This window comes from Adiantum capillus-veneris, chromosome 17 (assembly GCF_014529385.1).
Source record: "Adiantum capillus-veneris isolate H3 chromosome 17, ASM1452938v2, whole genome shotgun sequence".
Classification (NCBI taxonomy): Eukaryota; Viridiplantae; Streptophyta; class Polypodiopsida; order Polypodiales; family Pteridaceae; genus Adiantum; species Adiantum capillus-veneris.
The window spans coordinates 108723124-108792848 of NC_140947.1; the positions used below are offsets into that span (position 1 = coordinate 108723124).

Below are 69725 nucleotides of genomic sequence, written 5' to 3' on the forward strand. Positions count from 1 at the left end.
GACGTCAGATTTCTAGTCAAAGGGCAATTGCCACCATGTAAGAGAGAGGCTTGAGAGTGACAGAGAGGGGCAAGACATGATCCCTATAATGAATCTGTACCCTCAATGTTGGAGTTCAAGTTATCGGTGTTTGGACCCGTAGGTCAGAGTTCAAGGCACATGCATCTAGCAGGGAACCAATTAGACATATCTAAAACACTATGGATGAGTGCACAAACCCATTGTTGTTGGTCGGATTATGGACAGGATGAGTTCCACAGTTCATTATTTAGGAATATTATATTTCATACATGATGTGTTCACAGTTCACAAATGGGGATTCTTGGACGTAGTGTGGTCTAAAGTTCAAAGTTTCTAAAAAGGCAATCAATGCTCAAGATGGCATTCTCATGTACAAAGTTGAGGCTCTCTCTCTCTCTCTCTCTCTCTCTCTCTCTCTCTCTCTCTCTCTCTCACACACACACACACACACACACACACTCGCTCATTCTCCTTGGTCTCCACGCTTTCGCATCGTTGACTTTGACAGTTCCAACATAGCAATTGAAGGGTGGGTGCAAGCGGCGAACCAAAGATTTGCCACATGGCAACCTTGACAAATGGACCTCTTGACATCAAAGCAGCCAACTATTCTTGAGTTGAAGGGCAATTCTGAGGAGCTCCCTTCCCTAATAGTACTTACTGCTTGACAGATTTGTGGACTGAGCCAACCAAAAATTTTCAAGCAACAAAATTTCACAATTGCAACCCCCATTATGCTCAAAATAAACTTAGTTCTAAATACTGGGTAAATCTACACATGAATTTTGAAAGTATCTTGACTATATTTGAAGGTTTTAAACTAAATTTTTCTTTAAAAAATCGGTTTCTCACATTCACATATAAAATTTATCAAAGTGTAGGTGGATTACACTAAACATAGGTTTTTGTCAAGCACAAAGCATCCCCCTCAATGAAAGATATGCCACCACTACAACTTTGAAGAAATCCCTAAATACTCTCTCTCTCTCTCTCTCTCTCTCTCTCTCTCTCTCTCTCTCTCTCTCTCTATCAAAATGCAAACAATAGTTACAGAGCCAAAAGGCTAGAGTTTCTGTAGTACTTGCAATGAGAGGATGCATGAATAAATCCTTCTTCTACTTCAAAAATTCATCCCTCTTATTTCTTGCATGCTAGAACCCACCTCTTGATGCCTTGAGATGGCCCATGATGCATTGCCTTAGAAAGAAGCTTCACCAATGTTTTGATTACTTCACCCCCTTTGGCTTGTGCTCCTCATCCTTGTAGTGAAACTAAGGTGGGGGAAAATCAACCCCACCCTTTGCCTTTGCTTGCAGGCCCTTGACATTTACTGATAGATCACATCTCTTGATTGCAAGCTTATCATTTAGCTAGAAAACATGTAGCTTTGTAGGGTTATACACACAAAGGTGTTCTTCTAGCACTAAGGATCTTCTAGGGCACTACTGGCAAGTTTCTATTTGACAATAAGCAATTCATATGACTGAACCCGGATGCATCATAAACCCCAACTTGTGCAATCACTACAACACCCAAAGAAACACGGCATTGTTTGTACATCTTTGCAACTATCACTTGGACATCCTTCAGTAGTTTGTCACCCCCTTTACTGTAAACAACCAATTGGCACCTATGTTGACCATATTGTTGAATCAATCTTGCAAATATGAAATGAAGGAGGTGTTGCTAAGTTCAATGATTGGAGCATGCATGGTTGTGTCACGCAAACCATGTCTCCCTCTTGTGATGTTGTCCTTCTATGTGTAGTAAGGAAATAATGAGTGCAAACATAAGCAGGCTCGATAGGGTGCTCTTGAGTATTAGCAACAATCCATCTCAACGTCCCACAAATCATGCAAGCAAGTGAAGCCTTTGTAGGGATCTAGGTGATAGAAATCCTAGCTCTTCAAAAGGGGGAGTCCTTCAATGTTTACAATGTTTTATTCATGAATTGTTCTCAACACACTTACGCTTCTAATCAACGCATGCCTCCATGCAACAATGCTCTCTCTTATGTTGTGCACATCGGGCCTTCGTGGGGCTCATTTGGTAAAAAATAGAGCACCAAACCAATAGGACCCTCCACACCTCTACCCTCATAGAAACAACTCATTGATCGATCATATCGTGATTGAGGCCAACCCCTTCAAAGCATTCATGTCATTTGCATGGAAGGTAGGAGACTCAAGGCGTCGCAAGCCTACAAAAGCTGCCATGCTTGTGACATGGAGCTACTAGAGCCCTTCATCCACTTACATTGTTGTTCTCACCATGAATTCAGCAAGGCGATCAATCTCACTGATTGAATGTTTTGCATGTGTGCAACTCTGCAATCGGCCGTCGCCCTTTCAACAGCGGACGATCAGTTGCACCAACCCATGCTCTCTCTCTCTCTCTCTCTCTCTCTCTCTCTCTCTCTCTCTCTCTCTCTCTCTCTCTCTCTCTCCAAACTATCTTACTTGCATGGATAGGTAAGAGGTTCACATTCAAATCCTCCTTGTGTTGCACTATCAGTGATGTTTGTAAAGTGATGCCTAAGACCTCCTTGTTGTGTACCTGCCTTTTCTACCATGTCGACATCTTGTTGCTGCCTACGTGAACCTTGACTCTTGCCCAGCCCTCTACCACCCTTATATAGTAGGATAGATATAGTAGTATAGATTTGTTAAGCAAATATTTTTGTTGTCGTGGCTATGGTGAAGGCATGTAGAGGAGGACACTCTCCACTCCCCCCGCCCCCCCAAACTCTCTCTCTCTCTCTCTCTCTCTCTCTCTCTCTCTCTCTCTCTCTCTCTCTCACACACACACACACACACACACAGACAGTGTCCTGCTCTCTCTTTAGCGTCGTGCTCCCTCTCTAGTGCTTTGTCTTTCTTCTCTCTCTCTCTCTCTCTCTCTCTCTCTCTCTCTCTCTCTCACACACACACACACACACACACACACACACGCGCGCGCGCGCGGGCAACCCTACGTCCTTGCCCTTCTTTCTTGCTTTTCGCATGTGCGACAAGGGCGTAGATGCAACTATAGTGTCCTTGCCCACATGATCTCTCTCTCTCTCTCTCTCTCTCTCTCTCTCTCTCTCTCTCTCAACCCGTTGTAAGCTCATGGCTCCAATCTTGCCTACTGTGAGCCCACAGGTGGCTTTGTCTCGACCTAGCTGGGTGTGCTACCTATGATGGCATTGGTGGCACTTCCCACATTCCGAGGGTGCTTCGCCCCCCTCCTTGTGCATTGTGCAGTCCCAAAACCCTTCGAGGGCTTATGGCATTGTCCCCGCAATCCCATCGCCCTTGTAATTCTTGAATGGAATCTCTTCTATAGTTGTTACCTTTTGTGTGGGTAGGTGCGGGGGAGTAGTGCTCGGGAAAAATCAATTTCACAAAACATACAAAACTCCCTTTGGGGTAGATTCAAAGAGGAAATTTTTCAAAATTGTCGGTATTTTTTACAATTTTACTATATTTTCTTAAATTTTTCATGAGGATTTTCTCCTTCTTCCCCTCCCTTCAATTGGCTACTTTGATTTTTCATCTGCCTCAAGGCTAAACTAAGGCAAACTTTTCCCGAACACTACCGGGGGGAGTAAATGAGCCGTAGCAACATGAGAACTCAAAGAGCGGGATGCAACTAGTCATTAACAGTTAAAAATTAGTCCTTTTTCTTCACAACCTGAAGCTTGTTGGCAAAGGGGAACTTAATAGACCACTTTTTGTAAAGTCTAAAACTTGGCCGATGGGCCTGTCCCTAGTGTTATCTAACTCTTCTCCCCCTCCATGGGTGGTCAGTTGTAATTTTGCTTCTCCCGTATAAATTCAAAGTGTGTATTTGATTTTTTTTATTAAAAAAAAGAGCGGGATGTGAGCCTATGGGGAATCTAGGGATGAACCTGTCGCTTTGGATTTTAGCCTTGAAGCCACACGTGTAAAGGGATCCTCTTTGCCATTATATAGTAGTATAGATATAGATGTTTTATGTATGGAAGCTGGTCCGTAACATCATCACATCAATGTGAGAATTTAGAAATATGAAAGCTTTCATAAAGAATCACTCTAGGAGGACTTGTAAGTTGTGACATGATCATGATGTCCTAAAAATTCACGCACAGGACTTCCACAATTTGACCTTTCTAATGGGTCCAACTTTACCAAATAGAAAAATTGGAAATTTAATACGCATTGTACAATTTGATCAAGTTTTCATGTGCAATTTGTCTTTTATAATGGCTCCAAGTTTACCAAATAGATAAATTTTCAAATTTATCTGAGCATTCTATTATAGGTGCAAGTTGATCACGTTTCTCATGTTAAAATGCACAAATTCAACCAAAAGACGATCTCCACTTCGAAACCTTGAGGGTTTTAGTAGCAGATTTCTAGTCGCATTGAAAAATGAGTTATTTTATTGTAAAGAGTTCGGGAATACATCAACGATAGAGCTATAAGGTTGGGTTCAGACGACCCGGCGGCAAACGACGCGAAAGGTGTGTGCTACCTAAGTGGCACAAAGAGATTGGGGAGAAGAAGAAGAAGAAGAAGAGTATTGTAACGTCGTAGGAAACTATCCCAAGAGACCTTAAAGATCTATCCGAGGAGGAGAGTTGAACTCAAGACCTATTATTCAAGAGGAAAATGGCATAACCAATCTGCCACTTGGGTGATAGAAAAGCACACAAGCTTTCGGAGTCCCAGTGTTCAAGAAAAGTGTGCCTTAGCTTAGCCTTGGGCCGGTTGTAAAAACAAAACAATCGGTTGAAGGGAGAAGGAGAAGGAGAAAACCCTTTTCAAAAATGTAAGAAAATAGTGTTAAATTATGAAAAAAGCCAATTATTTTGAAAAATTTCCTCTTTGAATCTACCTTAACGAGAATTTTGAATGTTTGTTAAATTGATTTTTATCTCCACTTCATGGGCGACCCAACTGCAACCACCACTCTAGAGTCTCCTTTGGATTTTTTAAAGGCATCTTCCACACATTCAACCTTTTTTTTTAAACCAATAGGGCGTGAATAAATTAGAAGAGAAACAAAAAGGTTACATCTATTTGCTTAGGGACCGAGCATTGGATTACAAATATAGGGCCATACTAGTCGATCAGAAGGAATTCAAATAGATTTACTACACTTAGACCAGCCTGATCGACTTCAGGAGGTCCTTGCACACCTTGGCTCTTATCTAAGTGCATCAAGCTCAATTTTGATTTGTACCCTGGATTGGTTCCAAAGATCCTCCAATATTTCAATATCTTCATGGAGTTCTTCTTCCAGCTGATCCTTGATGTATCGATCTTCCCCTTCTATCCCAGCAGATCGAAAGAGCTTACCCATCAAGTCCAACATCTTGGCCTTCTTCCTATATAATTGGCATTGGGATATGTTGAGCTTCTCCACCTATAATGATATTTCATTAATGAAAAATTTCAAGCTCACCTGGGAGGGATCTTCAAAAATGTAGAAATTCCTCTGCTTCCAAATTGCCTAGGCAAACTCAGCTCTATTTTGATTCCATACTAGGGAGGGGAGGCATACTCTTTCACCCAACAACACTTGCTTTCAGGACGGGGGTTTTTGTAAAACTCTGGTTGATGGGTCCCAAAGGGTTTGTTGAGGGGGCAGTTCACAAATAGGTGGGCTAGATCTTCAGTGTCCCCCTTACATTGGGAGCATCTGCCATCAGAAATTCCAGCATCTCTACGTTTTGCCCCAATCCATATAGCTTTATGAAGAACGAGCCAGAGTGGCGAAGATTTTTTTGGAGAAAAGGCTTGGGTCTAAAGGGTCTTGAATTTGAAGGCCCATTGTTTCCTACCCAAGGACACATACCATCTCTAAGGAGAGAGGGGGATAGAAAGGAGCTGGGGGTGAGAAAGCTTGAACCCTCCTCGCCAGACGACCCCGCGAGGGGGAAAGTCTGGGCTGCAATTGAGGAGCCAATGCCAGAAGCCAAGAAGTTGCTCCAATCTCCTTCGCAGATGGAGATTTCCCATGGTTGGAGTTGAAAATCCACCACATTCACCTTTTCGACGACTTTTCTAAAATGGTGCACATATACAAGACCAATTTCGGAACCCTACTTCAATTTTGGATGTAAACGTGAGATTGGCTCTCTCTACTGTCTACTAGGCTGCTACCACCTCACCAATGACCCATGTAGGCATACCCGTCATTTTACTGGAGCCTTGATGGCCACTGCCGACCACGGTGAAAGCAAAATTGTTGGTTGAAAGTGGGATTCTGTAGTCTACGGAAGCAGGAGCATCGGGCCCGACCCGAGGGCAGACCAGACTGGCGGGCGGACCAAGCGCGGCAACTGGCAAGGGAAGAGAGCCCCATTTTGACCAAGCGCGCGCAATTCTACGTTGCTCTCACTCTCACAGAAATGGTGGTACCCGCTGCCCATTTCCTATTAAACTTGCAACTCGTCAAATTGGGACTCCCAACCTCTCTCTCTCTCTCTCTCATTCCTGCCCTTCTCCTGCTTGCGCCTTTCTAAGAAATTCAGCATCTCCACCCCTGGGCGAGAGTGGGCGATCTTGGTGTGAGCACCTCTGCTCGTGGGCGACGATCTTGCTGAGAGCGCCTCCTACAAGAGTGGACTGCTCTCACTAAAGCCCTCTCTTGTTAGTAGCTAACTTCGCATCAAGATCCGCAAAAACAGAGTACCCGCATTCTGTCTACTCGTCCCATCTTCAAGAAGAGCCCTTCCTTCATATGGGCAACCCCTGCATCTCATACAATGCTCTCTCGTCCAAGACCGTAACGGCTAGCAAGCACACAGAAAATGTCTGCTTAAGCAGCAAATTATCACCTCCATCCAAAGATGTGCAGCTACTTAAACATAGAAATTTCCTCCCACACAAAAGCAGCAAAGCAGGTAATCATAAGATTAAGAAAAACCCAAGTACCACCGTTGTAAATAGCTTGCATTTTGACACGATCAGCAATCTGGCCGGTGCCATTTTGCCAGAATCAGGGTTTAGATTAGCAACACCATCTCTGCATTCCATAGCCACCAATTTACGGGAATCCATCCCATCACTCTCGTCTCTTGCAACAAACATAGCAGGTGGACAGGACTCCCTATTCAATCACGTATCTGAAGCCTTCCACAATTTTACAGATCATTTCCTTCATACTTTAGCAGCAGGTCTTATAGAGCCCTCCCATATCGCATTCTTAAGCAGCCCAACAGTTTCAGCTGCTTCCATTTTTGTCACGCTCACCACCTCTGCTATTGCTCTGAAATCTCTTAACAAAGAAGAAAATTCTGCGTTGTCTTTATCCAATTTAAGTGCTCTCAAAGAAAGGCTGCTCAAGTTACAAAGCACAGTTTCCAAGGTGCATCCACAGAGTGATGCTGAAGATGCTGAGGAGGCCTTGCCCTTGCACTATGACACCGAGGCAATCAGTGAGTACTACACAAAGCGGCCGCTCCTCGTATTATCCAGAGCATGCTTCGTACTACTCGAATGTTCAATTGTACTAGTAAACATTTTGATGGACAATGCTTTGGGCAAAGCTAAGCAGAATGAGAGTTTGCGAGCTTCTCAGCTAGTAAACTTAATCACAAGACTCGGTCCAACAGCAGTCAAGGTATGACACCTGGCTGATTCAAACAATCTGAATTAATCCATACTGTTTTTGTCTGTTGATTATGCATGCCATAGCAGAAATTAAATCAATTCATTTGTTCGTTTGCTTGAGTAGGTCGGGCAAGCTCTCAGTATACGACCAGACCTTCTATCACCCACATACTTAGAGGAGCTTCAAAAGCTTCAAGATTGTGTTCCTCCATTCTCAAGCGAAGAGGCAAAGAGAATGGTGTTTGAGGGACTTGGAATTCCCATAGAAGACGTCTACTCTCAGTTCTCTGAAGAGCCTATTGCAGCTGCATCACTGGGGCAAGTAAGTTATGAATAGAAAAATATGAATAGATAATGAATCGGGTTTATGAAAATTCGGCTAATTATAAATCACAGGCTGACAGCTTTTCCAATGCTTGACCAGGTATACAAAGCTAAATTGAGGGATACTGAAGAGACTGTTGCTGTGAAGGTGCAAAGACCTGATGTTTTAAGCAACATTTGCCTGGACTTGTTCATTGTACGCGCTTTGGCAATGGGATGGCAAAGACTACCAAATCGTGACTCCTCAGATCTTCTATCATTTATCGACCACTGGGCCAGTCACTTCTTTCAAGAGCTTGATTACATACAAGAAGTGAGTCAGCATTCCTGCATTGCATACACCAAGTGCATTCATTTGTCAAAAAACGTAGCTTTCTTTTCTGAGCTGGAAGATAAAAATAAAAAAATTTAACACTAGAGGCAGGCATGTTCCTTGAATATGTTTCGGACTGCCATTCTTTCAAGCTCAAAACTAGCCCTTTGGATAATACAAATTCAGAGTCAGTGGCCACATCAATTTAGGACAAAGATACAATTCCAACACGGCTGAACAAACCAAAAATTTTGTAGACCACAAACCACATTGGCTATTCTTGAATGACCTTGGCAATTCATTTATCAGCTTATAGCAATACTCATGTGAGCTATCAATGTAACGTGTTTTTAGATTCTCTCCTTTGGGTCCTTGGAACCATCGCGAACAATGGCTGTATAGGACTTGAAACTCGCTTGCAATTAGAACTGAATTTATTATGGGTAAGACAAGGGACTGGACAAACCAAAAGCACAAGCATTTAGCTTTCAGAAGGGCACTTGAGGCTAATCAGAAGGGCAAGCTAGCAAAGAAGCACCTGCACCATGAAAGGACACCCCAAGCTCACAGTAGATTTCATATCCAATGCACAATTAGTTGCGCTAAAGTACAGGCAACATAAATTTTCCGATTATGGCCACCAGCTTCTTGTCGCTCACCTCTATTGCCCACTTACACTCATACTCACCATACATGGGCAAAGATTAGTCGACACCTAAAAAGAGAGCGGTCAAACAGAAAATTCCTGGCATGGATTCTTAAAGTTCTCAATGTCCATTGAAACAAGCTTTTGGTGGGTTTATCTGTTCCTGATTGGCTTAAGTACAATGAATGATTTTCCTTACCTTGACTACTCTACACCTGGTTGATTAGACTGTTGACATTGAAAATAAAAGAGCCGCTACAATCTTGACAGGACGCTTCATTGTTTTGTAAAGGACGATTAAGAGCATACTGACTGTAGATTTTTTTTGACAGGCAAAAAATATGGAAGAGTTTAGCAAGAATATGCGATCTTTACCAAATGTCATAGTTCCAAAAGCCATTACTCAGCACACTTCTCGCAAGGTATATGGCTGACTTTCAATTCTAAATGTTCCAAAACAGACTGGTTAAGGGAAAAAATTTAAAAGGGAATAATGCATTGACTAGGTGCTAACAACAACCTGGATTTCGGGCGAAAAGTTGTCGGATAGCAAGGAAGCCGACATTCCCCAGCTTGTGTCTGTGGCATTGAACTGTTACCTCATACAGTTACTAGAAAGCGGCTTCCTTCATGCCGATCCACATCCAGGGAACCTCTTAAGAACCACAGATGGGCGTCTATGCGTGCTGGATTTTGGATTGATGATTCAGGTGAACTAAGCTTACATCAACCTCACAACCAGACACTTATATAGTTTACACCTCCTACCAATAGGTTTTAAAAAATCTTGAGAAGATAAAGATGACCAATCCTAATGTTCTCCTTGGAATGGCAGGTCACTGAGGAACAACGATATGCCCTTATTGACTACATATCTCATCTGATGAATTCTGACTACGAGAAAGTTGCTGATGACTTGATAAAGTTGGGATTTTTGCCTCCTCATCTGGTGCATGATGAGCTGGCCACAAAAATCTTGCCCCAACTGAGCCGTGTCTTGAGCCAGCTTGTGAAGGGTGGTGGCCTTCAGCAAATGGACATACAACAGGTAAAACTAATGTTTGTGAAATTCCTCAACATATCATTCTCTAGCCCTTAGGAAGGGGTGTTGTAAAGACGCTGTGCTTACAAGTCAAATCAACGTTTTTTGCAGATTATTGCTGATTTGGCACAAATGGCCTCACAATACTCTATTGTGATCCCCCCTTACTTTGCAATGATACTCAGAGCTTTCTCAATTTTGGAAGGGATAGGCTTGAAAAATAACCCAAATTATGTAATAATCGATGAATGCTACCCTTATATATGTAAAAGACTATTGACTGATGACAGGTAAATCATCAAAATGCCTAGGCCACAGAATGTCTACATGATGTTGGAAGATAACAAATTGAAGAACTTGGCATTTAAACCCATCAGCTTTTAATGTTCCCTATCTACAAGCTAAAGAATTCTATGGTTTTTTGCAGTCCTCGAGCCCGAACTGCCTTAAAGTACTTCTTGTATGGCAAGAGAGCACAACTTGATGCACATAGAGTTGAGGCAATACTTAAAGGGTTCCAAAACTTCCGCAAAACCATGTCGCCTACAAATATGTCCCGGGGTTCACGATCACTTGATCCTACTTCGCAACAAATACTGGAGTCTGTATTAGCACCAGAAGGAAGCTTCCTACAGGAGTTGCTCTTGGCAGAGGTATACTACCTCTAGCATAGTATTGTCTAGATAATACAAAATTCTCAACTGTGAGTGCATGCTCCCACCAACACCTCCCATACAACCATTCATCGTGTGAAAGTCTGCATCAGACTTAGTTCCTGTTGTAGTCTTGGAGCTGTAGGGCATTCTAAATAGTTGTTTGTGATCAAAATCACTAAATGAAAACCTAAATGATTTTTCAGGTTGTTCGAATTGTTGACGCATTGTCACGAGAAGCAGTTTTTGAGCTTTGGAACACCTTTGTGGGCTTTGCATTACCACTATCTCGCTACATTCCACTACCATTGTCTATACCAATAACAGGTTTCTTTGGGATAAGTCCCACATACTCATTATCTGAGGAAGATCAAGAAGCTTTGACATTAGTCAGAAGGCTTGGAAGACTGCTGGGTTCAGAAATGAACAGACAGACAGTGACAGGTATGTTTGTCCTGCTTGTCCTTCATTCCAACTGCCTCGTTACAACTTATGCATCCTTATGGTGCTTGGTGCTGCACACCATTACACTTCATGCATCCTTTGGTTGGTGCTGCACACTATTACATTTGTTGCATACGGTCATGTTTGAAAATATAGTATGAGAATTTAACGTATATGAAGTGCCTTCCAGTTAATCAGGTTTTTACAGAAAATGCACAATGATCACTAACAATTTATTGAAAATTTGAAAGATACAAAAGTGCCTCATGCACATAAAATACAAACACGACACTTTGAAGATGGTTGTGGTATTCTACACATATCTCCTTAACCTAACGTTACCTGCATATTCACATCACACACACAAACACACCAGGTTAGCTCTTGATTGCCTATTCCATGAACAAAAATACCCTGGAGCCAACATACACATTACAAGCATACAAATTGAAGGAGATCATTCCATGAACAAAAATACCCTGGAGCCAACATACACATTACAAGCATACAAATTGAAGGAGATCGTGGCCTTATTCTTTTGTCCCCTTACTTAATGTTACCCAAATAAAAGTTAAAGACATAACTATCACTTAAAGCTGAGTGCATGTTTTGAGATTTCAGCATGCATGAATAGTTTGATGGTAAACTCAGACTTACAAAGTTGAAGGTGTGTTGGCTTCCAGAAATGACAACAACGACGCACAGTATTACAGCACTGTTCCCTGAATTTGCCGGAGGAATGGCCACAGCCTCAGCCCGGTTCTGGTTCATGCTTCTGCACAGAAAGGCGCTCCGGTTTGCAGATGACCTTGACGGGAGAAACTCACTCATGTATTGGAACATGGACCCTGCTGCATCAGCAAGGCATGTGAGGCCATTAGGCTTTCTCGTGCCACCAAGAGATAGTTCCACATACTAAAAAGGGCAAATGTGTGTATGCGTAGAAAATGTGAAAAGCCCGAACTCCATCGCACGTCCATCGAAAAACAGCTAGCTGAAGCGGGAACCATCGCACTTCCATCAAACAAAAGCTTCAAAGGTGATGCGGGAAGCTGCTTAAGCTAGAGGACGAGACCGGTGGAGAAAGCCAAGGAGCTAGTGGGACAGCGCTCAACTGATGCGCCATCGCCCAAATGAAGCCAGCAGTTGTAATGTATGTGGGTATGCATCACCAAGAGGGCCATTGCCCTCATCTCCCGCTCCTTCACCTGCCAACAAATTTGCCTGGCTCATGACACTATACCTCCTTACGTTGGATGCAGTTTGGAACGCCAATGCAAAAGGGAACAACTGGCGTCCCCTCGAGAGATCGAACCCAGGTCGTAAAACATGTTAAGGGGTCATTACTTGAATTTTTTTAGGAGAAACTTTACACTTATCATGTATGTACAATTGCACATTGTTGTACATTACACCCTTGAGGGGCGACTGTGGGAACACCCAAGAGAACACAACCGCGAGCCTTGAACCCTCAACCTTGGCACAAAGGTCTCACCAACTTGAATTTTGATTACTTCTACAAGTCAATACCTTTAATATGCTTCCAGCTTTTGGGGTCATAGTGTAAAAAGCTCCTCTGTGTATCAAGGATACTTTTGAGGGTCATTCCCTAAATTTTGTTGAATGTGCTTTATTTTTGGGGTCTTGGTTGTAACTAGCTCGTCTTTTCTATCTGCGAAACACTAAAAAGGTTTTTCTTTGTATAATCGCATGACCAAAGAAACTAACCATTATTGAACTTTTGCCTCGCCTTTCATAAGGGGGTCAATGTGAGACCTCACCCTGCTACACATGTCATCGTTTTTCTTGAATTGTCTTAACAAACATCAAGAAACCTGATCAATCATTTGAACGATTCTAATTCATGAGCATAAGGTTGCTTAAGTGTCATCTGAAAACTTACTAATAAATTTCATGGACTACTTATGGCGTGTCTCCATTGTGCTCTCTCTCTCTCTCTCTCCCCCTCTCAATAGTTTTTGAGGTCTCTTGGGATTGATCCTACGATGTTAAAACTTCTCTTTTCCTTTTTCCTCTCTCTCTCTCTCTCTCTCTCTCTCTCTCTCTCTCTCTAGATCTTTAAGGCCTCTCTAGATTATTCCTACAATGTTAAAAATTCTCTTCTCTTCTTCTTCTTCGTCGCCCCCCCCCCCCCCCCCCCCCCCCCCCCCCCCCCCCCCCCCCCTCTCTCTCTCTCTCTCTCTCTCTCTCTCTCTCTCTCTCTCTCGGACACACACACACACACAAAACTATGATAGGCATAAGTCTCTTAGTTCTAAGGGCAAAGTTTATTGTAAAATCAAAAACTATTGTAAATAATAAATTGCAAAAGCATTCAATTTTCTTTGTCACATAACAAAACTGTTGCGTGTGCAACTCAAAGTTTTTGAAAGTATAGATTAACTTTACTCTATTGGAAAAAAAAGGTGAGATCTTCAGTTACTATATGAAAGAAGTTAATATTGTCAAAAAAAGTGATTCAATGTATTTTTATAATTGTTTAAAAATGTATAATTCAAAAAAGTACAGTATACTATAAGTTAAAGTAGCAACAAAGCAACGTTTTGTAGTAAGGCCCATGTCACACTAGGGCAGGCAAAGAGGTGGCCTTGCTTAGGTGGCGAGTCAGGGTTGGCTGGGCGAAAAGGTGAAGTTGGCCCAAGTACCTTGTCAGAGGGGCGGGCGAACACCCTCGGCCAAGTTTCCAAACTCCACGGCCATCTACAAAAAGGCGCGCGGGAAGGCAGCTGACGGGCGTCGGGCTCTGATGTGCAGCGTGGAATGCGGGGGCTTCATCATCTGCCCTATGCCCATTCGTTGCGAAAAGCTGGCTTCTACTTTGGTAAATTTGTGTGTGACAGCGAACTGGTTGGCCCTCCGAAAATCAGAGTGGGACGGGTGTCCCAGTCTGACAGGGGCCTAAGTGAAAGCAGAGAAACAATGCAAATTAAACAATGGAGAGAATCAAAAAATTTGAAGATGCTACAATGTGATGGTGTTGTCCACCATGCCATGTCAAGAAGGGCCTAGATGGTGACTCAGAAAGTGTTTACACATAAAAGTTGGATGTAATGGAAAAGGACTATGTGATGTGGGAGTGCGCGAGCGGAGTGTGCAAGAGGGGGAAGGAGAAGCTGCACAGGGGGTTGGGTTAGTGGAGAGGGGGTTGGGTTAGTGGAGAGGAAAGTGAGAGAGTGTAGTCAACTCTCTCACTTTCTCTCCTTATATTGATTAGGGGAAAAAGTAAGTAAGGGTGGTTTCCCACGGCCACCTGGCCTACACCCCAACAACCTCCCATTTGAAGGTCATGGTGGCCAATAGTGGCATCAGTGTAGTTAGTCTATACAAAGTTGATGAAGCATCACCTAGACTTCATCCTACACCCATAAGTTCTATGCAACGTGTAAAGCGCTCCAAGGCTAGGCTCTTCGTGAGAGCATCTGCGAGGTTGTCGCCAGTGTGAACCTTGACAAGCTCGATGCGCTTGACTGCCAATGCATCTCGTATGACATGGTATCTGACCTCTATGTGTTTTGACTTTGAGTGAAACACCGGATTCTTTGCCAAAGCAATGGCACTCTAACTATCACAATGCAATACTGGAACCTCGTGAATGCTCAAATCTCCCACTAGACGAGCCAACCATATGGCTTTCTTGCTTGCGTCAGACATAGCAACATATTCTACCTCAGTGGTAGATGAAGACTTGCAGTCTTGGAGACACGATCTCCAAGAGATAGCTGCTCCTACAAACATGAACACATAGCCAAATGTGGATCTTATACGATCCACGCAACCCGTATAATCCGCATCCGTGTAACCTGCCTACAATAGATGCATCACTATTTTCGAAGCGTAAAACACTTGCTAGCTCTACCCTTCAAGTATCTAAGGATTTTCTTCACTGCTTCCCAATGCTTCTTGCCAGGGTTCGCCATGTACCTACTAACCACTCCCACTACATGTGCAATGTCTGGTCTTGTGGCTACCATAGCGTACATCAAACTGCCAACTGTTGAAGAATATGCACTTTTGTCATTTCCTCTTTCTCAGCAACTACATTGCTAAGTTTGGAGTATGCTTGCATTGGGGTGACTTCCCCCCCTGCATACTAAAATGTTGCAAGACTTTGTGGATGTACTTCTCTTGAGATAATTCAAGAATTCCACGTTGCCTGTTTCTCTTCATTTGCATACCAAGAAAGTGATTGGCATTTCCCAAATCCTTCATGGAAAACTGAGTGCTTAGCATCTTTTTCAATTGATTGATCTCATGAATTGATTTGTCTGCGATAAGCATATCATCTACATACAAGATCAAGATGATTAAAAAACCATCGTTCAATCTCTTTGTGTATAAGCAGTGATCCTCTTGACTTCTTATGTAACCCTGAGAGTGCATGAATTTTTTGAATTTTTGATGCCACTGTCTTGAACCTTGCTTGAGGCCATAGAGTGCCTTTTTAAGTCTACAAACCAATTTTTCCCTGGTTGGTTTTTAGGTGTCACATATGAAACCCTCTGGTTGTTTCATGTAGACATCTTCATCTAGATCCCCATGAAGGAATGCGGTGTTCATATCCATTTGGACAAGTTCCATGTCCTGAATAGCAACCAAGCCAAGCACAGTGCAAAGTGTAGTCATCTTGACTATTGGAGAGAAAATCTCATCAAAATCCACACCTTTTTGTTGCTTGAAACCTTTGGCAACTAGACAAGCTTTGTACCTAGGCTCGGGATCTTCCGTTGTATACTTCTTCTTGTATACCCACTTGCAAGGTAAAGTATTTTTGCCTTTTGGTAATTCAACCAAATCCCATGTCTCATTAGCCACAATCAAATTGTATTCTGATTGCATAGCCTGCTCCCACTTAACGCTATCGTCCATTTGTATAGCTTCTTTGTAGCAGGTTGGCTCTCCACTGTCAGTGACCAAAATGTGGTGTATACCAGGCTCAAACCGCTCGAGCGCACGTGATACTCTTACAGAGCATCTCACCGCCTGACTGCTGGATGTTGCTCTCTCCGGAGCAATAGTAGTATCTTGCACTAGAGGATTATGTGCAACACTACTAAATTGAGTTGGTTCATAGGCTACATCCTCAAAACGAACGCGTTTGTATTTGATTCATTAAAAATCACGTGTGAGCTATGAATGACTGTTGGATTCTGGGTGCCAGAGACGATAGCCCATCTCCCCATTTGCACCATAGCCGATAAAAATGCATTTGTGTGACCTGGGATCCAACTTGCGACAAAGTTCTCCGGGCACATGTGCATATGCCTCACATCCAAATACACATAATTGCTCATAGCTTGGCGTTTTCCCAGGCCATAATTCCTTTGGAATTTTGAAATTCAAAGGAGAACTAGGTGACCCATTGATGATGTGCACTGCTGTTAGAGCAGCTCCCCCCTAAAACTTTGGAGTAAGCTTTGCCATAGACATCATAGAGATGACTCACTCTTGAATTGCGTGATTCATTCTTTCAACTATCCCATTTTGTACAGTGTGTATGGAGCAATAAACTGATGGTGAATGCCTCTTCGATTGCAAAAATCCTTGAACTCCGTGGAGACATATTCTCCACCATTGTCCGTGCGAAAAGCTTTGAGTTTTTTTCCTGATTGGTTCTCAACCATGGCGAGGAATTTTTGGAAAGTTGAAAAGACCTCTTCCTTATGCTTAAGGAGATACACCCACACCTTTTTGGTAGAATCATCTATGAACTTAAGAAAGTAGTTTGCCCCCCCTAGAGTTTTATGTGGCATTAAACCACACAAATCACTGTGCACTAAGTCTAGGGGTTCGCGTAGTTTCTTGTTCAATGGCTAAGATGTCAACCTAGTATGTTTGCCGTATAGACTATGCTCACACAATTTACAACCTTTCATCACGACAAGGTTGTTATTGCAAATCAGCCAAGAACGATTACCAAAAACTATAGTGTAGCCAAGATCATCCAATTGTCCCATAGAAAGCAAGCTCTTGGTAAGCTTGGATACATGTCTGACATTATGCAACACAAAAGTAGTGCCATTATGTATCTGAATTTTCACATCACCAATGCCAATAATGTCAAGCTCGTAGGAATCACCAAGCTTGACTATGCCATGCATGGATGCATAAGAGGAAAACCACTCTCTATGCGGTGCGACATGAAAACTTGCACCAGAATCAAGAATCCAATTCTGTGTATAACCTTCATCCCCTGTGCAACCAAAGCATTTGGAGTAAGATCTAAAGTGAAAATGAGAACATCTAAGGGATGTGATATCGCCTCTGCATGAATCTCCGTTGGCACAATGATCATCACTGGAGGAGGAGCATCCTCTACTGCAGTGGTAGGTATGCGAGAACCACATTGAGCTCCTCAATCTTTACCATACTTTTTCCTTTGCCAAAATTATCCTTTTGCATGTCTTTCTGATCTCTTAGGAAACTGCAACAATCCTTTTTATAATGGCCCTTCTTGTGGCAATAGTAACACTCAACATTTCTGGTGTTGTGGTCTCTACTTGAGTTCCTGTGCCTGCTAGGACTACGAGGATTTAGCTCTCTACTTTGCTTTTGTATTTGTTCGTGTCACGACCTCTTGCCTTCGTTGAACTGCCAGCCATATATGCATCTCCATGACTAGCACCATCGAGAGATTTATATCAAATCCCTTCAATGAGCAACACATCTGTGACAGCATTGAACACTAACTTGCCATTTGGATCCGAATTGCTAATGGATGTGCAAAAGATGTCCCATGAACTAGGTAGAGAGAATAACAAGAATATACACTTGAGTTCATCGTCAAACTCCTTAAAGCCCTGAGATGTCAACTGAGTGAACAAGGATTTGAACTCATTAATTAAGTGACCAGAAACTATGCTACCTTCTTTCATGTTGAGCTTTTTAAGCTTTTTCATGAGAAAAACTTTGTTGGATGCACTTTTGCTCTCCCATGCTGAACATAAGCTATCCCAAAGTTCCTTGGTTATTGTCTTCCCTATGATAGTGAAGAACACTAACTCGCCTAGATGTAGACGTATCGTAGCCATGGCTCTCACATCCAAAAGCTCCCACTGGGCTTGCATATAGTCATCATCCTCTGCACGCTCTTTCAACAGTTTTGATAGGCCTTTGTTTTTCAAAACATCTTTCATGTGCTCTTTCCACATGGTGAAGTTGCTACAATCGAACTTACGAATGAAATACTCCTCCTTTTTTGAAGAAGAAGCCATCGCTGATAAGAGGGTTTGAGAGGTGCCAAACTACGGCGAGAAGCTATAGAAATTTAGGTAGAGTAACTTTTGTATCGGGAGTAAAATCTCAACCGAAATAGGCTCAAAGTGTCAACAATGAAGGTCACAACTCGTGGGAAGGAAATCTGGCAAAGTCTCCTTTGTATGAGGAGTCAAAACTCAACTCAAAACACGCACAAATGTGCCAACTACAATAATTGGGCATCTACTGCCCAAAACCACTGCTATGTGACTGCCAACTCGGCGTCAAAAGCAAAAAAATCCGTCTAGATACATATCCTATGGCGAGGGTACCGTAAAGGGGAACTACAGCTACCTGTATCATCGAAGGTGTCTCAACATTCAAGCACACCCCAGCTCAAAGAAAACCTCACGCTATCAACCCTCCAAAGGCTAATGCAAATATAAATGGACTAGCCACAATCTCAGAAAGGGCTTTTCCGGTCCGAGTCTCAGAAACGACCGAGAAAAACTGTCAAAATAGCCAAAAATGGCTCCACACATAGTACAGTGGGCAGTGTCCGCAACTCAACGTACACGAGTGAACCGTGCTCAAACAGGCGTCAAGAACTATTGCATGCAGTAAAAGTGATCTCTGCAGGGATATCTGCTCTCAAAAGAGCTCAGTAGCACAAGATATGCTCACACAAAAATGCATCTGTCAACGCATCTGTCCGCCGCAGAGAAATTGTTGTCGAAATGACCCTCAAATTGCCTATGAAAGCGCTGTGTCTCAAAACGTGGAGAATTTGTGTGTGAACAGGCTTTAAAAAACCCCTATAACTTGGCACCTGCGTGTCAGTGTCAGTGTCGGTGTCGCTATGTGCCGATTTTTGCCGCCATGTAGAAATTCGCTAGTCGAATAGCCGCCAAAGATTTCTCAATATCCGACCCGACACCGGTTTCACGCGTATGGTAAGTACAACTGTCGTCTGCATGAAATCGATGTCGGACCGGATATCGAGAAATCTACCGCAATGTGTAAGAATGTCAAGCCGGTGCGCTAGAAATGGTGTCGAATATCAATGTGCTAATGCATAGCAGGAATCGTTGATGTCGGTGTCGTCTCCTCCACCAGAGGGAGTGGCTAGCCGAATAGCCATAGACGATGCTCGAAGACTGAACTCGAGCCGATGTCGGATAACGTCGGGCTTACTCGCTCGCACATACACATGCCGGTGTGTGCATGTGAGCGGACACCAAAGAACGCTCGGTCTCTAATTCTTTCTCTCGCTCACTCTTTATCTCAAGCTTGCTCTCTCTCTCTCTTTCTCTCTCTCTCTCTCTCCGTCCCTTGCTGTCGATCTCTCATAGCTCAAGAGTCGGGATTTGAGGGTTTGGACTGTCGAGGGGGGGGGGGGGGGGGGGGGGGGGTGCACCCACCCTTGCACACAAATGGTGTCATTTTTTTTAAAAAAATTTAACTTTTACAGTCGATTTTTTTTTTTGCTTCTATCGAAATTTTAGGATAACTAGAGTGCTTCGTTAGCTGCATTCGTATTGAATTAAGATTAAGTAAAATATTGGAAACTATATATGCCATTTCAACACTTCGCAAATGAAAAAAAAAAGTTTATTTGATGCTATTAATTTATGTCTAAGATATTTATTAAATGGGGGGAGAGACTGAGAGAGAGAGAGAGAGAGAGAGAGAGAGAGAGAGAGAGAGAGAGTTTTATCCAAGAGAAAATGAAGCACAGAGAGAGATTTCATCAAAGCGTGTTAGATTTTTTTACCTGAGAGTGTTTGTGATACCGATTGTCGTGGTTCAGAGGCGTTCTTTGCAAAAATGGGATACCGATCGTAGTGCTTCAAAGGGGTACCTCACAAAAAACCGCAAGGAGGGTTAGAATTTTGTCAAGCTCAATGTTCTTGATCATACGTCTTGACAAGTCGATCGATGAAGGCCATAAAAAAAGCGATTAAGCTGCCGGATGGTCGATGCTACATGGATTAAGGATTCTTGCTTTGCATCCGCTGGAAACAACCTAGGGCTTTTTGGCCATGCTCTTGTTGTGCACATCTTGAATCAGTGCATTCCAAGAGACGACATTCAAGATAGGAAGCTCCTCAAGCACATTTTGTGCTTTCTCAAGCGTACCACATTTGACATACATATCGACCAAGACAATACTGCCAAGCACGACATCTTTCTTCAATAGCCTCCGACTCACAATATACTTCTGAGTTTTTGTGCCCATATCAGCATATTTTGTAGAGCCACATGCCTTCAAGATATGTGCAAAGGTAATTGCATCTAGAGAGAGACCCTCACTTTGCATACTTATCGACCAAGACAATGCCAAGCACGCCATCTTTTCTCAACAGACTTTGACTAACACTACAATTGTGAATTTTTGTGCCCATATCAGCATCTTGCTTAGAACGACATGCCTTCAAGATGCACGCGTAGGTGATTACATTTGTAGAGAGGCCCTCACTTTGCATCTGCTGAAAACAAACTAGAGCTTTCAGTCCGTGCCCACGTGGGACAAATCTTGCAATTAGTGCATTCCAAGAGTCCACACTCCAAACAGGAAGCTGCTCGAGCACTTGCGTAGAGCCACATGCCTTTAAGATGTAAGCGTAACATTCGAGACGAAAGTATAGGTGACTCAATTTTGAGAGATACACTTGCTTTTGCATCCGTTGAAAATAGCCTAGAGATTTTTGCCACTGCTCTTGTTGCACACATCTCGCAATTAGTGCATTCCAAGAGGTGACATTCCGGACAGGAAGCTCCTCAAGCACTTTTTGTGCTTTCTCAAGCACACCACATTAAGCATACATATCGACCAAGACATTGCCAAGCACGACATCTTTTTTCTTGCGTAGAGCCACATGTCTTCAAGATGCATGGATAGGTGATTGCATCTAAACAGAGGCCCTCGCTTCGCATCAGTTGACATTGCGAATAGAACATCTGATAGGGAGCATGATAGATTTGAAAGTCGTCAATGCCTGTGATGATCGATGTGTGATTAAAAAATCTTGCGACATGTGATGTTTGTGTAGGTGATTGCATCTGGAGAGACATTTCGGATAGGAAACTCCTCAAGCACTTTTTGTGCTTTCTCAAGCGCACCACATTTAGCATACATATTGACCAAGACAGTGCCGAGCACGACATCTTTTTTCTTGCATAGAGCCACATGCCTTCAAGATGCATGCATAGGTGATTGCATCTAAATAGAGGCCCTCGCTTCGCATCTGTTGACATTGCGAACAAAACACCTGGCACAGAGCATGATAGTTTTGAAAGTCGTCAACGCCTGTGATCGATGTGTGATTAAAAAAGCTTGCGACATGTGATGCTTGTGTAGGTGATTGCATCTGGAGAGAGGCCCTCACTTCGCATTTGGATTTTGACTAAAAAATTGTGACAGAGCTACATGCCTTCCAGATGCCTACGTAGGTGATTGCAGTTGGAGAGAGTCACTCATTTTGCATCTGGATTTTGACTTCCAGGCCATATCAGCCCACAACTTTCTTGCCACATCCATGAGGGGCATATCTTGCAATTAATGTGCCCCACGAGATGACAACCGAGTCCTACATAGTGCCACATGCCTTCAAGATCCAAGCAGATGTGATTCCATGCCCTAGCTTTCATCTACTGAAAACAACCCAAAAATTATTGGCCCTTCGCTTGTTGAGCTTTTCTAATCGTCGCAAGCATCTTTAAGGCATGCGACTATGTCGCGCAGAATCTCAATTCTGGCTCCACGTTCGTCCACGTGGTTGCATGTACCGGGATTTAAAAATCTGGCAAGACGTTCGTCCATCTGACATAGCTTTTCAAATGGTATTATATTGGTTGAGCTTTTCTAATCGTCGCAAGCATCTTTAAGGCATGCGGCTATGTCGCACAGAATCCAGTGAGAGCCTCTCTCCTGATGTAATCACCTATGTAGGCATCTTGAAGGCATCCCGGTACATGCAGCCACATGGACGAACGTGGAGCCAGAATTGAGATTTTGCTTTCTACGCTAACAAAGTAACAAGGACCGTGAGGGGGGTTGTGTGTGTGGATGCCCTTCGGTTGCCTACACTGTGTGTGTCATGGCCCTGCTTGGTGCTATTCCCTGCTCGAGATCCCCCAAGACACTACTTATCGACCTGCTCACGGCCCGACTGCTCAGTTGGATACTGCCCGGCCTTGGTTTGCTGCCTCCTGCTCACAATATTTGCTTGCCCTGAAGATCTCGCAGTGCTACCCGATTCCAAGATTTGCAATCCCTCAATGCTCACGCCCTGCCTTTGTTTGCCTTGCTCACGAGCTCCTCAATTTCAGCTCTGGTTAGCTCTACTTTGCCTGCACTTGCTACCTTGATTTTTGTTTGCAGCCCGTCCTGATGCACGCTTTCTCAAGCCTGGCTGCACCTACAAGCAATTCCCCCTTTGCCTTTCTTATTGCTCATCAACTGCCTTCAACTACAAACTCTTTACTCGGCTCTACTCTTGCCCGATTGCAAATGATTCCTTTCAAATTGCAATTCAACATGCTCGTGGCCTCGATCTCAACTTCAGAGATGCCGACTCTCCCCCTCGATTCTCTGCTCTCTATTTCCTCAATCTACTAAGAGTTTGCAAATTGCTGCTGCTACCAATTCCTTCTAAGATATGTTGCTTTGCTTGCCTTAAGCTCTCAAGCTTGGGGTTGGTGCACACGTGGTTAGCCGGGGAAGGGAAGCCGACAACCTGGAGCTCTGATACCAATTGATATGGTCTGAGTGCGCGAGTGCAGAGTGTGCAAGAGAGGGAAGAAGAAGGGGGAAGGAGTAGTTGCACGGGTTAGTGGAGAGGAAAGTGAGAAAGTTTAGTCAACTCTCTCACTTTCTCTCCCTATTAGGGAAAAAAGTAAATAAGGGTGGTTTCCCACGGCCACATGGCCTACACCCAATCACTATGAACATTGAGAATAGCGGAATTAAGAAAACTGTAGTGAGCATTTTTAAGAGAATACTTTGAGAAAATAGACGGTGAACTTGATTAGATGTAGGAACATAACCATTATACTTAATTAACGAGGCATGAACAATACTTTGTAAGAGAGAGAATTAGAGAACTCGACAACAGTTGAGGATCGGGTTTATGTGGAGCCGGTCCCCCCTCCAAAAGGATTTTGTATTATAGCTTCTCCCATAAAGAGAGACTTGGTACAATAGAAGCTTTGTGTTCCTTGAGACCTTGATGGTGCAATGAAGATAGAGAGCTTCATGCACCACAATTATGCCCGTAACTTAGCTAAATGAAAGCATTAACTTGTCCTCGGTCTCACTCCCAAGACCTCAAACACCTTCTAAGGTGGAGAGAGCTAGCATGGAATGAGGATAGGGAAGAGGAAGAAGATGTACTTTTACGAGAAAGAAATAATGTCCTCTCATACCATTACTCATAGAGCTTAGCATAGCATAGTAGCATAGTAATGGAGATGAAGAAGATGTCTAGCATAGCATTAAAGCATGGCTCTTGGTTGGATTTGCATTCCATAGCCAAGAGTGTTGGTGTAGGCTCTCAACTTCTCAACAAACTTCAAAAAGGAGACGTTCTTTGCACTTCACACAATGAGAGTGTGTGTGAGGGTGTATATCCCTCAAGCTAACCCCCTTCTTGCTTGGGTCGACCGCTCATCGTAGCTCATGCCTTAAGATCATTGGCTCTCTCAAGCCTAGGTCAGTTCAAGCAATAGAGGTAGTCTTTGGAAAGGTGTCCTCCTTATCCCGTTGAGAGAGAGGGCTTGAATAATGCTTAAATAATATATTTAATTAACTAAATTCTCATTGGACCTCTCTAAGGATCAACCAATATTTTTATGAGGTCCCACCTCAAGCTCAGTCCTAGCTTGCCTAAGGTCTTAGTTCTAAGGACTTTTAACTAAGGTCTTTCAAGCTCCATTAGCTAGCATTGCTCTTTGACAGACCATCTCTCATTTGGACCCATCGACTTTACACATGTCTACATTCTAACTCTTGTTCTTGTTTATTCTCCCACATTAAATAATGAGTTTAATATGAGAAAATCATTTGGATCAGTTAGTTATTAGATTTTATGACATTACCTCCTCTTAAAATCATAGTCATCCTTGACTATGAGGTAGAGGAGATAAAGCCTTAGTCAGTAGTCTATGTTTCTTAGTGGGTAGAGGATCCCTTTTTACCCTACAACATCATTCCATAATAATTGTATAATCCATTTGGTGCTTGGGAGACTTAGCTGCCGCAAGCATGTCTGCTCTTGAGTCCATTTCATTCTCCCAAAGTAGAGTGACAAATTCTACTTGGTGTTTGAGAGACGTTGTCCCATCACAAACATGATTCTAAGCATGCATACTACTCAAATTTGTGCACAATAAAAAGAGAACTAGTCTTATAAGACAAAAACATTGATAATTTAAAATAAACGTGTACATTTGCTTACTCTAGTGTAGCATCGTAAGCATTGACAAGGTTCATACTATCCTTAAGTTGTGTTCCTTGCATCCATCTAGCATCTTCAAAAGGATAATTTTTTAATTTAATAAGATATTGTTGGATAATCTTAACATGTCGTAGTACCTTGTCCTCATGTGTCGAAGAATAGCTTTGAGTTGTAGTACCTCTTCTTGATCTTTGATCTCTAGGGGGTCTTCAATAATTGGGTTTGTTGGTGGCTCTGCTTTGTAAGTCTTGAGTAGGCTCACATGAAAAGCATTGTGTATGAGCCAATCATTGGGCAACTTGAGTTGATAGGCCATCTCATTGATTGGTCTTAAAATTTGAAAAGGACCATAGTATCTTTTTGCTAATTTAGCATAATACTTTTGGTGGCCCGTAGGATTTTTGCCTGTAGTTTGCCTTAATCGAGCCTTGGGAGATGGATATAGTCTCCTTAATCTTTTGGAAAGATTCTTGTAGGTCTCGGCTATACTCATCGACATTGAAGATCTTCCCATGTACCTTAAGTAGCAAGGGACTTTTAGGTCTTCCCTCTATGATTTCAAAAGGTGCCTTTCCTGTAGTAGTAGTATGGATAGTGTTATTGTACACATACTCTATAAGTGGTAGATACTTCTCCCATTGTGAGTGTTGATCTACTTGTGTAACATAAGCCTTTAGTAGATCGAGAATCGTAAGGTTAGCTATCGCACTTTGGCCATCCGTTTGTGTGTGATAGGTCGAAGAGAAATTCAAACTTTTACCTAGATTTTCAAAGAGACCTTTCCAGAAATTACAATTCATTCTAGGATCTCTATTCTTGACACAATGGATGTTCGCAATCCATGGTTTTTGAAAATCTGAGATATGAAGAGGATTGCCATTTGGTGTGCCTTAATAGTCTTTTTGACAGGAATAAAGTGTGCTTGCTTGCTAAACCTATTGACTATTGTCCATATTCCCGTATTCCCATGGATAGACTTGGGTAATCTAGAGATAAAATCCATGGATATACCCTCCCACGGTGAATTAGGGATTGGTAATGGCTGGAGCAATCCAGTTTGTTTCCCTCTATCATACTTGGTCTTTTGGCATACCGCACATTTGGAAACATACTCTTGTATGTCCACTTTCATGGTGGGCCAATAAAAATACGTCTCTACTCCTCGAAGAGTAGGTTAAATCCCTCTATGACCCGCATAGGGAGGAGCATGGGATGTATACATCACTTTCCACAAAAGGAGGGAGTAACACATAGCATGTTGCCATGGAGAAGATAACCATCTTGCAAGGTGAATGATTCATATTTCTTCCCTACGGCAAGGGTTGACATTATCTCTTTTAAAATCAGGGTCAATAGTGTACTTATCTATCATGGAAGATAGATCATTGTGAGTTGCTATAGACACGACATTTGCCCTTGATCATCGTGATAGTGCATTGGCCACTTGATTGTGCTTACCAGCAATATGAGCAATATGAAAATTGAATTGCGAAAGAAAAAATTTCCATCTCATTTGTTTGTTTGGAGAGCTTGGTTTGCATCATGAAGTAAAGACTTTGGTAATTTGTACGTAGGATGAATGGAGTCCCTAAAAGATAGTGCTTCCATGTGTCGAGGGCATGTAGGATAGCTAGTAGCTCCTTCTCATAGATGCCCAATACTCTCTCGTCGGAATTGATTCTTCGACTCTTATATGCTATGGCATGCCCTTCTTGAAGCAAAATTGCTCCAAGGCAATCTCCACAAGCATCACATTGGACCTCAAATGGTTTTGAGAGATTCGGTAGTGTAAGCACGGGTTGAGAAGTAAGCTTTTCTTTAAGATTTTCAAAATCAATTTGTTCTTTAGTAGTCCATATGTAAACATTTTTCTTGGTCAAGTCATGTAGTGGTCCTGCTATCTGGGAGAATTTAGCTATGAAGTGTCTATAGTATACACACATACTAATAAAGCTTTGTAGATCATGTAGATTCCTTGGATTAGGCCCTCCTTTTATTACCTCAAGCTTGGTTGGATCCATACGGATACCATCTTGAGAGATAATATGACCTAAGTATTGAATATCTTGGAGGAAAAATTCACTCTTCTTTTGGTTAATAAAAAGTTTATTCTCCCTCATAGCTTGAAAAACTACATGGAGATGTTGCTTATGCTCCTCCAAAGATTTGGAGTAGATGATAATTTCATCGAAGAACACTCCAGTGAACTTGCGAAAGGGTCTAAAGATTTTCTCCATTAGGCGGTTGAACGTGGCTGGAGCATTTGTCAAACCAAAAGGCATGACAAGATATTCATAAAGACCAAACAATGTACGAAACGCGGTCTTTATGATATCTTCACTCACTATCCTTATTTGATGATAGACACTTTCAAGGTCAATCCTACTGAAGTATGTCAAACCTTGTAGCTTATTAAATAGGTTTTCTACCCGCGGTATGGGAAATTTGTTTTTGAAAGTGATATAATTTAGTGCTTGATAGTCCACACACATTCAGTATGTGCCATCTTACTTTTTCACTAAAAGGACCGGAGAACAAAAGGGAGAGGAGCTAGACCTCACCATCCCCTTGTCTACTAGCTCCTGCACTTGCCTCATAATCTCCTCTTGTTGAGCTTGAGAAACTCTATAAGGAGGCTAGGTAGAAGCTCTATCTTATGGTCATCATACCCTCGTTTTGGAGGTAACTCCATAGGGATGTCATCGAGAAGGACAATAAAATAAAATGTAAAAATGCCATAGAGCTTGGTATGGGTTGGAGCGGTCTCCTCATGCTTGGTATGAGAAATTTGACACTCGTTTGTTTTAACAAGGCTTTCATAGTAGTCCAATTGAGAGCACTTTGTATGTCAAACCTGGGTGACGTATTTGTCATCATCATTTTGTATGTAGATGATTTGTTGATTATTGGTTTAAATGATATACACATTGTTGAATTCAAGGTTGAATTGAATGCTACTTTCAAGATGAAAGACTTGGGGTTTTTGTATTTACTTGGGCATACAGTTTAATCAGTGTGTGGAGGTGTTGCCTTGTGTTAGACACATAGGGACAATATTATGTAAGTTTGGACTTGAGGGTTGTAGACCTATCATTTACACTGTCAATCAAATCACATTGGCAGTTGCAAGGAGCCAAGTTTTTCATGCTCACACAAAGAACATTGAGGTTCATTATAACTATGTCAAGGAGAGACTCTTAGCTAGAGAGATCAGCTTGGCTTATGTGCCGACACAAGACAACCTTGAGAATCTATTCACAAAGGCATTGCCTTGTGATGAGAAGTTTGAAGCTTTTTGCAAAGATTTGGGCTTTTGATTCCCTTGTGAATAACAATCTTCAGGCTAAACTCGTAGCTTAAGGTTTCAAGCAGCAAAAAGGTGCAGATATTGATGAAATTTTGTCACCTATGGTCAACATGACTACTCTGTATGGTGCTTGGACTAATAGCTATTGAGGACTTAGAGTTAGTCCAAATGGACATGAACATGGCTTTCCTTCATGAATATCTCAAGGAAGATGTGTACATGGAGCAGCTTGAAGGGTTTGTTAAGCCAAGCTGAGAAGAGCTTGTGTGTAGACTTAGGAAAGCACTTTATGGCTTAAGGCAAGATTCCAAGAAACGTTATCAGAAACTTAGTATTTTCATGCAGTCTCATGGATGTAAATGGAGTTACAAGGATCACTGCTTATACACGAAGAATTTCAATGATGGATCACTTATTCTTCTTGTGTTATATGTCAATGATGTGCTAATACCAAGAAGAACACTCACAAGATTGCAAATCTAAAGAAAATGATGAGTCATAATTTTGCATAAGGTGAATAATTTGGGGGACGCCCAGGGGATTCACCATGGAAACTTACCGTGCCACGTAAGTGCAGGGGAGAGGGGTTTTTACCAAGTTACATAAGCATATAAGTTAGGGGTAGGCCCCCAAAAAATTTGTCTCCCAAGCTTAAAAATAAGGGAGGGGGTATCATATCTTGGGGAGGGGAAGGGGGGGGCCTGATTGGGGTTGATTACTTGTAACGATTGGTCACTGGTGTGTACTTGAACTCGGATGAATTTAGGAGAAGTTTTTTTCAGGTCACACATCAAATTTTGCATCAAGCCAATCATAGATAAGGGATGATTTGGAGTAGGTCAAGGGTTGGTTTACACTAGCTTTGGATATGTTAGAATTGGATGAGTAGCTAGAGTGCAGGCTGATCGAGCACAGAGATTGAAAGTCAAACTAAGACACATTGAGGGTACATCTAGTTATCAACAAAAGTGGTTCCTTAATACATTGCCAGTCACTATGCTACATACTCTTTGACTAGTTTTACTCAGCTAGATTATGTGAGACCTAAATGTTGTATGTAAGATAGGGGTATGATAGTTCTCTTCATTGTTTGTTGTATAAGTGTAAAAAGGGGGGTCATATTTCCTAATATGAGTCGTATAAAGGGGTTTTATCAAAGTTGTTTGCTCGCATGTGGCATCCCAATTTTATAAAGAGTGAATGCCCCAGGGGGGACACTAGTCACTTTTTTTGTTGCCTATCATTTCCACTGTCAGCCAAAGTGCATTGGAAGTTGCAAGGAGCCCAATTTTTCATGCTCGTACAAACATAAGATTTTACATCGTTTCAATATGCTAGGGAGAAGGCATGTAGTACCCCAATGCCACCATATTTGAAACTTAGCACAAGAATGATTCTCTTAATTCTAATGTTGAGAAGGGAAAGATGGCTAAGATTTTGTGTTTGTTAGCATTTGGTAATCTCATGTATGCTATGGTGCCTATGAGATCAAACATTGCATTTGCAATGGGAGTGGTAAGTCTTTACATGGCTAACCTTAGCAAGAAACATTGGGATGCAATGAAACATATCCTTAGGTACTTATAAGGTACAACAAGCAAGTGCTTACATATCCTTAGGTACAACAAGCAAGTGCTTACACTTCAGGAACATTGATACATCCGTAGCTGGATACATAGATATAGATTATGCAAGGAATGAAGACAACATGAAGTCTACATCTAGCTATATTTTCATATGTGTTGGAAGAGCTATTTCTTGGAGATCATGTCTTCAGAATTGTACATCCTCTTCCACTACAGAGATTGAGTGTGTTGCAGCATAAGAGGCCATCAAGAAAGCATTGTGGTTGGCACGTTTAGTGGGAGATATGGACATTGGTCCACAGATTCCAGTATTGTATTGTGATAGTCAGAGTGCCATTGCTTTGGCAAAAAAATCCCATGTTTCATTCCAAAACAAAACACATTAAGGTGAGGATCCCTTCATTTGGGATGTGTTGACAGAAAAATGGATTGAGCTTGTCAAGGTCCATACAGGTGACAACACTATGGATGCTCTTACAAAGAACTTAATGGTGGAGTGGTTTGTACATTGCATAGAGTTGATGGGTGTAGGATGAAGCCACTGTTATGCTTCATGGTTTACATGTTTTGTACATATATATTTTTTTCAGGCCATTTAGGCCACATTGGCCTTTTCTTGAGGTAACAACCATGTGGCTAGTTGGAAAATTTGCTAACACTTATCTAATTGGACTAACCTTATTTTTATACATAAAATGAATAAATATTTAATGAGAGTTATCTCACTATTGACTCCACCACACACTCCATTCACCTCCTTCCTTACTGGACACATGGACATGCATGCACATGCGCACACTCCTACACACACTCTCCACAACAAAAAATCATACAAAAAAAGGTGCATGTTGACATCTAAATTGTTGAGTTTTGATATGATAAGGAGCTAAATCTCTATCTAAATTCATGTGAAAGAAGAAAGGTTCTTATGAAAAAATTAGCTTCTCATAAAATTTGTAGAGCCTTTCAATGCATAAAGTAAACTTAATTCTAAAAACACTAGAACATATCGTAAACCATAAACTTAGAGCTTTGGTTGAAAGAGATGAGCGACTAACGAGTAGTATGTGTAGAGGCTTCCAAATCCTAGCTATGGTAGCCAATTGTCATAGGCTTGGAAACATGCGCTCCTTAGTTGCAACCAAATTCTTCATGCTTCCCTTGCTCACAACCACCTTCCTCACTGCTCTCTGTTAAGTAGAGGTTGAGTAGTGTTGGGTTAAAGGTGGATGTACCTTTACCCCGGGTTGGACACTGTATCCGATTGCCACTCTTCTCCTTTTTCATTGTACATATACAAAGAATAAGGAGCACTCTCATACACTTCTACTGAGAGGTTGCTCCACCCACTCTATGTGTTCTCTCCCTCTTTGCACACGCATCGCATTTGTGCACCTTTCAATTGGCATGAGAGTGCACACTGATGGCAGAGAGCATGGTGGCATCGAGAGCACCAAGGTGATAGCTTTCCCGCTCTTGGCGGTGGAGAGATCAAGAAGCTTGGATGCTTTGTGATAACACAATGGGAGCTTGTGAAATCAGTTGAGAGTGATGTATATATACTCTTGTGGAAGCTCAGAAGAGAGTGTGAAAGATAATGTGTAGGTGAAGGTGCCCTAAAAATTGTGTGTGCATAGCAATACTGTTTTGTAGATCAATTTTCTCTTTGTAGATTGTAGATCTAAAAATTTTGTATGCTCCACCCCTTTGCTTCAACGCGGTCTACAACTTTGCAGGAGAGACTTTTTGCAAATTCCACATCATTTTTTTGATATCTAGCTTAGACTTACCATATACATGAACTTTTTGGTTTTCTATTTCACGCAATGTGCGAGTATGATGCACTTTTGAAAGCACAACAGGTTCTCAAAGTTGGGTGCATAAATTTTGAGGTTGAAGATTCAATTTAAGCTTGTGTAGAGCTTAAGGCTTGAGGTATTTTTGGTAGATTTGGGTCAAGAAAAAGTGGGTAGGTTTGGTAGATTGCAGCATTTCGGACTATGACATCGACTTCCCAACAATGAGACCTCCATCCTATGGCGAAGGCTTTCTCAAACACGATCATGGAGGTGTTTACACACGCTCACAATGGTCTCTTGAGAGACACAATTTCCCCGGCACACACTGGCTTGGAGGCGGAGTTTTCTGCATTGACAACACAGGTGGAGAGCGTTGGTGTTCCAACCAAGGATCAATTTCCAGCTGAGGTTTTCTACTCAATGCTTACACTTTTTCCAGTTCAGATTATATAACATAACTTTTGTGCTCATGTATGACATTGTGGGTTACTTTTGAGAGTACTTCCAACACGGATTTGTGCTTTTTTTTTGCTATGTATGCATATGTGGATACCAAGTGAGCTGGTCATAGCTTGTAGGTGATATATTCATAGGTTTATAGGGATTTTGGATAAGTACACTTGTCCATAGATCCATTCGATAAGGATTGAGCTATAATGCCAAGATTTGGGTACTTTATGTATACCATATGTGGATTTTCTACTAAGACATTGAGTGTCTGTTTATGGTCTAGACGGTTTTGGTGAGATTTTTTGAGATTTTACTTAAATCTCAGGGGGAACTATATTTGTGTATGCTCGTAGTGGCTACAATTTATAGATTATGCATTGTTTCCAATTGATGGATATTCCAATCATGAGTCTTATACTACTTACAGGTTCCCATGTAGTCACAAGTTACAGGTTCTCTAGGTTACAGGTACAAGTTACTTGTAGTCATCAAAATGTGCATGTAATTTTTGTGGGATGTGTATTGAGCATCACATTTGCTCTTTACTTATGAATATGGTTATGCATTTTATGCTCTTTTGAGGGTTGTTTATCTCTGATTGTCTATGCATAGATTTTTCTTGTTATGGCAGAGGTTACTCTTTTGTAGTACATCGAGTCTTGGACATTGCTACTGTTGGTAGAGCTACATTGTGCATGTGCAAACATTGGATTAATGTAGTGGTTGAATGATCTCCCACTTTGTTTCCATTTTGGCATGGTTTATGGTTTAGATTTTGCTTAGTTTACAAGGGAAACTTTGTAAGATTTATTGCGATAGTTTTTGGTTGCTTGGAATCCATATAGCAAATATGTGTGATGTTTCTGAGTCTACCGACATGAGTCATGAGAGACAAAGGTATTTTTCATACTGATACTTGCATTGTTGGGATTGTGATCACACAAGGCGCATTAGGCATCATTGCTTTTGATGTATGAGGTAGCGACAATGATGTATGCAAGATGCAGATGTGGTTTGGACATATGCTAGAGTGGTGGCTTTGTATGCCAGTGATAGTGATGTCACATTCACCTTTAGAGTTCCTCTTGCTTACATGTCTTTCAGAGGTGGAAATTTTGCCCCCCATCAGTTGCTAGATGAGGATGCAATTTTCCACGTCACACCACATCATGAGTGGTTTAGCACTCTCTCTAGCAGGAGCTTTGGTTGTGTGTACTTGGTTGCTAATTCGGCATTTGACATTGGAGTAGCAAGTTATGTATGCTTGTCTGCCTAGTGGTGCATCATATACTCTTTGTCATGTGCACTATGTTCCTCATATGAGACAAAGTTTAATCTTAGTGAGATAACTAGTAGATTGTGGATGTTGTATACTGCTTAGATAGCAATCTTTCTAGATGTGTTACAGATCACCAGTGATTTCCAAGGGAGTCCAAAATGGCTTGGTATATCCTATGTATGTATTTGAGGTATGAGATGATAGTCTTGATTTTTTTGATGGCATGTGATGAGCAAGAGACGAGATGTGTCTCCTTTGCAAGTGAGCTCCACCAAGTTCATGAGACATATCGTGTAGCTGTGCAGGACATGTCAATGGACTTTGTAGAGGTAGAGTTGTCAAAGGATTGGAGGTGTGCACCAAACACACTCTACCTAAGAACTTTTACATGTTTTTGCTCAAGGATGAGAGCATGCCCATGAAGGTCCTTGGGGCGGGGCAATGGTTGTTCAACTACTCTCCATTCTTCCTAGTAAGATTGTCACACAACTTCTACCAAACATCAAACCCTCCCTCTTTTAAGTATGGGTGGAGTTTCCCAACTTGCCTCTCTGCTATTAGCCATTCATAAAAGCTAGTCAGCCCTTGAGGCAATGTCTTGGGCATAATACCCTAGCATTGGTGGAGACACACATCAACATCAAAAGATTCTTTGAGTGTTCTCAACCCCAGGGTGGAGAAGCCAAATCAAAGAAAGTCCCTAAACACAAACTTATCGAGTAGGTTTTATATACCCCTTTGCCATTAAGGTTTTTTGTTGTATCCAAAGATGTTAGCCTTTCCTTGTAAAATCTTTTTTCACTACAAATGTCACACAAAAATCAACGTTTATACCGACACAGCTCAATGGTGTATAAAATTTATAAGCGTCGATATAATGGAAATAAGCGTCAAAACCGTATCGTTCGTATCAGCATTGGTATTTATTCCATTGGTATATGCGTCTAAGTAAATGCTTGTATTAGCATTGATATACCTTTTGCAATTAAAATACCGTAAAAACACATATTTCGACGCTTATACGGATGTTCATACCAACGCTTATAGGGACGTCCATACCAATGCCGAAACTTGATTTTTGTTTTAGCATAGAGGATTGGCATACCATTGTTGAAAGTATTGCAACACCAAATACCAACCCTCTCTTCTCAAAAGGAAAAGTGAAAAAGCAACCACACTCTACCTAATGAAAAGTGACCACCTTGTGTTACGATAGATTGACATTGTGTCATAAAACAATACAAAAAAGTTAAGCACATAATCACAAAGATGAATCCAAGCCATAACCATTGTCAAAGACAGAACAATAGCCATAACCATTGTCAAAGACATAACCATAACCATAACCACAACCGTTGTCAAAGACATAACCATAACCATAATCACAACCGAATCCATAACTATAAGCATAACCACAACCAAAACCATAATTATAACCACAACCATATTTAAATCCATCACCACAACCAAAACCATAACGATAACCACAACCATAACCATAACCATAATCATAATCATAATTATAATCATGACAAAAAATATAACCCAAACCACAACCATATCCATAACTATAACCATAACCACAAAAAAAACCATTGTAAAGCTATGGTGGATAGACCATTGTGGCATTCATGGTTTCACCATAGCCAATAGATAATTAGGAGTAGACTAGAGAATGAACTCAATATACAATTAAGAATGAAAATAGCTTACTTGATTGATTGAAATTGCAAAGAGTAATTACAAGCTTTGGATATGACCATATATAGACTCAATGTGAAGAAGTGCAATCAATGTGGTTGAATAGATATGCACCACAAGTGGAAATGGCAAGGGTAGCGTGAGCTAATACAAGTGACATCAAGTGTGTAGCATGTGTATATGGAATGAGTAGCATGTGTGAGGCTCTTTTAGGTTCCTCAAAAACCATAACCATAACCTTGATCATAATCATAACCATATCCATGAGCTTTATCTATGTCTTAACCATAATCACAACCCCCTCTCATGTGATTCTCGTCCACTTCTCTACGTCCAACCATGCCGGCTTTGGTTCATTGTTCTTGTACATGTCTTTTTCCTTGGATCAATGGCATGACATTGTTACAATCGCCACGCTCATGATCCAATCATTCGAGATTGGATTGTATCCATTCATCAACATGTACTCTCTATTAATGGCCTCAATAATGTAATTCTTCCTCTCCAGATCTTGAGCATTCCAATACTCCATCACAGAGTGACCAAACTGAACGGTAGAGAGTTGTTGAGTCCTTTGTCACATGGCCTTTCTAGCCCCATCCATAATAATTTTCCCATCCGTTGTCTAGTACACCTTGCTAGGATCATGCTCATGTGATCCCCAAGGTGTAAATGGTGTGCCAAGTGGTGTACTCTCTATTTAAGACAGAGTTGGATGCTCTCTCGATGGTGTGGATTCATCGGTAGCACCACTGCTACAACAACCACTCTAGATGAACTCCCACATGAATGAGTCCTATGTTGTAAGATGGGAGAAAACGAACAGGGCTTCCTTTGCAAAATGAGCCAAAAATCAACGCAAATCACAAGCTAGAACATTGCAAATAACTGCTAGAGTGAGAGGAAACTCAACCACTAGCAGACTCTGCTGCCTCCAACACCTAAAATAGTGTCTCCTCATGTGCCCTGGTCTGCCACAATGCCAACAAACCACATGTCTCCGCCTCTAAGGTCTGCCTAATACACCAACCTGTGTATACAATGATGAATTGTCACTGCAAGATGCCATAATTGAGCACAAAATGAGTCTATAGATCAGCCCCCACAAAGTGTAAATGCACTATCCATAAGAGCATAACAGCTCAACACAATGCAAAAGAAAACTAGTTGATAAAAAACATGTCAACAAATTTATGGCAATCATCACATAAAACATATAACCCTATGCCAAACCAAGAACCAATCATGCATAAATAGTGACCATATGCAATGAGAGTGTAAGCGAAATGACCATCCGCATAGGCACAAGCCAAAATGTGGCTAAAACAGCTCTCTAGCACCTATCACAAAACGCATAAAACCTGGCCATAATTTGAGAGAGTCTCCTCTATAATTGGAGTAAAATCTCAATGCAAATCAACCATAAAACCGCATCCAAGATGCCAAAGTTGGAGAAGCTCTCGACCATTACAAACTGACAAAAATCTGTCAACCAAAAGTATGGCAAAGTGGGAGTAAACCTTGACCACTATAGTCTCCAAAAGAGGACTCTAAATCATAAACCATAACACTATTCAATGCAAATGAGTAGAAATGCCAAAATGGCTCCACATTTTCACACACAATGGCAATCCGTACTCAACATACATCAACGGGGTGATCGCGCATAAGCAAGCACCAAAAGAGTTGTAACTCACAAAAACTTGGTCAATGCAAAAACAATGCTCTCAAGAGAGCTCAGTGGCACTTGAGAGTGCTCGCCAAAATGCACGTACAATGGGCATCAACCATGTGCCATCAACATATGCAAATCCATCCGCAAAGAACATAAATCCAAGCACAAAATCATTGTCAAAGTATCCTGTGAAAGCCTGTGAAAGAAGCTCCACCTGTGTGCTCCAAATATTGTCTCTCAAGAGACCGCTTCGTTGATGTGTAAACGCCTTTGTGCCTCTTTGCTTAAATCTACCAAAAATTCCTCAAACCACAAGCTTTGCACAATTTGCAATTGCATCTTCAACTCAAAATTTATGCACCCAACTTGGAGCACCTATTGTGCTTTCAAAAGTGCATCAAAACTCGCACACTATACGAAAACAAAAAACTTGCAATTTTTGTATACAGTTAGTGTGAGCTAAATATCAGCAAAACACTGAGGAATTTGCAAAAATTTTCTGTTGCAAAGTTGTAGATCACGTCGAAACGGATGGGCCAGCGGGCATAATATTCAGATCTGTCTTTTACAAGGAGAAAAACGAATCTAAAAATAGTACTAATGTGCACACAATTTTTAGGGCAGCACCTTCACTTACACACAATCTTATTCCATACACTTTATTGAGTTGCCACAAGAGCATACATCACTCTTAGCTGATCTCACAAGATCCCAGTGCATTCTCACAAAGCTTTCAAGCTTTCTTGATCTCTCCATCGTCGAGAGTGAGTGAACTATCGACGTGAAGCTCTCAAAACCACCGTGCTCTTTGCAATCGCCATGAGCTCTAATACCAATTGTGAGTGTGCGAATGCAGTGCGTGTGTAGAGAGCGAGAAGGGGGGAGAGAGAGAACATAGATGTGGGTGGAGCAGCTCAACACTATGTGTGTGAGAGAGCCCCTTATTCTTCTATCTAGTAAAGAATAAGGTGTGTACAAGTAATAGGCACGCCGCCTTTACCCCAACAAACACAACATCTCGTGAGACCAAGATACATTTTGTTTGTGAATGATATAACCTATAACCTTTGCTTTCAAGATTGTAACAAAAAAAAATGCATTTGACAGCCTTATCATCCAATTTTCTATGATGCATTTGTGGCACCAAACCATAAGCTAAACAATAAAAAACACGCATGTGATCAATAGATGGATTCTTATCATACCATGCTTCATAAGGAGTTATAGACTGCAAGGATTTGGTAGGACACCTGCTAAGTACATGAATAGAACACATGATAGCCTCAAGACAAAACAAATGTGGTAAATCTTGACTCTTGACCATATATCGTGCCAATTCTGTAAGAGGCCTATTTTTTCTTTTAGCAATCCCATTTTGTTGAGGTGCATACATCACTATGCAAAGGTGTTTTATTTCAAGACTAGCCAGAAATGCATTAAGTTCATGAGATATATACTCCCCCCTTGATCTGAAGAGAGGGTGGCTATAGTCCATTTAGAGATATTTTCAACCATAACCAAAAATTGTTTGAAACACATGAACACTTTAGACTTAGCTTTAAGCGGATAGACCCATGCATGTCAAGAGTAATCATCAACGAAAGTCACGAAATAAACAATTACCCAGGATGGAGTTTGCATAGGCCTACAAACATCACTATGCTCAAATTGCAACCTGCATGTAGCCCTCACTAAAGCATCCTTTGGAAACTTTGAATGTTTCATCTTACCCAAAATACAACTGTCACAAATATGTGCTTCAAGAGGTGACAAAGAAGCAACCATATCAAATTTCTGCAAACGTAGTAAACTAGCAAAATTCAAATGCCCAAAACATGCATGCCAAACTGTGGCATCTCAAATAGCCTTTAAATTTGTAGCTACGTTTGCATAACTTTACCCACGCTTGTCATACAAAGTGAGCTTATATAATCCGTGGCACAAAACGCCAAATGCAATAGTTTCATCACTAAAATTGAGGTCATGAAATGTGCATTTGTCATCCACAAATTTGACAACAAGACCAAGTCTTGCAAGTGCAGATACAAACAAAGGTTCTTTTTTATCCCTGGTACATAGTATGCATCAACAAGTGTGAAATAATTTCCATTCGCAATATTTAGCACAATATTTCCAAGTCCCTTGACCGGAGAAGAGGCATTGTTGGCACAATTGATAATATTCCCATGAGGGACAACCTCGAAAGAGGCAAAGAAGTCATGATGCGAAAAGTAATGTGCTTTGTAGCACCACTATCAAAGTACCAAACATGTGACTCTATAGCACCTGACATACATGCATCATGGACAAAAGGATCATAAGTACACTCTACGTTAAATTCCCACTCTACATCTACATCAACAACACAATCTCCATTTCTAGAAGATTCTATAATAGCTGAGTTAGCCTCTTTCTTCTTGGCCACTTTTGCCTTCAACTTAGTACATTGCTTTATCAAGTGACATTAGTTTGCAATAATGTAAATGCATTTTCTTTTTCATCAAGATTTCAAACGAGCTATTGGCAGAGCAGAAGCATTAGATACAGGTGACTCACTGAAGAACCATGAGAAGTGGTTGCATTATTTTTACCACCTTTTATTTGAGAAATAGTCAAAGCCATTTCACTTGCACGTTGTCATGTCGTGGCACATACACAATGTGAAATGAAAACAATCACCTCACTTTTGACACTTTTTGATGCATGGAAATAAAAGCAATCATGTATATATTGTGATATATGCTAAAGTGACTATTGCAATCACTATAATGTGCATATCTAGGGAGTCATATTCCAAGTGTTTCATGGTTGTTACCATATACATGTGGTAGTGATGTGTGTGAACACACTAGGACCGCCGGGGCATTTTTTCCCTCTTTAGGAGGTTTTTTCCCCCGTGCATTGTATATACGCCCATCACTCTAGGGCTATCTATCTTTCCATTGCACACTAAGTAACATACTCTCTATTGTGTGCCTTGAGCTTCCTTCGTCTTCTCCAAGCTGTGTGTGTTTCTCTGCAACCCTAATTCCAACAATTGGTATCAGAGCAGGTCACGTCCTCCCGGGCTTAGTCGCCAGCTGCTCCAGCACACGCCTGCTCACTTTCTCCGATTACAGTGAGCTTTGGCGAGCGTTCGCAGGTCGACAAATATTTCGGGCAAGCTCGAAGAGCTTGGTCTGCTCAGAATTTTGATTTGGGCTCATTTCGGCCTCCGTTTCCACTACAGGCAGTACTGCACAGGCTATTTTGTCATTTTGTGCAGATTTTCTGTCAGTGTCGTTTTCTGCATAACAGGTGCCTTATAGTCTTCTACGGTTTGTGCTATATAGCACAAGTTGTTCCCGCTCCATTTCTCCTATTTTCAGGCAATTTTCACATCAGGTGCAGCATTTACCATGGCTGACAACAACAACACAGATGTGTTCAAGATGTTTGCTGCTGAGGACAGGTTGGATGGGGACAACTACCCTATGTGGGCTTATATGATGCAACATGTTCTTGTGTCAAAAGGTGTCTGGAACATTGTGCAGGGCATTGATGTACGTCCTGGTTCTGAAGATGTAGGCGATGTTGAGGATGTTGCAGGTCTTGTTGCAAGGATTGCAACTGTTAGAGTTGTTTTGCCTACGGCAGAACAAGCTCATTGGGATGTTAAGGATGCGCAGGCTCATGCATTGATTGCGTTGTCTGTGAAGTGCACCATTATTCCTCACATCCGTTCAGCAAAATCTGCAAAACAGGCTTGGGATATTCTAGCAGGTCTTTATGCAAGCCGCAATGAAGCTAAAATTGCTTTGCTGCGTAAAGAGCTAGAGTCGAAGATTATGCATGAGGAAGATGATATGGACACTTTTCTTGCTAGTGTCAAGGATATCAATGAGCAACTCATTTCTGCAGGTGAAGTCAATTCGGACAGTTCCCTTGTGCAGACTGTTCTTGATGCCTTACCAGATTCCTACCAGACTTTTGCTAGTACTTGGAGACTGATGACCCAAGGAAATCCTGAAGTTGTCAAGTTTGATGCATTATGCACATTGCTGTTGCAAGAGTCACTTTCCAGAAAAAACAGGACTAGGCAGCGTGCAGTTGAACAGGCTTTTATTGCTTCTCAAAGAAAGGGTGGTAACAGTAATGCAGCCACTTCTTATGGTTCTGCTGCGAGTGGCAAAAATTATGTTCCTAATGCTTCTGCTGGCAGCACTTCGTCTGGCAATTCTGGTGATAAGGGCAAAAAGAAGATGCGTTGCCATTATTGTAAAGCCAATGATCACTTGATCAAGTCGTGTCCTAAGTTGAAGGCCAAAGAGGCTAAGAAGAAAGAGGGTGGTTCCACTGCAAATGCTGGTTCCACTACAAATGCAGCCATTGTTGAGTCTTCTGTGAAAGGAGATTGTGATGCTGATGTTGATGCAGAATGGGCGTTTAGTGCAGAGTGCACTTACAATCCTGCTGTCCATGATGCATGCTTGTCAGTTGCTGCAGATTCACATGTGTGGTATTTCGACAATGGTGCTACAAAGCACATTACCTCACATTGTGAATTGTTTACCTCTCTCAAGTCTGTCCCTCATGGGAATTCAGTCACTTGTGCCAACAACGCCTCTTATCCAGTTCAGGGAGTTGGAAAGATTGTGCTCACTGCTGCTAATGGCAGTTCCTTCACACTTGTTGATGCACTTTATGTACCTGGGATCAAGAAGAATCTCTTGTCTGTATCCGCACTTGCCAGACTTGGACTTGTAGTCAAATTTGTGGATGACAGATGTACAGTTCATGATCTCAGTTTTGGTGATGAAATTGTTGCATCTGGGCTTTTGTGCCGTGGGCTGTATAAGCTCACTTTGTATGACAAGTGTGGACAAAATTTTGCAAATGCTGTTGCAGATTCAAGGGCTATTTCAGATGCAAAACTTTGGCATGCACGTTTTGGTCATCTGAATTTTGCCAGTTTGCTGCGTTTGCAGAAATCTGATATGGTTGCTTCTTTGCCGCCTCTTGAAGCACCTATCAAACATGTTTGTGAAGGCTGTATTCTGGGTAAAATGCAGCGTTCTAAGTTTCCAAAGGATGGTTCAGTTAGGGCCACATGCAGGTTGCAGCTTGTGCATAGTGATGTTTGTGGGCCCATGCAAACTCCGTCCTTGGGCAATTACCTGTACTTCGTGACTTTCATTGATGATTACTCCAGGCATGCATGGGTATTTCCACTTAAAGCGAAGTCCGAAGTTTTTATGTGCTTCAAACATTTTTGGCTATGGCTGAAAATGTCTCAAAATGTACTATGGGCACCCTCCGTTCCGATCGAGGGGGGGAGTATATGTCTCATGAATTTAATGCATTTCTGGCTAGTCGTGGGATAAAACACCAATGTACAGTGCCTTATACACCTCAGCAAAATGGTGTTGCTGAGAGGAAAAACAGGTTACTAACGGAAATGGCACGATGTATGGTCAAAAGTCAAGCTTTGCCGCATTCTTTTTGGCTTGAGGCCATCATGTGTGCCACTTATGTACTTAACAGGTGTCCTACGAAAGCTTTGCAGTCTATTACTCCATATGAAGCATGGCATGATAGAAAACCTTCTATTGAGCACATGCGTGTTTTTGGCTGTTTGGCATATGCTTTGGTGCCACAAGTGCAGCGCAGAAAATTGGATGATAAGGCTGTCAAATGTATTTTTGTTGGTTATAGTGCTGAAAGCAAAGGTTACAGGTTGTATCATCCGCAAACAAAACGTATTCTGGTTTCACGGGATGTAGTGTTTGTGGAAGACTCTGTTCAGCCCTTGCTGTCATGTACTAGAGACAGTAATGTAAGCTCACAGGACATTTATGGCACTTTGTTGCCTCTTTTCAGTGGTGGAAATACGAATGTAAGTTCCAATGAGGCAAATGTACAGCCTATGGGGGTTTCTGAAAATGTTTTAGAACAGCCTATCACTGATGCAGATGTACATGATGTACTTGATGAGGAAAGGGCTGAAAATGAGCAGGCTAGAGGTATACCAAAATGGCTGGTGCACACTTTGCGTGACAGTAAATTGGATGCACCTTTATCTAGTCGTACTCGTTCAGGCTCTCGCCATGCATCTTATGCATCAGATTGTTATGCTTTGGCTGTGTCTAGTTTACATGATGTTGAGGAGCCTTTGTCTTTTGATGAAGCACAAAATTCAGAAAATTGGATTGCTGCCATGAAATCAGAATATGATGCACTTATAGAGAATGACACATGGACTTTATGTGATTTGCCTCCTGGCAAAAAGGCCATTGGTACGAAGTGGGTTTACAAGTTGAAACGCAAGCCAAATGGTGAGATCGATCGCCATAAGGCTCGACTTGTTGCAAAGGGTTATGCACAACAAAAAGGCATAGATTATGAAGAGACTTTTGCTCCCACTTGTCGTATGACTACTGTGCGTTTTCTATGTGCATTGGCAGCTCATTTTGGTTGGGATGTACATCAATCAGACATTGTTACTGCTTTCTTGAATGGTGACATATTTGAGGAAGTTTATGTAACGCAGCCTCGCGGTTTTGTCATAAAAGGACAAGAGGACAAAGTGTGCAAATGTAAGAAGGCTTCGTATGGGTTGAAGCAATCTCCTCGTGCTTGGTATGAGAAAGCTGACACTCATTTGGTTAAACGAGGCTTTCGTAACAGTCCAACAGAAAGCACATTGTATGTAAAGCGTGAGGGTGATGTATTTCTCATCGTGGTTCTTTATGTTGATGATTTGCTGATCACTGGACCAAATGAGAGACATATTGCTGAATTTAAGGCTGATTTGAATGCTAATTTCAAGATGAAAGATTTGGGGCTGTTGCATCATTACTTGGGTATACAGTTTAAGCAGTGTGATGGTGGTATTGCCTTGTGTCAGAAAAGTTACATAGAGACATTGCTATGTAAGTTTGGACTTGAGGATTGCAAACCTATTGCCACTTCCATGGAAACAGGTTTGAAGTTGAGTCTACATGATGCTGGCGATCCTGCTGATGTCACTCTTTACCAAACTGCTGTTGGCTGCCTCATTTATGTATGAAACACGAGGCCGGATATTCAGTTTGTAGTCTCACAGGTCAGCAGATTTATGCATAGCCCAGGGTATAAGCATTGGCTCATTTTCCTCAGCTTCCACTCTTTGTTCCTTGCTACCTCTAGTGCATCCTCATATGTCCTAGGCTTCTTTAGCTCCACCCTCCAACGTATATTCTCCCAAAGACCAACCAAGAACTTGTCCTTCTTCATCATGTCATGCGGGGGTACCTGTGGTGCTAAAGCCTTGCACATTCGCTCCCATGCCAATGAAAACTTACGTATGTACGCATCTACTGGCTCACCTTCCTTTTGCACCAAAGCCTGTACTTCTTGCCACACTTTGTCAGGATCTTCTATCTTCACAAACTCCACTTCCAACCCATGTCGTAGATTGTCCCAACTCAACCTTACAGGTGGATCAGCCACATGCAACTCCTCTTCAAATGCTTTAGACCAAACTCGTGCATCACTCTTCAAACAAATTTGGAGAAGGCGTAACATTTGCGTAGGGTCATGAATCTGGTTGATAATGCAGGCAACCTCCATCTTTTCCAAAAATTCTTCCACATCTTCATCACTTCTTCCATGAAACTCGGGATAAGAGAAAGCCATGGGTACCCAAATTATGATGCTTTGAGAACCCCTTCGAACACACGTGCAAGAACCCAAAACTTTTCACTACCCAATCCCTAGAAACTTCAATGGAGCTCAGCTTTAGATAAGGACAAACACATGCACATCAAATGAGTTTTCATAGTTGATCATCGGAATTACAACAGGCAAAGGACATTCCAGGATCTCTCTCAATCTTCTTGGCCCAAACATAAAGACTATGCGCTGCTGGAAAAAGATCTTTCTGGACACATGAACATTAATCTGAATTCTTTGAGTTAAATGAAAAGGAGTGAACTGAGGGCCATTTTGATCATCCATTAAAGCCAACCATGAAGCTCCCAAGAAGGCACACCTGACTCAACCTCTGATTTTGCCAAAATTTCAGCAGCATAACAGCATAAATGGCTCAAAATACCAAAAAACCAGCCATCATAACTTGGGAAAATTTCGACACAGTTTCCCCAGAAGTAGAGCAGTAGGAACCCAAAATATAGACTGTCTATGTATGCATAAACTGTCAACAATAGAACCCGAGCATCAAGTAGGACTCACTAGTACATAGCCTATGGCGAGGTCATGAAAAGGGCGCTCCAGCTACCTGTATCACCGAAAGGATCTCCACATTTGAGAATCCCCCAGCTCAATAAAAACCTCACGCTATCGACCCTCACACGAAGGCTAATGCAAATCGCGTATAGTCAAGTCTCAGAAATGACTATCTTCCAGACCAAGTCTCAGAAATGGCTGGGACTGCCAAATACAACCAAGTATGGCTCCACAAATGCGTACAATGGCAGTTTCCACAAGTAACGTACAATCCAGCAGACAATGCGCTCAAATAGGCGCCAAGTGATGCATTCCCACAACAACTGCAAGTGACATCACTGCTAGTATATCACTGTACTCCAGCTACCTGTACCTGTGTGAATCACCTGTACTTGTAACCTGTAATCTGCAACCTGCAACCTGTAATCCCGAAGCTTGAAGCTCGAAGCAGAAGGTACTCGAAGAAGATCCTCAGTGGGGGCACCAAAAGAATGTGAGCGGGATGAAAACACACACAGCGCCTCTATAACGACCCGACACACACTCTTGGAAAGATACACACACACACACACTATGGGGCACCACTCGGCTTAGACAACACACCTGGCCGAGACAGGGAACACACCTCTGGAGTGAGAGGAGAGAAACTATCCACTTGTCCACTCCACACAGACACACACACACCCAAAAAACTCAGCTCAAAAGAGGAGAATTTCTGATGTTTAGATACAAATGAGCTTGGGCCAACACCAATGGGGCAAACAGCTCACACAATATGGGTAAAAGATACCAGATACAATCACAAATTGGAGAAGAAGCTTCACTCACCGGAGAAGATTACACAGAAAAATAGCAAAAAAAGAGTGAGGAATTTGGCAAAATGGACAGCGCCATCGCGTCCGGAACGGCCCAAAACCCCAGTCTACAATGTCAAAGTGCTCAAATCCGACATCGGATGAGCAGTTTACGGCCAAAACAGGCTCCAAAATGAGCAAAAACACACCTGCGGCTGTTCCTCCTCTCTTCTCCACGTTTTTTCTGGTCTTCTCTCTCCTTTTTCAGTTCCCACACTTAGATTTTTTAGTTGGGCACCCTTGGACTTTTAGATGACCTCAAACGGACCCCGAAAAGGCCAAAAATTGACCTCGCAGTGCATAGTTGTCACCTTTTTGCATCATTCGCACACCTGGCACTCAGCTTTTTTTCAATAATGCACCTCGCCACCACGTGAAGTGGCCCCAAAAAAAGGTCCTCATGATGACCTTTCTGCATAATTCTCACAAGCAAACACCCACGTTGTGTCCGTCCTCATCCGCGTGCAAATATTGACCTCGTTCGCCCTCCTGACGCCACTAGATGCCATGTGACACACCTGCTGACCTCACGTCGTCGGCCCGCGGATAGCTTCCTCGAGAAGTTTTACACGCTACCAACTCCTCCTTATTGTAGAAAAACACAATGGTACTAGTAACGATGAAAATCGATGCACTATGTACATGGTGTCCTACCTGTACACATGTGGGCCCCACGTAACCTCCTGGCTCTGAAAAATGGGCAATACTTTATTTGATGCACCATGCATGGGTATGTACATATGCGCAATCCCTTGCTCCAAAAAACTCCTGACAACGTACCGCACACGTACTCCAAGTATGTACACAATACCTGCATATCTCCCTCGTGCACTATGCCATCATCAGTCAACAAACGACTGACAACCCCAACTGCAAACGCTCCCACTGCAGCTGTGATATCCGGTCTCAAGATCAACATCTCATACATGAGACCACCGAATGCCGATGCAATGCTAGCGGGCCCTGCTAGCTCTACGGAGCTCTAAAAGCACATTTGCCAAAACTAATAGAGCTTCTCAATGAGAAGATTAACATGGGTATTTTGAAGCCTTCTTGCATGCCATATTCGAATAGGTGGTTCATTGTGCCTGAGAAGAATGGAGTTTTGCGTTTCATACAAGACATGCAACCTGTAAACAAGGTTACCATCAGAAATGTGGGTACATGTCCAATTGTGGATGAATTTACAGAGGTGTTTGCAGGAAGGTCAATTTAATCAATGGGAGGTCTCTAATCAAGGTACGATCAATTTCAGCTAGATGTTGAGAGTAGAGATTTAACTACCATGAAAACACCTTTGGGAATGGTAAGGATATGTGCCTTACCTCAAGGAGAAAAAAATTCACTTGCACATATGATGAATGGGATGAACAAGGTTCTACTTGACTTCATACCTCAAATCACAATGCTTGTTTCTTGATGATGTGCCCATCAAAGGATGTAAAGACAAGGACATAGACAAATACAAAGACAAAGACAAAGGCAAAGATGAAACTATGGATTCGAGGGGGTGCCATAAGTTTTTTGTAGACCATATTGAAGATTGTGAGAAGATTTTGTCAAGGTTAGCAGAAGTTAATTTTACCCTATAAGGATAAAAATATGTATTTGGAATTATTGAACTATTACGATCTTTCACAAAAGCTTTGCCTCTAGAGAAGTTCAAAGTTTTCCACAAAGCTTTGGGCTTACTCCCTTTACATAGGGTATGGCTCCTCCTTATACATGAGTGCCAGCTCCCATTCACAACCTCACTCCTAAGGTGGATTTGTTACCATATATATGGTGGATTTGTCATGTATGCAAACACACTTAGGAACACCGGAACAAATTTTTTCCTTGCTAGAAGGTTATTTCCCCCCTGACTTGTATCTATGATCATCAATCTAGGGCTAACCATATCTTTGTATTAGCACACTCAACAATATGACTTCTCAATGGCCTCTCCTTCATCTTCTCCATCTTGCGTGCATTTTGGCAACCCTATTTCCAATAGTTATCACGTTAACATGCCAAGGTAGCTCTTGTGGTCTTTACAACTCAATGTATTGTGAAAGGTACGATGCATTAGGGCTTATGATCAAATATCGGGTTTTCTTGTTTTCCCCGCCCCTCTTATGACCCTTGCTTGATTGGTATTCTTTTGAGAGGTGCGTGGCCTCTATTGCTTCACAGGAAGACATTCCCTTGTTGATCACCCTTTGAGGGCATTTATTTATTTACTTATATCAATGCTCACAAATAAGTGATCTTGCTAAATTAACCACAAAAAAATGATCATACAACAAGCCCGAGCACAAACAGTGCCCCATGCATCAACCACCACATCTAGCAATGTACAATTTTATAGGGAGACACCCATACAATATAATAGAAAATGGAACGTGTAGCTTTACAGGGAGCCACCCTCAGATACATAAGCATAAACTTCACAAAGACACAGAAGAAGGAAGACTTGCCATGAGATGTCACCTAGGTGAAAGCCACCTGCCACACAAAATTCAGCTCCTCTAAGCAGAAGAAGACAAAGGAAAGCCACTGCAACAAAAAAGCCACAAACCACCCACCATGGGCCAACGAGCTATTAGGGCAGCTAAGCCCCGTCAAAGAGGTCCCCAACCGTTGCCTCCACCACGACCATTTACTATTGAAAGGCCGTGTCTCAGAAGGAGAAGACACCACATTGACCACCATTAAGCTCTCCAAGGAGAGCCACGAGGGGGGACTACTCCCAAGCTACCAAAAATCTAGGTGGAGGGTGAGGAAAAGGGGGACCATGGTTGAGGGCGATCAAGACCTCCCACCTGAGGTGTCCGCTACCCATAGGGATGCTCGCCTACCATAGACATACACTAGACCAACATGTCCAACTGCCACAAGCCATGACGTAGCCACGCCAAGAGTTTCCCTTGCCCCGTGTGCTTTCCTTTCATTATAAAATTGCTTTCATTAATTATTTGCACAAATTGCTTTCACCAAAGACCAATGGGTTGTAGCCCTTATCCGGGCTTTGTTCTTGATCTATAACTTACAACTTTTGGTGTTAAGGTGTTTGGTTTAGTTCTTGTGACACATAAATTATTGCCTTGAAGGTGCCACCATTCGGTGGTTGAGGGCTGGAAAAGAGTCATATAAAAGAAGAAAGTGAAACAACTTGCTCATGTTGGGGTCAAAGGTAGATTACAAGACAAATTCATGACATAAGTATTGACAGACATACATGCACACATACAAAGATGTATATTGGTGAACACACACATACACAAAGAGCAACCAATCTAAGTAGTAATCCCTTATTGACAAGAAGGGTGCCAACCTTGGCACTCAAAAAAGTAAACATATAGGTCAAAGACGTCCAAATATGACAATTGAATTCAGGGCATGTGGAATTGGTAGGCAGATAACTATGATTTCTTGTATGATGAGCCACAACATTATGAGAGAGAGAGAGAGAGAGAGAGAGAGAGGATATTTTTTATAGTATCGATAATCCTCAAGACTAAGTGTGTAGGGTTACTTAATTTCCATATGGTTGATTTGGGGCTTTACGACAAAAATACGGCGATTGCACAACCTTGGACCAACGAGACGATTGCAATGTCCATGAAACTTTGTAAGGGTAGACGATCATATCTCCCATCCTTGTTTATGAAGGAGGAATGGGCCGGGGTGGGAATGGCCCGGGGCGGGTGGGTGGGTGCTGGGCTAAGGGCTTGATAGTGTCTAAGTAGGCAAGGTGCAGTGGGCCATTTGATGGCCATGAAAGTAACTCGGACAAGAAAGAAAACTGAACATAGCATTACAACATTGGGGTTTCATAGTAGCGGGTGGGTAGGAGATCGTAGGGAATGCCCTAGGCCTCGATGTTTTTGCCACCGTTACCGCGTAGTTTTCTGCCATCCATAATCTGCCCTCCATATTCCACCCGTTGGGCCAATTGAAGGGCTCATGGCATTTAGTATCAGCAATCAAATAACTGTGATATATTACATTATACTACATTACATTACATTACATTACATGTTGTATAAAGAGACAGAGATTAAATTTTAATCGTTTGAATTATTTGGATGACTTCTGAATGTCAATTGCGCATCTATCTGCCGATATGGTGGCGAGCAATTGTATAAATCATACCCATACTTAGAGAGAGAGAGAGAGAGAGAGAGAGACAGAGAGAGATCCGTCAGGAAGCTCCTCCGAGATGTTTTGAAGACTCACAGGTATCGCAGAAAACCCTACAGATTCGCCCGCCAAGGGCCTCTGCACAGAGTTGGGAAGAATTCAAGGGTCACAGGTTTGCAGCTTCGTGGGCATCTGGAACCAGATTTACTATAAGCCACATCTTAAACAGCGTTTTTACCATCATCAAATGGCCGACAGCAATAGCCCGGGGGGAGGTGGGGGTGCTGCTGATTCTTACATAGGCAGCCTCATCAGCCTTACCTCAAAGAGCGAAATTCGCTATGAGGGCATCCTTTACACAGTTGACACCGCAAATTCTAACATTGCTCTTCAAGATGGTATGCTTCTTCTATCTGCAACAAATTTATACTTTGACAAGTATATAAACTTCTTCTTTTGCGATATACGTGTGGAGAGTTTTGAGTGCAGCCAGTCTAGGCTTGTGGTCTGTTTGTGTGTTGGACTCTTCTTAGGTGGAATTAGGACTCAAAGAAGCCCATGTAATGGGCAAGGTCTGTAATATTAATTTGGATTGTTTTGTTGATCAGATTGTTGTCTTTTGTCGACCGTCTTTCAGAGTTAATTCTGATTGCCAGTCTTCTGGAAGGCTTTACTAAATTGTTATTGGGTGGCGTTTTTTTTTCATTCTGATATCAGGTTTGGTTAAGCATTGGTTTTATAAAGAATATTAAGAATTGAATGTAATCGTTGTCAAGCAACTTGATTTTCCGGAGAGTACTACTGGTTTATTGGATACACAAGAGAAATTGGTCGGAGATTATTTCTGAACACAAGACCTACTTGACAACTTTTGTGTATGGTTGGAATCTGGGCAGTACTAACCTTAAGTATTGCAACTAGTATGGGAAAAGACCACTGAGTACCGAAGCTTTTGGTATTCTGGAACCATGTTTGAGAAGAATACCACTTTCAAGAAAAAAAATGGGAGCAAGCGACTTGTGTTGGGAGGCATGAATGTATTCTTCCTGTACAAAGTGTCCAAATTTTTGGCTCTGGTCTTGTTAGGCGTGTTAGGTTAGATGGACAAGTGCATTTGTGTTAGTGTGCATTATATACTACACATTCTTAGAATCAAGGAAAACTTATCCAGTATTCAGCGCATAAATGTTTTGGCCTCAATTTTTTCAAAACATGATTTATTATTATGGGGCGAATCAAAACCTTTACACCATATCAAAATAAATATACAACAATTAGAGTTTGATAAAACGTAGGGGTATGGATTGTATCTGTGGTCAGTGCAAGCGTTGAGCACAATAACCTTCGTGAGGGCATGTGTCGAGCACAATCTGGGTGAGATTAGGATGTTTGTGCATTGTGTTTTGTACGAGCACATGTATATTTACACACACATGTGTATGCAATCATATGTGTTTTGTGTGTGTATCTGTGCACACACGTCTGTATGTATACGCACGCATATACTTATATACATTCATATGTGATTTTTATGATCATCACGAGGGACATAGAACCTCGTTTTGTTCAAGAGGCCCTCTCACAACTGACTTGGAAGGAAGTCATGCAGGTTGATGATGATTTCAATGAGAAGAATGGTACGTGGGAGTTGGTTCCGAGACCAAAGAAGTGGAAGGTCATTGATGTGAAGTGAGTCTATGAGACGAACTATGAATCAAATGGTTTCGAGACCAAAGAAGCAGAAGGTCATTGGTGTCAAGTGGGTCTATGAGACGAACTACAAATCAAATGGTTCGTTGGATAAGCACAAGGCTTGACTTATACCTAAGGACTTTCCTCAACAGCTTGGGATTGATTATGACAAGACTTGCACCGGCTGCATGGGATTGATTCTGTCAAGACCTTGGAAGTTGGGAGTGGTTGCGATTATGGACACTATTTAATTGGTTCTTGCTCTTTTAGTCATGTTAGATGGCCCATGTATAATATATGTCAAATCTGCCTCTTGGATGTCAATACGGAGAGGAGTGGAGCAATCTATGATTTTAGTGTCCTATGATCATGAGATAAGGTTTATAGGTTGTGGAAGTGAAGTTCGGGATTGTCTACCTCTTCAGTTGGATCTAGTTCGTTTAGTTCGTCCACTGAAGCTTCGGAAGAAGGTGTTGAAGATGCTGCATTAGTAGTTCGAGAAACAACAGGTCGACTTCGAGAAGTGTTTTCCGTGTGCATCTCATCCAAGCGAGTGTGAAGTCATGCGAGGCTTATGGAAAGTGTGGCCATCTGCTCCTTGATAAGAGTAAGGGCATCGTCAAATTGACCACCTCCATCCTGAGAATTTGGCATGGTTACACCTCAAAGGGAACTCTTGAACAAGTTTTGGAACGGGTACGGCAAGAGCGGGAACGGCTTTGGCAGATCGGGATCTCAATAACTTTGGGTTTTGGAGTAACCAGAATAATTATGACTTCCAACTCTGAGCAAGAAAATCTGGAATCACGATCACTTTGTGTGTAGGGAAATTCTCCGGTAAGAATTCATCGACAATCTCAGCTGTGTTCTAGAGATGCGGAATGGGTACTCAGGTATGGGCGTCTTCCATGGCCATGTACACTACACAGGCAGGAGGGAGACAAGAGACCAACGCTGGGTGAGAGGATAAGAACAGCGTGTGGCAGTTTAAAATGGCTTGCTTTTTTTTTAATGTATAAGGGTGTTCACATGGGGTTTATTGTATGAGGGCTGACCGGCCAATTTTATAAAAAAAAACTTTGGCTGATTTTTTAAAGTTTCCACACCATGGACAATTGGGCCAGCCAAAGTGTTTTCGGAACTTGTAATAATTTAAGTGCTAACGTAAGTGGCTGCCAGCGTAAAAAATATTATCAGTGTAAAGAGATTTCAGCAGCATAAGAAAGGAACCAGCGTTGGGTACGTTGCATTGAATTCAGCCAAGCAAGTTGACGTTTCAGCAGTAGGTGATGTTTCAGCCAGTTAATTTCAGCCAGCGATAAAGTGTTAATTGCAGCCAGCATAAGGTTCCCAGTAGCGTCATAATCAGCCAGGCTAGCGTTTCAGCGTGCCGCTTGGAGAGGTGCCCCTTGGTGATGTACCGCTTGGTGATGTGCTCTACTGCTCGGGAAAAGGTGTGGTGAAAATGCACAACACTCCATGTACTGGCTGTACACACGAGCCTTCGGGTATACGCCGTGCACAATTCTCCGGGTACGCGACACACACTCTGGGTACGCCACACACTTGCACACACTGTTGTCCCGTTCTGTTTATGCTGCTTTTATATGCGTAGAATTAAATCAGTCACCTCAGACCATCGGCGAAAAAGTTGAATTCCATCTTTCTTCTGCTTCCATACGACTCCGGGAAAGGGATAGAGTGTAGCGTCAAGGGTGAGAGGCTCACAACTGTAGGGTCCCGGGAAAATTTTTGCTCTGATACCATTGTGAGGATTCTAGGTACTAATCCTTCATTAAGTACTTAAACTCATGAATAAGACTTAAGTAACTGAACTGAACTCAGAAACAAGACTCAGAATACTCTGTGTTGATTGATTGAATGTGTGATACAAGGGCTCCTTATATAGGAGACGAAGAGACTTAAATGAAAAGACACGTCTCATGGTGAAGAGACGCGACTTTAGACGTAAAGACACATCCTTCGGCGAAGAGCTGCAACCATTGGGCGAAGAGTCGCACCCGTAGAGCGAAGGGGTGTGACAAGTCGTCGAAGGAGTGCGGCTTTTGGCGAAGAGACACGTCCTTTGGGCGAAGGGGTGTGACCATCCAAGCGCAGGGGTCCTCCTTCGCATGGCACTTCGCGTATCCGCAACTAGGAGTAGATGTATTGCTGTTAACATAGTCACAATCGTGACATAAGGCCCCTCGGTCGGGTTCAACAAGTTGGCTCCTTTCTTCAGTTGCTCGACACATCAACAATTTGTGACACCCATGCAGCAAAGTGGGCCAACGAAGATTTCTTGGCAGATTCCTCAAAACTTACTGCTACAATGGTATCAGAGGGCCAATCAATTTTTCTCCTATGGAGGATCCCATTTGACTTTTTGCAACAGACGTCATGAACATAGCAGCATTTGAAAACTCTGAGGAAGAGTACGAGTATGTGAAAAAAGTGGTAGAGAAGGAAGGAAAAGCGTAGGAGGAAGCAAAGCATGGGACGGTAGTCCTGCTTGATCCCCCTGAGGTTGCGGACCAAAGGCGACGAGAGGAGGTGCAGCTTCATAGGGATCTCTTACTTGCTTTTCCTATAGATCCTTTTTACGCCAAGCACAAATAGGGTGCATTCAACCCTAAATCCAGACCAAAGCAAAGCTGAAGAAAGACATCTACTAACAAAAGGGACTTAATTCTTCTACGAGTCAAGAGGACATAGAGAGATCGAACGACAAGTGGACGAGGCTTGCCAACATGTCCGGTCTTCGTGCTTATTCCCTTAAGATATAGACCAGGCACTCTACAAATGATCCCAGATGCAGGTCACCAGTTGGACTTCTGCCAGCAAGAGACAGTTTTCACCACTATATGCAGCATCACGCTGTGTACCATGGCTTGATGTGCCCAAATTCTGGGCTCACAGTCCTCCGCTGTGTCCACCATTTTGACAATCATTTGGACTGAGTTGCTGCATACTCTTCGGGATTCTTCAGCCAGCTCCTCTAGGGCAGCGGAGCAGCGTTGATGTGTCTTTCTTCACACATGGTCCAGGTCGTCAATTCTTTTCCATTGGGATCATGCCCACATCACGTGGCATTATGCATCCCCACAGTGGTTCATTTTACACTCATCGTACAAATCACCTCGATGTTTGCCTAGCCTACACATTGTTACCCAGATTTTGTACTTCCTTTGGGTGATAGGCCGTCGAGCATCTCCAGAGGTCTCTTATGTACACAGAATACAATCCCTTCTCTCACCCCCCCAAAAAAAACAAGTGTACCAGCAGTGCCAGCTTGCAAGTGATGAGAGTCAAAACTCTTTTCCGGGCTTCCTAGGCAGAAAGCGTGCTTTTTCTGACATGGGTGGCCAAGGGTCCTGCTCCTCTATAACGCAAAATACAGCGCCAAACCAGCAGCCCCTCAATCTAGCTGTACTGGAACTCTGATTCTATTTCAATGTAGGCAACATACGATGCACAATACCAAAATGAGGGGGCTACTCACACAAGGGGCAGCCAGTGCACAAGATGTTGGCACCTAAAGAGCAATGGGAGATCACCTATATGGATAGAGTGGCTGGGTGACACCAAAACGCAGACTCCAGACTCCAGAGAGAGGATGAGAGGGATAGTAGATATGAAATGCTGGTTTTTTGTTGATCACAAAGTTTGTGTACTCCAGGGAGGCAGTGTAACAAACTGCTGACGTGTCAAAGCCTAAAGAATGGAGCCAACTTACAGATGTGGCCGAGGGGCCTAAATTGTCACAAAGTGATGACGTGGCTGCCCGAGAGCAGAAACCCTAACCCTAATTTCTGCCAGAAACCCTAACTGTTGAAACCCTAATTCTCAAAACCCTAACCCTAGAACCTATAAACCCTAATTTTGGAAACCCTAACCCTAAAATTGCAGAAACCCTAACCCTAACCCTAAGGGCAGCATGGAGATTTCCGAAAATTGCGCTGGCTGATGATGTGGCAGGCTGTACGGATTTCCGTGACTTACTCTGGCAGCTTTTTGGCTTTGCTTTTGGACCAGATGCTGTTAAGTTTGAAGGCTTTTCACTGTAATTGCTTTTTAGGCCAAGGGCCTTTAAATATGAGGTTAGGGCTCATTCTCTGGCATGCTTCCTGGAGAAGGTGCAGAGTTTGGAGTACCGGCTTGTAGTGTGTTGATGCAATATAAAGAAATACCGAAAGGGGCGCCAAGGTTTGGGGCCAATACTCTCTGGGGTGGAATTCCGCCACTTCGTGTCGCGTGTTGTCTCTCTCTTTCAGTTCAGTTGTTATTAAAGTGCTAAAAGTCTGCTCAGTCTGTTCTTTTCTATTGGCACATGGTGCCCGTCTTGTGACAGTGGTATCAGAGCATCAGGCATGTGCTTTTCTGAAAGCATACCGGTCCCACAAAAGAGCAGATAGAGCAAACGAGCGACTTTATGCAAGGTATCTTCGGACCCCAATGACTTACTAGCCACTTCCACCCTTACTTCATCGCGCATCGGGCGCGCTCCCGTCTTCACCGCTCATGTCTTACAGGGCATAAGCCATTAAGATCACTTGCAAGAGAAGGATCCAAGATTTGTTTCGAGCTGCTGTTTTTCTCAAAAGCAGTGCCATGCAGATGTTGATGTCTACAACTACCAAGCAACACACTCCAAGGACTTGGCAAGCTTTCAAGAAAAATTTTACCCGAAGTTGTATGGTTTCGGACATCTTCCTTCGGAGTGCAACTTCTGGCAGAGTGGGGTATCCTGAAATGCTTGCCATGGAAACCCTAGCAGATTATAACTTGAAATTTCTCGACATCTCTCAGTAGATGTCTCTTCACGAGCAGATGACCTTAGAGGTTCTGTGTGATTGCTATCTCTTGGGACTAAAGAAACATTGTCTGTCCAAGAGCTGATGGACCATGCTGTGCTCGGCTACGACCTCATGGAAGGAACCTAACCCTAATTTTTGGTGCAGGTTTCAAGATGGAAAGTCAATCGACTTTTCGAGCTCGACTGATGTCGAGATTGCTTTTTAAGTTTGAGTTCTGTTTGATCTTGCTTGGTGATCTTGTTTGGAATTTGTTTGAAATGGATGGTATCTGTTTTGAACCTGTATTGGTGCCGATTTGAATTGTTTGACTCTGGTTTGATACTGGTTTCAATGATTGGTCATTTTACTCCCAGATGGAGAAGTGAGAAATACTGTTTTGGTATTGTTTGAACCTCAAAACGACGCAGGCCGATGCCTAGGGAGCGTTCCGTTGTATGCTACAAAACCTCCGAACGACGTAGGCCGATGCCTGGGGAGCGTTTGGTTGTATGCTTGAACCTCCAAGCGACGTAGACTGCGGTCTGGGGAGCGTTTGGTTGTACAGTCCTCTAAGCTCATGGCCCATACCTTTTTAGGTTATTTGCGGGGGGAGTGACGAGGTAGTCGTTGAGTAGCTTCATACCGCATACCGTTTGTCTCGGGGGAGTGCTCAACGGCGCTGTTTGTTGTGTTTTGTAACATGCATATGTAAGCATTTGTGTTGCATTGTGATGTGCCAAAGATAAGACAAGATGCACTACTGAGGTTGTAATGAGATAATTGTGTCTTCCTTGTGTGAAGAGTTGATACAGCCTCCTGGTGCATTCTTATTCCTTGGAAGTTTTTGTGGTCACAGTGTTATCTTCCTTTCTTCTTCTTTGTTTGAAATTTGTAAGGAAGGTTTTATGCCAACTAGTAACATATGCCTTAGCCTGTTGCAAACCAGGTCAAGTAGGAAGCTAAGGTTTGATACTTTTTGCCATCCTGCTTTTAGGATTCTCTGGTTTACCAGCCTTAATCTCTGCTTTTCTGTGGCACTTTTGCCATTTCAGTACGGTCCTTTGGAACAGAGGGAAGGAAGAAGGACGGGCCTCAAATCCCTGCAAGTGACAAAGTCTATGATTACATAATCTTTCGTGGGACAGATATCAAAGTAACTATGAATTTCAAGTGACAAGGTGCCCTGTTGCGAGCCTTTTCAATTTTTACTAATAATTCACCTGGTTGAATGACCTACAGGACTTGCAGGTGAAATCGTCGCCGCTTGTAAGGCAAACTCAATTACAGCAACCACACCATGATCCAGCTATCATTTCTTTGCAGGTCAATCCTCATATTAGATTTGCTTTTTTGGTTCCTGGTATTAACAGAAGAAATTTTAATGGAGTTTTTGTGTCCTTCAGTCTCAAACCTCCCCAATGGCACCACCTGTAGCAGCTGGGAATCTGCAGGCGTCAGCAGCCAGCACCGCAACAACTCCAGCTCCTGTAGATGGGATCAATCCTGGTCCTTATTCGAACATTCCATCAGCTAATTATCAGGCCAGTATGCCTCCTCTCTATCAACCGTATGCAGGTTTAGGGTCTTGGGCCATGCCACCTATTCCTCCGGGAACCAATGGAACCATGGGCATGCCTATGTACTGGCCTGGATATTACAGACCTCCTGGTGGTATTTCACATCTTCAACAGCAGTCTCCACTATCATTTCAATCGCCACCCTCGATGCCAAATTACTTGACACAAGCACATACTGCGGTTCAGCAGCCTTTGCCTGCTCCCACATCTATGCCTGTGGCAGCAGTGCCAGATGCCAATCAAGTGGTCTTACAACCTGTGTCTGCAAAAGACTCTGCTGTGAATTCGTCACACGAGCTTGCAGCTCCAAGCATGACATTACCCATCTTCTCTTCTGCCTTCCAGGCATCAACAGCATTATCTGAGGACAAGGTTATGGCTGGAAAATCGGCTCTAAAGGTTTCTTCCCAAATGATGTCCTCAGCCACCTCAATTCCTCAATCAAGTGGCTCTTTCATGGCCCCAAGTTCGGTTTCAGCCTTTGAGTCAGGGGCACTACTGGATCCCCCTAGGGCTTTTGATTCACAAAAGCAGCCTGTAGTCTTTGAACAACTTTCTGTAGACCAGTCTTCAACAGCAGAACCGGTAATTTCAACTGCTTCAACATCCCAAGTGCAAAGCTCTGCAAATCAGCCGTTGTTGCCATTGCCGGTGCGTCCAAAACAATATAGTCAGGTATGCCGTGATTGAATCCTTTGTTACCCCCTGAATATTTCTCATTGCTGGTTCCAGCTGTTATACGGGCAATGACATCTAATCTTGAAATTTTGCTTATTTTAGCCATATGGTGTCTCTGCAAATTCAATGTTTGGTCGAAGAGGAAGAGGACGTGGCAGGGGCATTGGGGTACAGTTTCCAACTGCAGGACTTTGAATTGTGGTTGAATGTAAAGTTTGGGGCTTCCTAGCCACTAGTTAACACATCATTGATTTTAACACTATAGGTTATTGGTTATCTTCTTATACAGAATCCACAGTCTCAAAGCCAATTTATGGAGGACTTTGATTTCACGGCAATGAATGAGAAGTTCAAAAAGGATGAAGTATGGGGAGAACTAGGTAAAGCGGATTTCAGGGAAAGGGGCGATGGGGAAGATGATATATCTGATGAAGCTAATTATGAAGAAGAGGATTTCTCGAGACCTGCGGTAATTTTTATTTTTGTTGTTCTCCATTGCACTGTTTGTTTAGCTGTTTCCTTTGTGATGGCAAGAATCGGAGGCCTTCTGTCTTATGTTTTTGGCAGTTAAAGGACATTGTGAACTGACCTTTGCACTTGTCCTTTGCGTGACCAAGTTGGTGATCTTCTTTTTCTGCTTATGCTTCAGCCTGTGTATGTGAAAGATGATTTTTTCGACACTCTTTCATGTGATGCTTTTGATCGTGGAGCACATACCGAAAGGACCAAGTTCTCAGAGCAGCGCAAGATAGATACAGAGGTTGGGTTAGCCTTTTTTTTTACCTCAAATGACATTGTCATTGGTGTAATACAATACTAATCAAAGTGTTTATTACAGACTTTCGGGAGATTTTCTGTGAGAAGCCGAGGTGGTCGTGGGGGTCGAGGTGGCTATCGAGGGAACTCTAGAGGTGGTTATTACGCTGGAAGGCTGGCTGGAAATGGTGGCCGGGGCAGAAGTTTTGCGAGGAATACTGCGGGCTATTAGTCTGCGTTCCAGTTCTTCGTCCAATTCTTCCCTTTTCCAGCATTCTCCTAGTAGTAATGGTGATGCTTCTGTGAAGCTACAGGTGCTTTTGCAAAAGAAAAGCTATATTTAGCTGAAGAAATAACGTCGGCTAATCGGGTGGAAGGATAAAAAAGGCTTTTCTGAACTTCTTGGTCTCGTGCTCTTCTCCCAGTTTGTGGAAAGGTTGAGTAGGATTTTATTTGTGGTGATGTGATCCCCATCTTGTGAGGTTGCATGGTACAAGTATCTCCCAGGTCATGTGTTTAAATTGGGAAGAGGTACTTCATCCTTGGGGAAGTGCGTTTACAAGCGAGCAGTCATGATTTAGTGTCTAGCAAACCCTTCATTTCTTCTTTTGGGGCATGCCCTACTTTGTTTTGGGCATCTTGTGGATCGTTGTTGATGTGCTAAGGGATTTATCATGTAACCACCAGGTCATGTAAGGGTTTACCTGGCTCAGTAGAAATTAGAAGTATTGGTGTCATCAGATGGTTGAGGTTTTAACAATTTGACGTTGTATAGAAAATTGCTTGCTTATTTGTGAAGTACAGGGAATGTGAAGGTTTCATCTGGTCCTACTATTTTGAAGTTTTGAAGTCTGCTAGGTATACTGGAAGTGCCTGATAAGACTTGCTGCAGCTTCTTCTGAAGGAGAGTTGTCACGGCCTCGACTAGTCTGTTTGACATCATTGTCTGACCTGTTTCCTGTATTGTTTTTATTGTCAATATGTAAAGACAGAGATAATACTGTGCTTGAAACAGGACTCTTAAGCTTCTGGTTGCTGCCAGCAGTTTTCAAGATTTAACTTTTTAGCTTCGCTTTCTGTCTAGTTGGTGGACATTGGTTTGTGTGGCTAACTGTGCCTCTCTCTCTCTCTCTCTCTCTCTCTCTCTCTCTTCCTCGCGCGCACACACACACACAAACAAAAAGAAATGCTTTCACAACAAGATAAGGAAAAGGAAAAGAAAGAGTTTGCAATATAAGTACAAATTACACCCGGTGTGAAGGGTTTGAAAACGGTTTGCATTTTGTTTCCAACTTAATTGCACAGTTGAGTTCAAAGCAACTCCAGACCATGCATGTCTCATAAGAATTTATGCCATGTTGAAGGGGCCTCTTGGCACACCTTTTTATTGTTCAATGGATTGTTTTTTTTTTTTGTGGTGGGGGGGGGGGGGGGGGGGGGGGTGGGGGGCGCTTGTGCTCATTAAGTGGTCCTCTCAACGTAGGCAGGGTGTGTCCAACAATATTTGATGACCATGTTCCTTTGCAATAACTATTGCCATTGGATTTGCTTCAAATTTCTAGCATATTATTGTGGTGGAGGTTGATAGTGGTATATTTATATTGATGTTGAAAGCCTATCACACTACAGTGAGATTGCATCTTTTCTTCTTTAATATGTATTCCTGTTTCCTTTGCTCAGGAAATGCCAAAAGCGTAAAAGAGCTGTTGTTGATAGGAAGTATACATTAGCATGTTTTTATGGAAAATTAATTAGAATGATATGTTGTATATGTCTTGTAGCTATATACATGTCTTGCCATTCTCCCCCCTTTTTTTTCGGATTGTGGACTTTGCCTATACATTAGCATGTTTTTATGGAAAATTAATTAGAATGATATGTTGTATACGTCTTGTAGCTCTCCCCCCCTTTTTTTCGGTTTGCGGACTTTGCCTATACATTGGCATGTTTTTATGGAAAATTAATTAGAATGATATGTTGTATACGTCTTGTAGCTATATGTCTTGCCATTCTCCCCCCCCCCCCCCCCCCCTTTTTTTCCGGATTGCGGACTTTGCCTATACATTGGCATGTTTTTATGGAAAATTAATTAGAATGATATGTTGTATACGTCTTGTAGCTATATTTCTTGCCATTCTCCCCCCCTTTTTTTTCGGATTGCGGACTTTGCCTATACATTGGCATGTTTTTATGGAAAATTAATTAGAATAATATGTTGTATACGTCTTGTAGCTATATGTCTTGCCATTCTCCCCCCCCCCCCCCCCCCCCTTTTTTTTTGGTTTGCGGACTTTGCCTATACATTAGCATGTTTTTATGGAAAATTAATTAGAATGATATGTTGTATATGTCTTGTAGCTATATGTTGCCATTCGCCCCCCCTTTTTTTTCGGATTGCGGACTTTACCAATCATATACAATATTGTAAGGGAGGCAAAACACATTTGATTGTACTGGATGCATGAGTAACCCTTGCAAAACTCAACCCTCGTTCGATTTGTCATTATTGTTAGCAAGTGCTTCTTATTTGCATGAGCAATTCCCTATCCATTCCCATAGAAGATGGACATATACAACTGTACTCAATGCATGAGCGAAGCAATGTTTTGTTCACAAAGCATTCATTTTCTCCTTTTTCAAATAATCAACAAACATTGTCTTTGTTGTGCTTATGGTTTGTATGACAAATTAAAGAAGGTGAAGCAATATAGATCACAATAAATAAGCTTTGATGCATGTGTTGCATGAGTGCTGGCTTCGGCAGAGGGTGAGGAGCATTTTTGTAAAAGAATTGCTTTTGATCCTTTAATTCATCAATAAAAGTTGTACCCTAAGAGCAAAAAAGTTAATGTTCAAGAAAGAGATGGTTTCTTTATCCATGGTACTTATTATAATGCTTGGAGTTGGCAATGGAATTGCTATGCTCTATATGGATTCTTTCTTGTTAGGAATCTCTAATATTGGACTAGCTTGTAAATGCAAAGCGTAACTAAGAGGTTTCATAAAGCGTTAGTCCTTGAAACTCAAAAAACAAATCATTCTATTTGAGAATACCCAATTGATGCTAGATGCTTCTTCGTGTGAAAGAGCATCACTTTCATTCGTAAGATGTGGAAGCATTGTGAGAACAATGAGCTTCTTTGTACTAATCTTGTACTTGGCTCATCTCTCATGCTCAACTCCAAAAAGTTACTAGAGTAAGCAAGAAGCACTCTTTGCTTTTTTCTTTGGTTCAAAGATCCTTGGAGTTCCTTTGGGAAGAGAGAGACGAGTATTGCTCAGCTAGGAATAAAGGACAAATAAGATAGGCAAAATCAAACAATGGTACATGACATTGATGAAATACTAATGTCTCAACAAAATGGCTAGGTTATACATTCTTAAATAGATTACATTGATCAAGCGTTAATTTGTAGCATGACCTGCTCTTAATAATTTATCAAGGACCCATTAGAAAAAAAACATGAAGTAAGTTAGTGATTGGTTATTACTTAGAGGGCACTTCATCTTCATTGATGGATCAAATTAAAATACAAGGGTGACGTCAACAAGATGAGGTAGGGACGTAGCATTAAAAAAAATTCAACCAATCAAAACTTTGAAAAACATCAATTATTAATTAAGAAGTATTTGCATTGCAAGGAAATGGGTTTATGACTACTAACACTATTCTAATTATCAAGCTTGATTCAAGAGGTGATGTGTGAGATTGTTGCAGATTCCTCTAAAGGGCAAAGGGAAACTTCACGAGAGATTTACAGAGAAGTGAACCTTGGAGGAAATTTCTTCCCACAAGCTAGGCCAAAAGCTTACAGGGATTCAAACAAGTGGTGTCTAGTACACAAAGCTTGTTCCATTCACACACACAAAGGGTTTCATGTTGGTGGCCCAACAAAGATATGCAAAATTACAAGGTACACGATGATTCAACACACTAAGAGAATCATCAACCATAAAGTCTACATTATCCTTGGCTGTGTCTTTTACCCATCAAAACAAGGAGGGTTGAAGTGTGGCTAGGATGGTTTTGTTCAGCACGTGCTCGCATTTAAGAGGGCAAGTACCCCTAGCAACACCACCATGGAGTTGAAGAGATCAAAACTTTGAGAAACAAGAAGCAAGTTATAAGGAGGCTAAGAGTGATTCGATTTTGATGGTTTAGCAAAGAATCATTTGGTGAGTGGGTAGTTGAATGCATATGCAAATCTTGTAAAGAAGCTAGATACCATTTCACTACAAGCTCAATGTCAAGAAGCTTTCATCTTGGAGATTTAAGAAAAGAAGTCATGACACGCCAATACAGCCACAATGGATTGGATTCTAACAGTAATCTCAAGTTCCTATTATGAGGTGAAACCCAATATTCAGAAAGAGGTAGATATGTTGCAGGGAAACTTGGATATTGCTAGAAGTGAGGTAGAGACCACAAAGCGCTCTTGATTAATTATTGACGAGATGATGAAGGGTGGTGATCAATTTGTAAGAAACAGAATGTGTCTGAATGAAAGCCCTTCATAAGTTCATGGATTGAGTATAATTCACTTAGTGCCAATTGTGTATCCTTCCGACCCATTGACCCTACTTGTTTACATTGTATGGTGATATGTGCACATGATTAGACTTTTGACTACTTATATATGCATGTTTGTGCTTATGTTTATGAAAAGAACCTTATCTTCTTATCAATTGTGTGTATTGTGGCCTTGGCTTCAACTTGGAGGCTTTAGATGTTGTGCTCACCCCTTGCATGCACACATGCCATATCTAGTCTGCATTGCATCACTCTCCAACTTTGTAAGGTGGGTGGCTTAGTCATGAATCCAAAGCATATCAAGTGACAAGACTGTTGTGATGGGTTTTAGACCACTTTAATAGGTATGCATTTTTTGACAACTAAGAGGTGCATTTGAGCATAGTGGTATTACTTAGCACTATTTACTACCGATGGGCATCTCCTTTTTTCATTGACATTAGCTTAAATGATTGGTTTTGCTTAATTTTTCATACTTTTTTCTTTAAATAATTATTATACTACTAAAATCTGCATCCTATGGCTATTTAGTACCATGCTCCAGTGGCCCCATAGCATTTTAACATTGCTCAGTACTAATCACACTACGAATTTAGTAATTATACTATTTGGTACGTATCAACTTACTTTTACTACTCTTTGCATCCATATTTCTTGATGTTTGTATATTACTTGGTATTTGTAAGAGCTTGTCAATGGTACACTCTCGGTGCTTGTTTTATCCAAAATCCTGATTTCCTACTTAGTAGATCGTTTTTTGTATGTGGTACCCACCAAGTAAGCACTAGGTTACCTAGTATTGCCCTTATACATTTCTCAATATGTTTTAGACATATGATACCATCTTGCTAGTACTACCATTATGCTTACAAACACATTTCCCAATATGTTTTAGACATATGATACCATCTAGTTAGTGGTTTAAAGTGAATTGCCTTGTTTATTCTCTTTAGTACTATTCTTTTGTCTAACACCAACTAATTGTAGCATCTTGAAAAGGTCAAAAGTACACAATTTTGTTAGTATTAGCCTCTAATGACAATGTAATATGCTAGATAATTTAGTACTATCAAGAGGCTTACATATACTATCCTCAGATTAGTACTATGTGTGTTTGAGTTAGTACTATATTATAACTTTGTTAGCAACATTGAGATTTAGATTGTTTCTTTAGGCTCATCTAGCACAATGCTAACTGCATGATGCCCTCATTATCAATGGATTTGAGAAGGTAGGACTTATGATTACATCCAGCTTAATGGTGGGGACATGGGAGAGGAGATCAAAACTTCTTGCTTGTCAATTCCATGGAAAATGCAGGGGCCACACAATGTTAGTGCATAAGGAAATCCTTCCACCAAAAAGAGCTCCCAATCCTTGAAGGAACAAGAAGAGATGCCTAAAGATGGGCTCATGCAATGAAGCTCTTCCACGAGAAGGGTTATCAAATCAAAAATGTTATATATTTCAATTGGTAATCATTTTGCTTTGCATGTTGATTTACATGAATGCATTCTAATTGTGACTCAACCTTGAGTAACATCCCTCTTGTGGAGGGTGCGTCTCAAGTGTAAGAAACATGCAATTTTTAGAAGAAGAAATACATGATGCTTTATAAAAGGTAGAAAGTCCTCCCTCAAGCAAGATATGGAAAAATTTGATATGAATAAGTCTTATTGCAGTCTTGAAGGATTGTCTCTTTGGCACATGACATCAAATTAATCCAAACTTAATTAACTAGAAACAATTATATTCTATTACATATGCAAATTAAACTCTTTTGGCACCCTAGAAATTGTAAAATAATAAGAAACACATCATAGAGGGCCAATTTCTTTGAGCCCCATCAAAAGGAAAGTTTTGTTACATCATGAACATACTTACATGCCTAAGTAAAACATTAGTTGTAGAGCCTTTATTGATTGCCTATGATTGTCAAAGCTTAAGAAGAGTCCTTTAAATACTAGAGACACACTCCCAAATTAGCCTTAAGCACGAGAGAGAGAGAGAGAGAGAGAGAGAGAGAGAGAGAGAGAGAGAGAATGTAAATTTAGATACATGCATGCTTTTCTTGATTTGTCGCAAAATGCCCATTTTTCTCAATTTCTAGGGGGGACCCTCTACTTTAGAACTTGCATGTGATGGAGAGTCACCCTTAAGCACGCAATCCTGTGAAGTCCCCATACTTCTCCCAGAATCCAAAAACTATGATTTTTGCGTTGTTGTTAAGCCATTTCGATTCCAACGAATTTCATTGGGACCCTTAAAAAGATTCCTCATCAAAAAACAAGGACTTTGGTTACGTTTGTCATTGACTCACCCATACTTTCTTGTTATTGCTATTCACTTTTAGAGCTTGTTGCTCTTGAAAATTTGTATTGGAACCCTAAAAAAAAGGCCTAGTTATCATGGCCCTTTATATATCTATGGTTGTGGCATTGCCATTTTCATTGCTTTCACGGCTTGGTCCAATGTAGAAATATAAATCTCGTTTAGAGAGAGAAGATTGTTTGTCAAGCTTTGGAATTTTCATTTTAAATATTAAAGTATAAATTAAATCATCAAAATTCTAAAATTCTTCTTAATAGATTACTTGAGATATGACCAAATAATAGACTTGGTGATATTTATGATTTTCTAAAAGATTGTTGTATTTGATCTTCTTGTATCTGTTTTGTTTTTTTCTCACTCTTCCTGTTCTTGTTCTTGTGATTTCCCTTGGGATTCATGCTAGATCTCTCCCCTTTGTGTGGTTTGTGTCCCTTTGTAAGGAAACTTGTGTATAGATTTGCGAGTCGAAGAGAAGATGTTGGAGGCAGTTTGTCGACTATAGAGCACTAAATAGGATCACTGTCACTATCAAGAATAGGTTTCCTGTTTCACGAGTAGAAGACCTATTTGATAAGCTACGAGGATCGACCTACTTCAGTAGGATTGACCTAAAAGTGGCTATCATCAAATAAGGATAGTTGATCAAGATATTGTAAAGACCGCATTTCGCACTACGTTTGGTCTTTATGAATATATTGTCATGCCTTTTGGCTTGACCAATGCACCAGCCACATTCAACCGCTTGATGGAGAAGCTATTCAAGCCTCACCGAACCTTCACTGGAGTATTCTTTGATGATCTTATCATCTACTCTAATTCATTAGATGAACACAAGCAACACCTCCAGGTAATATTTCAAGTTCTAAGAGAGAATAAACTTTATGTTAATCGAAAGAAAAGTGAATTTTTCTTGCAAGAGATTCAGTATTTAGGTCACATTATCTCTCAAGATGGCATCCAAATGGATCCATCAAAGTTAGAGGTAATAAAAGGATGGCCTAAACCAAGGAATCTTCATGAACTAAGAAGCTTTATAGGTATGTGTGCATACTATAGATGCTTCATAGAAAAGTTCTCACAAATTGTAGGACCATTACATGGCTTAACAAAGAAAAGCGTTAGGTATACATGCTCTGCCAAGGAGAACAATACCTTCGAAAAGCTTAAAGAAAACCTTATCTCTCAACATGTGCTTACACTACCGGATCTCTCAAAGCCATTTGAGGTCCAATGTGACGCTTGTGGTGATTGCCTTGAAGCTATTTTGCTCCAAGAAGGGCACGCCATAGGCTATGAAAGTCGAAGGCTCGACCCTATTGAGCAAGCTCTAGGCATATATGAAAAGGAACTCCTCGCAGTTCTACATGCCTTAGACTCATGGGAGGGGGACTCTTTTCATTCTGCAAACGGATCACCAAACTCTTAAGTACTTCATAACGCATACCAAGCTCTCCGACAAACAAATGAGGTGGGCAGTTTTTTTTTCGCAATTTCATTTTCATATTGCTCACATTGCTGGCAAGCATAATCAAGTAGCCGATGCACTCTCAAGACGGCCGAGAGTGAATGCGGTTTCCACAGCAACTCACAATGATCTATCTTCAATGAGCTATTGATCCCGATTTGAGAGATATGATTTCAGCCCTTGCATTAGGGAAGAAAGAGGAACCAGTTACTTTACAAGATGGTTATCTTCTCTATGACAATAGACTATGCGTTACTAACTCACTTCGTGAGAAAGTAATGTATGAATCTCATGCTCCTACTTATGCGGGGCATAGAGGGATTCAGTCTACCCTAAAAGAGATTGAAACATATTTCTATTGGCCTACCATGAAAGCAAACATACAAGAGTATGTTTCTAAATGTGTGGTATGCCAAAAGACGAAGTTTGATAGAGGGAAGCAACCTGGATTGCTTTAACCTTTGCAAATCCCTAATTCACCATGGGAGAGCATATCCATGGCTTTTCTCTTTGGATTGCCTAAGTCTATCCATGGGAATATGAAAATATGGACGATAGTAGACTGGTTCAATAAACAAGCTTATTTTATACCTGTCAAAAAGACTATCAAAGCCCATCAAATGGCAACCCTCTTCATTTCACAAATTTTCAAGTACCATGGCTTGCCAATGTCCATAGTGTCGGATAGAGATCCTAGAATGACCAGTAATTTCTAGAAGGGTCTCTTTGGGAATTTAGGGACAAGGCTAAATTTCTCTTTGGCCTGTCACCCGCAAACGGATGGCCAAAGTGAACTAGCTAACCTAACAATTCTTGATCTACTAAAAGCCTATGTAACGGAAGTAGATCAAAGATCCCAATGGGAGAAGTACTTACCCTTTATGGAGTATGCTTACAATAACACTGTACATACTTCCACGGGAAAAGCACCTTTCGAGGTAATTGAGGGAAGATCAAAATGTCCCTTGCTACTTAAGGTACATGGGAAGATCAAAAAGTCCCTTGCTACTTAAGGTACATGGGAAGATCTTCGTTGCAGATGAGTATAGCCGAGATCTACAAGAATCTTTTCAAAAGATTAAGGATGCTATCTCTATCTCACAGCAAAGGCAAAAGGTTGTTGCTGACAAGCACAGAAGAGCCCAAGCCTTTAAAGAAAATGATTCGGTCTTATTAAAATTTCCCAAGGCTCGATTAAGGCACACGACGGGCAAGAATCCTACGGGACACCAAAAGTACTATGCTAAGTTAGCAAAAAGGTACTATGGTCTCTTCCAGATTCTTAGGCCAATCAATGAGATGGCCTATCAACTCAAGTTTCCCAGCCATTGGCTCATACACAATGCTTTAAAGCCTTACAAAGGAGAGCCACCTCAAGAACCAACTATTGAAGACCCACCGGAGATCGAGGACCAAGAAGAGGTGCTGCAGCCCGAGTCCATTCTCCGACATGAAGACAAGGTACTAAGAGGTGGTAAGACTATCCGACGATATCTTATTGAGTTTAAGAATTATCCTTTTGAAGATGCTAGATGGATGCAAGGCATACAATTAAAGGATAACCTAAACCTTGTCAATGCTTACAATGCTTCCCTAGAGTTAGCAAATGTTCAAATGTTTAAAATGAACAAAGTTTGTCTTATAAGACTCTCTTTTTCTTTATTGTGCACAAAAATGAAGTAGTATGCATGCTTAGATCAAGTTTGTAGAGACGACGTCTCCCAAACACCAAGTAGAGCTTGTCACTCTACTATGGAAGATTGATAGGACTAATGTGCAGACATGCTTGCGGCAGCCTCAGGCTCTCAAGCACCAAATGGACTAGTCATCCATTCTGGAACGATGTCGTAGGGTAACATAGGGATCCTCTACCCGCTCGAAAAAAGAACTAATGAATATGATTTATCTTCTCTACCCCATAGTCGAGGACGACTATGATTTCAAGAGAGAGGTAATGTCATAATAACTAATATCTAATTCTACTAAATGATTTTCTCATGTTAAACTGATCATTTAATATGGGGAAGTGTCAGGGGAGAAAAGGCTAGAATATTGGTTAAGCTGGCAGACCGTAACGATCCAAAGGAGGAAAAATAGGGATCCAAAGGGGGGGGCCATCTGCAAAAGAGCAATGTGCAACAATGGGCTTAAAAGACCCTAAGGTTCAACCCATTAAGACTTCCAAAATGCTAAGGTTCCAAAATTCAAAGGTTGTGTCC

At 41.8% G+C, this 69725-nt stretch overlaps 2 protein-coding genes across 2 annotated transcripts; both read left to right on the top strand.

The window, feature by feature from the left end:
• The first annotated feature begins 6435 nt into the window (after window positions 1-6435).
• Window positions 6436-12670, top strand: LOC147437852 (uncharacterized). The gene is made up of 11 exons (XM_086487288.1): window positions 6436-7614; window positions 7729-7926; window positions 8029-8241; window positions 9220-9309; window positions 9394-9597; window positions 9723-9935; window positions 10041-10219; window positions 10357-10582; window positions 10789-11026; window positions 11710-11890; window positions 11971-12670. The coding sequence occupies exons 1-11, from the start codon at window positions 6733-6735 to the stop codon at window positions 12089-12091; spliced, it is 2745 nt and encodes a 914-aa protein (XP_086343414.1). The 5' UTR covers window positions 6436-6732; the 3' UTR covers window positions 12092-12670.
• Window positions 12671-49622: 36952 nt separating this feature from the next.
• On the top strand, window positions 49623-60013 carry DCP5 (decapping 5). Its single transcript, XM_086487289.1, has 8 exons — window positions 49623-50078; window positions 57221-57321; window positions 57408-57491; window positions 57572-58420; window positions 58526-58591; window positions 58713-58892; window positions 59073-59183; window positions 59262-60013. The coding sequence occupies exons 1-8, from the start codon at window positions 49928-49930 to the stop codon at window positions 59409-59411; spliced, it is 1692 nt and encodes a 563-aa protein (XP_086343415.1). The 5' UTR covers window positions 49623-49927; the 3' UTR covers window positions 59412-60013.
• The last annotated feature ends 9712 nt before the right edge of the window (window positions 60014-69725 follow it).

Coding starts and splice junctions, on each gene's coding strand:
- LOC147437852 (XM_086487288.1), top strand. CDS start 6,733: ATGGGCAACCCCTGCATCTCATACAATGCTCTCTCGTCCAAGACCGTA. Junction 7,615..7,728: donor TCGGTCCAACAGCAGTCAAG/GTATGACACCTG, acceptor TTGCTTGAGTAG/GTCGGGCAAGCTCTCAGTAT. Junction 9,598..9,722: donor ATTTTGGATTGATGATTCAG/GTGAACTAAGCT, acceptor TTGGAATGGCAG/GTCACTGAGGAACAACGATA.
- DCP5 (XM_086487289.1), top strand. CDS start 49,928: ATGGCCGACAGCAATAGCCCGGGGGGAGGTGGGGGTGCTGCTGATTCT. Junction 58,592..58,712: donor GACGTGGCAGGGGCATTGGG/GTACAGTTTCCA, acceptor CTTCTTATACAG/AATCCACAGTCTCAAAGCCA. Junction 58,893..59,072: donor AGGATTTCTCGAGACCTGCG/GTAATTTTTATT, acceptor CTTATGCTTCAG/CCTGTGTATGTGAAAGATGA.